General features: G+C 36.4%; 4 protein-coding genes across 5 annotated transcripts in view; 3 read left to right on the top strand and 1 right to left on the bottom strand.

Annotated features, from left to right (window-relative positions):
* Positions 1-31,561: 31,561 nt before the first annotated feature.
* On the top strand, positions 31,562-38,281 carry LOC127126183 (uncharacterized). Its single transcript, XM_051055065.1, has 14 exons — positions 31,562-32,698; positions 34,837-35,121; positions 35,208-35,513; positions 35,605-35,721; positions 35,857-36,162; positions 36,257-36,514; positions 36,604-36,675; positions 36,756-37,003; positions 37,095-37,283; positions 37,374-37,484; positions 37,569-37,650; positions 37,739-37,834; positions 37,934-38,033; positions 38,127-38,281. The coding sequence occupies exons 2-13, from the start codon at positions 34,837-34,839 to the stop codon at positions 38,030-38,032; spliced, it is 2,169 nt and encodes a 722-aa protein (XP_050911022.1). The 5' UTR covers positions 31,562-32,698; the 3' UTR covers position 38,033; positions 38,127-38,281.
* Positions 38,282-41,164: 2,883 nt separating this feature from the next.
* LOC127126180 (BTB/POZ and MATH domain-containing protein 2) lies at positions 41,165-44,639 on the top strand. 2 transcript variants are annotated; one of them, XM_051055063.1, is made up of 5 exons: positions 41,730-41,904; positions 42,172-42,273; positions 42,376-42,724; positions 43,245-43,521; positions 44,208-44,639. In XM_051055063.1, exons 2-5 carry the CDS (start codon positions 42,242-42,244, stop codon positions 44,384-44,386), a joined length of 837 nt encoding a protein of 278 aa, XP_050911020.1. In that variant the 5' UTR covers positions 41,730-41,904; positions 42,172-42,241; the 3' UTR covers positions 44,387-44,639. The 2 variants fall into 2 exon arrangements, with proteins under 2 accessions (XP_050911019.1, XP_050911020.1); XM_051055062.1 differs by lacking the exon at positions 42,172-42,273 and having other exon boundaries at positions 41,165-41,904.
* A 12,667-nt stretch (positions 44,640-57,306) lies between these two features.
* LOC127126181 (sm-like protein LSM2) lies at positions 57,307-62,336 on the top strand. The gene is made up of 3 exons (XM_051055064.1): positions 57,307-57,467; positions 57,548-57,706; positions 61,973-62,336. The coding sequence occupies exons 1-3, from the start codon at positions 57,465-57,467 to the stop codon at positions 62,090-62,092; spliced, it is 282 nt and encodes a 93-aa protein (XP_050911021.1). The 5' UTR covers positions 57,307-57,464; the 3' UTR covers positions 62,093-62,336.
* Positions 62,337-69,869: 7,533 nt separating this feature from the next.
* The window catches only part of LOC127130348 (uncharacterized), a 5,447-nt gene continuing 3,227 nt past the window's right edge, over positions 69,870-72,089 (bottom strand). Inside the window, exons 1-2 of the mRNA XM_051059373.1 lie at positions 71,495-72,089; positions 69,870-70,532 (exon numbers count right to left, since the gene is read on the bottom strand). The exon at positions 71,495-72,089 is cut by the window's right edge and continues 3,227 nt beyond it. Of these exons, the coding sequence (XP_050915330.1) occupies positions 69,870-70,532; positions 71,495-72,089 (1,258 nt within the window). The remainder of the gene's footprint in view (positions 70,533-71,494) is intronic.

The raw sequence follows: 72,089 nt of genomic DNA, 5'->3' as shown, positions 1-72,089 counted from the left end.
TTCGATCCTCACGCTCTCGCGATTGTCGGTTCTCACCTTAGTTAATTTCCCACTCTCGTGGCAAAATCGTATTAAATAGCTTCTCACTCTTGTGACAAAGTTAATTAAATTTAAATTAAAAACCACAGCCAAAAAGATTGTTTGAGACAAGAAGTTTTTCACCGATTATTATTAAATCCCGTCTAATTAAATTGTTACATACCGATATCGATAGTTTAGCCAGACATGTTAAACAACGCAACCACAAACGAACATAAACAGATCAACAATAATATAGACATGATTACAATAATAATAAAGCAATAACAATTGAATAAAAACCTGGAAATTGGATTAATAAAATACGCCGAATCTTGAAGTACTTGAGCAGTCCTCCACAGGTCGGTAGGATGTTGCCTCTTCGAAATAACTGCTTAAACTAAATTAAATAAATTGCAGTAGTTCCCCAGTGTAGGAAACTACTACTTTGGCTAAATGAAAAATGGAAAGGGAAAGGGAAAATGGAAACTCTAAACGGAACGGTAACTAAATTGCGGTAGAGGAAACAATGTTGCTGAAGAAAAATAATATTAGAAAGCAGAATTGCTGTAGAAAATAAATTGCAGAGAAAAATTAAGCGTCCCCGTAGGTTTCCAACTTTTGTCTTTTTATATCCGCCATTAGGTCATGGCAGTTGAGAGAAACAAGGATGACTTGGTTGAGTGAGGAATTCATGGGAAAGTGGCCGTGGAACGAGAATTTAGGCATATTGGCTCACTTCTGTTGACTGTTTCAAGGCGCTGATTTTGGCCGCGTGACGTTCGTGATGGGCTTGTGCCGGTCGTCACAGGCTAGGCGTGCCGGTCGTTACATCTACAATTTTTGTGTCCCCTGTTTTTCTGTTTTTCTACTGCTTTCTCTTATGTTTCTTCTTCTTTTCCTTCCTTTTCTATACTTTGCTTATTTAAGATGGGGATTGAAATACCTGCAAAAATAACTCAAACACTTGCGGAATAATCGGAATATAAATGAAAGTGTTACGATTTTTGAGTGTAAATCAAGGCAAACATACGATGTATTTTCGCGTTATCAGTTATTATCAAAACTCAAGGTATAGATGCATAACCAAATCTGGTTCTAACAATCTCCCCTTTTTTTATGATGATAAAATATGTATTTCGATGAACAATTTTGTACAGGGTAATCACAGAGAAATTCAAGCACAAAGCTCCCCTTGAGATGTATAATCCTATAAAGATAAAATTAGAATGAAAGAACAATTTCCTGATTAACCTTTTTAAAATACCAGAGTGAATTTTCTGTCAAAATCTGGTTTATCTTCAGAAGTTGATTGATGTTGTCCAGAGCACTGATTTGATAACAATATCATTGTGATAAGTTTCACTTCAGAAGCTTTGTTGAGTTCTTTTGAAGAAACTTTAGAGTTGGTTATCTTCTTGAACGAGTTGGTTTTCTTATAAGAACCTTGACTTTTCAAGTCTGATTACTATAGAAGAAATTCTTCCTTATAGTTGGATTCCAATTCCATGATTTTCAAAAAGAACTTTTCAGAAACACTTTGATGCTAAGTACTAAATGTTCTAGGTTCATAACATGAATATTAGTTCCTTGAATATGATATTCAATCATCAGCATGAAGGTGTACAAACTCAAATAGAAGACCATTTCATCAGAAATTGGTAACTTATATTCCGATCTTTGATACTTCATGACAACTTCAGATGTTTGATTATAGCCATTCTGATTCTTGAGATATAATCCTGTAAAACACTTAACAAACTCTTTTTCGAAGTAGTTGTTAGCAGAAAACATTAATCAATGTTTGGATTTTTAATTAAGGAATTTAGATATCAAAATAAATATTAATTCTTTGACTTTGATACGTTATGTTTTCTCCCCCTTTGTCATGAATCAAAAAGACATAGACAAAATAATAAAGTAAATGAAGAGAAACAAAGATATTGAAATTCTGGTATCAGATATAAGATGTTGAAGGTAATGTCACGACACTAATATCTGTTAATACACAATGGATAAATAAACAGAATTGTAAAGCAAATCACACAAGAAATTGTTAACCCAGTTCGGTGCAACTCACCTACGTCTGGGGGCTACCAAGCCAGGAAGGAAATCCACTAAAATAGAATTAGTTCAAAGACTATCCGTACACTTCAACAAGTTACAGTCTTTCTCACCTAATCTCTACCCGTGCAACTTCTACCTAAGCACTCTTAGATATGAGAACCCACTCACTTCCCTTACAATCACAAACCCGTGATCTTAAACTACAATCCCTTGTGAAAAGAAAATACTTTTCAATTACAAACTCTTGATTTTACTTCACAGTTTCAATCAAGAAGACACACTCTTGATCTTGCTTCAAAGCTTTGATCAAGAAGACAAATCAGTCCAATTCAATCATCAATGGATGACTTGAATGACCTACAGACACAAACCCTAGCTCTCTCTCTAAATTTCGCTCAGTCTTGGTTGTGTGTACAATCAGGTTTTCTGAGTCCCTTTTTATAGAAACATTGAACATCTTGAAAACCCTAAATATATTTTCCAATCAAATTTTTTTATAACAGTTGTATAGATCTCCCTGGAAAATAAGTAAATTTGGTTGAAATCCCTGATAGAATGCGCCAGCTAGCCATATCTTCAATCAACCAATGATTGCCATTAATTATGCAATCACAAAACACCAGACATTCATACTGAATGTTCTGTGTACAGGATGTCATGACATCGGGTCTGACATCTGAAAAAATCCTGCATAATCCAATTTCCTTTTAAATCAGGTACAGCCATATCAGATACCATGACATTGTGTATGTCATCTGAAACAATCCTGCATGAACATGTCTTCCAGTTAAGCTCCAGCAGGTACAACCAATATCAGAAGCCTTGTCATTTTATGTGGCATTCTGAAACAATCCTGCTTGCATATGTTCTTTAACTCCAGCAGGTACATAGGATATCTTATGTTAAGACATCACACAAGACATCTTGTGAACACTCTTTGTTTTACCAAAATTGCTGCCAACACTTAGAATCAACAAACTCCCCCTTTGGCAAATTTTGGCTAAAACATATATCTGTCCTTTTTGTTCACAAGGCAAACTATCAGCAGTTTAAACCATATAACAGTAGTTTAATTAGCAGCAGAAGCAAAACAATTACTAGCTATGGCTACTAGTAATCCACACATGCACAAGGGTACTTCTCCTCCCCCTCAATCTGTGCAACAATCAACAGAATTACTAGTTATGGATGCAACTAGTAAGACACACAAATGCACAATGCACCAGGGTACTTCTTCTCCCCCTAAATTTGTGCATGCATCAAATATAACAGCTACTGTAACTCCAGCACCTGTACCAGCCAGAATGTCATACTGACATCTGCTTCAACATCAGCACCTATGCACCTCTTTCAATAATAGATGTACTTCTGTTCAGCCACATCCAACTTCCATATCAAGCACTTCTCCCCATTTTTAGTCAAAATTGACCAAAGGTGACCAATCAGACAAAATAAATGTCTATTAGCCTAGCAGAGAAAGTTAAAATTGATTTTATAACATTAAGCATGTTAAAACATAATATTCAGGAAGTACACAACATCATTAAACACAACTATGATAGCTGGAATAATGAACAAATCCAGGGAACTCATTAAGAGCCCTAAATATTACATAACAGGCATCAAGAGGACTGCCACAAAATACAAAAACAAAAACCAAACAAGACAACAGCCTTCCAATCAGCAACAACTTCCACCACACCTTCCAGCACCCCTCCAAGTCTTCAATTTAGTCAGGGACCATTAATCAGAAGAAGAAGAATCATCTTCACCTTCACTTGTGTCTTCACCTGTACCTTCAGAACCTTCTGAGCTTCCAGAACTTCCATTGGATTGGGATTTTGATCTTGTATTTGATTCCTTCCCATCCTTTTCTTCTTCCTTCTCCAGGTTACAGATAAGAACTTTTAAAGCTTCTTTTCTGACCTTGGCCACCCTTATACCATTGTCCAATTCCTTGCAGGTCTCTTTCAGTTGGTCAATCAAGCTTCCTTTAGCTGTAGACTTCCTTCTGGCAGATGTCATGACATCATTGACATGACTTCCCTCAAACAACTTATAATGAATGAACAGAGGGGTTTTTCTCCTACTTGGAATATCATTTGTACTCAGGATTCCTGGTTGTTGACTCAGGATGATCCCACAAATGATAGATGGGAATGCAATGGGCAACTTTACAACATTGGTGGAGGCATGTCTGATGGTTTGATCAAACACAAACTTTCCAAAATTATAGTTTATCTTAGTTCCAATGGCATGAATGATCCTCCCAAGAGTAATGGAGATGGTAGAAATGTGATTAGTAGGTACCCAATTTGCATAACCAATCTTATGCAAGATGGCATACTTGACAGTTAGTTTACTAACAGAAAGGTGTTTCCTACTAGGCCATTCCTTAACTGGGCCAGCTGTAATAATTCTACAGACCTCATTGTCTGTGGTCTCTATATCTACTCCTTCATCAGTTCCTCTCCCTAGGAACTTGTTGATGATAGTAGGTGAAAGTCTCACACACTTACCTCTTATAAAAACTTTACAACCCTCCCTGTTGCTTCTTTCATATATCTCCTCAGGGATGTTCACAATAAATTCTTTGACTAACCCCTCATAGCACTGAGGCAGAGCAGTCACAGTTTTCATAAGACCAACTGTCTTAATTAACTCCATGACTTCCTTTACTTCACTTGCTTCTTTTCCCAATTCTCTTTCTACTGCTACCCTTCTTTGAGTCACAAACTTCCATTTGGCAGCACCACCTTCCACGTGAAACGAGATATTGTCAAGATGAACAGCAGCCACTTTGTTTGGAGACTTCTTTACAGGCTTCCTTTTAACAGGGGAAATGTCTGAGACATCATATTGGACATCCTCATCAGATTCAGAACTCTCACTCTCCTTCATCTTCCTGACCTCTACTTTACTCCAAGTCTTGGAGGGACCTATACCAGCAACCCTTTTCTCCTTCCTACCTGTCCTTATCTCAGCCATACTCTTCTTTTTTCTCAGTCTATTAGCTACACTTGTTTTCACAAGATTGACCAACATGTCATCTTCTTCCTCAGACCCTTCTTCCTCAGGTGAGGGGTCCCTTATGGACAGAGGGGTAAAAATGTCCTTAACTCCATGCTCTTCATTCAGTGTCCTAGTAACTAGGTTTCTTATGATGCGATCAGTAGAGTGCATGTCCTCTTTATCAGGCGATTTTTCAGGAGTGTTACCTTGCTTAGCTCTAGCCATGGAAGGGGAGCTTGGAACGTTACCTGGTATCATACGCAGAGGAGTTACGTCCATCAAATCTTCATCTAAAAATTCCACGGAGGAAGTTCTAGTATGAAAGGATTTTGAGCTAGATGTTGACGGATGTTGAGACATGTTGTTGAACTTTTGAGAAAACTTTCTTTGCCCTAGCAGAGGTTCTCTGAGTAGAATGATGAAGATAGAAAAAATTGTATTCAGGCAGGGCGTGCTAATGAAATGGATGCTATTTCCAATACTAGGAGATGATTCATTATTAATGTGGCCTTTTCTTTTCATTGGGCAGACAATATTTTCTTGCCTTTTCCACTCCACATTAATTGCCATATTTTCTCAAGAAGCCAAACCCCTAATTTTCCCTTTTCATCTTTCAGTTGGACATCATACAAATCCTTTGCAGTCCTGTTGGTTAGTTGCATTTCATGCTGTAGAACTATGAGTTTGTTTTCCACATATTTTCTACATGAGTGATGAAAGCAAATAATGTACTTGGTCCAACTGTGCTGAATATGATCTTTGGACATAGATGTACCATACAGGTTGTCATAATACAATGTCATAGCATCGATTGTGACATTGTAGACAATTATCAGTAATTTCATCCACCCTGGTTGGGCATTGTTGCTTTCAACTGATATCTTATCTATCTCAGTAGTCCCTTGTGTTTCTGTTCCAGCAAAGCTCTTACTATCTTCAGACTTCATATCACCAGTTATATGTTCAGGTGTTTGGTAATCATAAATAAGGGCTAAGATTAAAATATTCAAATGAGATCAAATGGCTGGATGGGCGCCAACGCACCACCGAAGTTTTAGCTCTGGTATTCTTCTCCGGTGGACCTCACCAGACTGGTCCACCACCAACCTCCATAAAAATAGAAAATGAATACACTAATCGAAAGGAAAAATACCCAGGAGTTCAAATCTGACCTCAATTTCTCCCAATTCCAAGTATATTAAAAGATACATGTTTTTGAAATTTGAGGTGCATGATCTGAGTTGCTTCGATTTGGCCTCAAAGCAACTCAATCTTGTTGCCTACATTGGTAGGTCTTCAGACAACCAAAGATCAAGCAAAATAGTTGAGAATTGAGGGAGAATCGAAGAAGAGAAAATCCAGAAAATTCACCTCTGGTTTGCTTTAATTGAGCGTGATCTTGCTTCCAATTTTCTTTGGCTCGCCTCTAACAACTTGCAGGAAGTGAAATGGATGACTAAGAAGCTTGAATTCTTGGAGTTTCAATTCCAAAACAGAATGAGAATTGAAACTTGATTTCAAATGAAATCTTCAAGTTTATCCTTTAATGGAGGTTAGGGAAGCATCAATGCAAAGCTTGGGCAAGAGGGATCCCTATTCTGATCAGCAAGGGCGTGTATTTATAGTATACACATTACTTTCTACACCTTTCCTCAAAATGTCAAAAATAGAAACTCTTGGTTGCATGCTTGCACGGGCGTGTGATAGGCCCATTAAATGATGCCAAAAGGTCCAAAATTATGTATTAATCAACCTGAAATGATAACATGTGATCATGCATTAGGGAAATGGAAATTGAACATTGAACTTACCAAATAAGGCCAAACATCACACCCATGCGCAAGCCACTAAAAAATGCTTCAAATGCCATAATATTGGATGTCTTATAAAGCTAACATGAAGGGGAGCAACTTTGTTGTTGAAAACTTTTTCATTTGTAATTTGGATCATGATGAAATTTGAGGTGGAAGTTGGAGAAATCAAACATGATTGAAAATTTTCTAAGTATAAAGTCAAATGACCACTCCTTCCACCTTGAATAACTTTTGCTATGAGCTTCAAATGAAAATGGTTTCTTCACCAAAGTTGTAGATATTTCATTCCTATTAAATTTGGTTACAAATTTTACACCATTTAAATATTACATGACGGAGTTATGGATTTTAAAAGTTGAGGAAAATTGATTGTTCAATGGTAATGGCCCAAAATGACCTATAATGTTTCCTCTTAGAACATGCCCTTGCAAGTATAATTTGAAATTTCTAAAAGAATAAAAGTTGGAGAAGACATTTTGAAATTAAAACTTGGATGACCTTCATATTATAAAAATTGAGCAAGTTATTTGTTCTTGTAAGTTGACCTTCCATATAGGGCACAAACAAAATGACCTACAATCTTTCACCATAAAAAATGACTTTCCAAGAAAAATTAGCTCTTGATTCCAAAATTAAAGTTATTTGGAATGTCATAAAGAGTAAATTTTTTCTTGGAATCATTTTCATATGACAAAAATTGTAGGAGATAAGGTCTAGGGAACCCTAGATTTGACCAGTTGACTTTCTCTGGTCAACCTCCTTGAACCAACTTGCAAACTTGAAGCTCTTTTTATATTTGGGGCTCATGGAGAATCATATATGCATAATATAATGTGTAATAAAGTATCCCTTGGTATCTTTGATCAATTGGTGAAGAAAACTTGATGAGAAAGTCACACAAGATACCCAGATGAATTAGGGCTTCCAAGGAAAACAAGCTTCAAACTCTTGATGAATCCTTAATCAAAATGATAAATAAAGAACATGGGGATCCATATATGATGCTTAGAACCATTGTGAACCTTTCCTTGATTGATCTCTTGCATTTAGGGTCTCAAACCCTAATTGTGAGCTTGATGAGACACAAATGGACATACACACTACCTACAAAAGTAAACAAAACTATACCAGACATATTTTTGATATTTTGGTTAGTAAACAAAGAAAAATAAAGTATGATACAATCAAAAGTGCTTGGTGATCTCTCCCAATACAAACCCAATGAATGAGGGGTAAGGAGGATGCCAATGTATGATCCCAAAGCCAATGCAAATGATGAGATATCATGAGGGATCTTAGGGTCAAAATTTGGGTCTTACAGCCCCCCTATTTAAGGACATTCTAACTGAGGATGTGAAGGTGAAAATATTTGTATCAACTCAGTAAAATGGTGACTTAAATAATAACATCAAGAAACAAATTTTGGCCCCTGAGAGACCTCGTGATGCATATGATATGTAAAAAAATAATCTTTGTGGAGAATATATTGCCACAAAGGAAAAGAATCCGGAGAGACTAAAAGTCCACAGGAGCACAATGCATTCCATAAGGAAAACCCACTAGGGAGACAGAGACTCTGGGGATAAAAGTTATTCGTAGGCCAGGCTACGTCTTGAAAACTGCTGGAAACACGAGGGGATTTTCCATAAAATAAATCAGTGGAAAAACCTGGTTGGGAAAAAGGAAATCTGCATATATTGGGATAACACTAATACAACAAGAAACACCCACTGGGGAAATGTGTAAATCAGAACGATGCTGAAATACTCAAACACAAAAAGGGATTCAATTTCTCAAAGAAATACGAAACCAAACTCAACTAGGGAAGAAAACTTCAACATAGGAGTAAAAGAGATATATTATCTACCACCGATTACTGGGCAGGGAGATAATATACTCAGTCAGAGGGACATCCGTTACTGGTTAGAGTAAACATATCAAGGATGACTCACTAAGAAAAATGAGGAAATTCACTATCGGTTACTAGGTAAGAATAACCTGCTAGGAAAAAGGAACCAAATAGGAATTACAACTACCTGTTACTGGGCAGAAGACCAAAAAGAGAGTATCTGTCACCGGTTAAAGTGAACATATCAAGGATAAACTCAAAGGAAGACTATTTATCACTGGTTAAAGTGAACATATCAAGGATAGACTACCGGGGAAAATAGGATTTACAACTACCGGTTACTAGGCAGAAGACCAAAGAGAGAGTATCTGTCACTGGTTAAAGTGAACATATCAAGGATAAAATCAAAGGAAGAATATGATTTATATCTACCATTTACTGGGTAGAATACCGCAAATAGGAATTACAACTACCTGTTACTGGGCATAAGACCAAGGAAGAGAGAAAATCCATCACCGGTTAAAGTGAACATATCAAGGATGAACTCTTCTGGGGAAAGTAGGAATTACAACTACCTTTTTACAGGGTAGAATACCAAACAAGAAGAATATCTGTCATGGATTAAGATGAACATATCAAGGATAAACTTGCTGGGAAAATGAAAAAATGAATCCGCTGAACAAAGAAGTAAATTACCTTTTACCAGTTACTAGGTAAATTAACATAGGTAAAATACTCAACATCAAGAAGAATATTACCAATTACTGGGTAATAAACTCTTGGGGGACCAAAAGATTTATCTAGGTAAGAACTAGACAGAAACGGTCAAACAAGACTCAACCCAATGAGGATATAACTCAAGGGGAGTAATTCCATCCAGGTGATGAACTAGGGAGGAAACTGAAATAATAATCATCCACAAGGTAATAACTCAGTGGGGAAGGAGAAAAGATAAACATTTTCTGCTTAAAGGGGCTGACACTCTACAATTGAAGGAGGACATACACACCAAATATGCACTGGGAAATAACATCACCAAAGAAAGGGATCAGAAGAAAGGTCAATACGATAAAAATGCACAATGAAATATCTGATGATGTGTTTTATGCATGTATATGCATGAGTATGTATATGACTATGCTGACAAACGAGCACAAAGGATACAAATAACGAAGATCTGAATCATCATAACTAAATACTCGGCTAATCTCAATAAGATGGAAACATCAACTAGAGAAACTGCTAGGGATGAAAATAAACCACCGAGGATATAAATCCTAACTCAAAATAATATTTAAATCAACTATGGCTGGGAAAAGGCATGGAAAACATGCATCCAACCTAAAGTGTTACAAATAAAGATGGATCTGCTGAGGATCCTATCAGAGCAACAAGTCATCACTGTAGGGAATTTTAAGTCAACACCATATCAAATGGGAGACAACCTTGCAGGGGGCACCAACAATACTGCTCAGAACCAAATACTGCCTGAAGGAAGAAATCTTCTATCAAAAGATGGAATTCCGCTGGGGTCTTAAGTCACAAATAAAGGTAAAACTCTGAGTGAGGAGAACCAGACAATCTACTAGGGATTCCAAAACATCTTTGTGGGGCTTCACTAGGGGGATATAATAATCTGCCAGTCCAAATCAAAGACCACATGAGGATACAGAGATCAACAATAACTTCCTTTAAAGGAAAATAATAATGATCAGACTCTTCTTAGAGATTGAGAAATAAACCAATTCCAAGGTACCAAAATATCAATCAGATATGTAGACTCATATAGGGGAGAAACTGTCACGGCTATACAACAAACAAATAAATGCGTTAGGGATCTGGAGACCAAATAAAGGTTCCAAGATAATCCATGGTCCATTCACCAATACACAAACTGAGAAATACAAAAACATGAACGCCTCGGCTGGCGAAGGATGAATTGCAAAGGGAATAACACATCAACTCATATGGGGATGAAAACCCATCAATCATGCTAGGGATGAACAACAAACTATTGTGGAGGTAAATTCACCAAACCACTGCTCGAGGAAGACCAACAATGCTTCACATATCAAGAATTATCGTCCTTGAGATTGTTGTTGATATTTTATTTGTAATTGACTGTTATTAAAGTAACTGCCTTATTATTTAGGAAAAGTGATTGTTCATTCAATTATTTATTTTAAAATTATCATCAGAAAAATTCAATTTTAAAACATAAATAAATAAGAATACAAAATAATTGAATAAAAGCTCAACTTTATTTAATAAAATGGTAGTCCGCAAATGGCGAGACTCCATGGATCTTTACAAAGTTTGAAAATGGTAATTTATATGGAAATCCACTGTGCTTTTGTCTTCGATTGCGAATGATGAATCAGAACCAAATGACTGCTCAAAACTGCTTCTAAGATCAGGACCGGCCGAATGTAGTTACTTGCCATAATACCTAAATAATGTAATCCTTTGGTTTATACCATAATTCTTTTCACCTCCCACCACTAGTTCTATGAACTACGGAGCTTTGAATTCCTTATTGCACTATAAGGATACATAGGCATGAGGGCCCTAATTCTCACCGAGCACTATATCTATTCTCTTTTCTTTCCCCCTTATTCTTTTGCGAGTAATCTTTAGATACAATACCCATTCGAGCAAGAACGATCAAAACGATTCCCATGGAGTACCACAAATGTAAGGCGTGCTAATACATTCCCTTTGCATAACCAACTTCCTAACCCAACATATCTCTTTCCCCCGGGTTTTATCGATGTTTTCCATTTCCTTCGGGAATAAATAAAGTCCGATGGTGACTCTATTGTATGCTCGAGCATGCGATGCGTTCGGGTTTATTTTTGCTAGCTTCAGCTGGCGACTCTATTGAGGAAACTCTGCTACTTGGAGTATTACCTAGTCGCTAAAAAGAGTCAAGCCTAGTTTTGATTGCTTCTCCGTTCGCTTAGGTGTTTACCTTTATGTTTTACTCGCTTTTATTTATTGCATTCTTTATTGCTTTAAATATTGTTTATACTGGACATTATATGTTATACTCTTTATTGGGTTGAGGTTATGCTACATGGGTGAAACATTATACCCGAGTTAACTACAGATACAAGATAAACTCGTGGATAGTCGTGTACACATGAGTTTTGCGCGTTGAGTTGTCACGAGAGCCACACCCAGATTAGATTCACTTGGAAGTAATTTTGTCCTGTGAGAATTTGCCACGGTGGGGTATTTTCATTTCGAGTCGATGACTTTGGGAGACCTTATAGGGACTATCTTTTGAAGACTAGAACCTACCTGTGAGGGGATATGGGTTTTTCTGCAGGAAACCATATACTCTACATACCTTATTCTCATGGATGTCGGACCTTTAATCTTGCATCGGGTAGTATACGCAGATTACCCGAATTACTTTGTGTTGTTAACGTACATTATTGCATATCATTTTTGCATCACTGTAAATATGTCGAAATTTTGAACGTGAGTTACGTAAGACCCCAATTTGACCCTAAGATCCCTCATGTTATCTCATCCTTTACATTGGCTTTGGGATCACACCTTGGTATCCTCCTCACCCTTCATTCATTTGGGTTTGTATTGAGAGAGATCACCAAACACTTTGTGATTATATCATACTTTACTTTCTTTTGTTTACTAACCAAAATACCAAAAATATGTCTATGTCTAGCTTTGTTCCTTTTGTAGGTGTGTGTCCATCTGTGCCCCCACCAAGCTCATATATAGGGTTTGAAACCCTCAATATAAGAGATCAGTAAAGAAAAGGTTCACAGTTGTTCTAAGTAGCATATATGGATCCCCATGCTCTTTAATTGTCATTTGGATCAAGAATTCATAAAGAGTTTGAAGCTTGTTTGCCTTGGAAGCCCTAATTCATCTATGTATCTTGTGTGACTTCCTTGTTAAGTTTCTTCATCAATTGGTCAAATATCTCAAGGGATACTTCATTATACATCATCTCAAGCATATATGATCCCCCATGATCCCCAAAGATCAAAATAACTTCAAGTTCGCTAGTTGGTTCAATGAGGTTGACTAGAAAAGTCAACTAGTCAAATATAGGGTTCCCTAGACCATATATCCTACACTTTTTGTCATATTAAAATTATTACAAGAGAAAAGTTACTCTTTATTACATTACAAACAACTTTCATGTTGGCATCAAGAGCTAATTTTGCTTAGAAAATCATTTTTATGGTGAAAGATTATAGGTCATTTTGTTTGTGCCCTAGATAGAAGGTCAACTTCCAAGAATCATAACTTGCCCATTTTTTATAATATGAAGACCATACAAGTTTCATGATAAATTTCAATATGTATTATCCAACTTTTCTTATTTGATAAATGTCAAGTTCTACTTTCAAGGGCATGTACCAAGAGGAAACATTATAGGTCATTTTGGGCCATCATCATTGAATAAGGAATTTTCCTCAACTTCTAAAATCCATAACTCCCTCATGAAAGATACAAATGGTTTCAAATTTATGACCAAATTAAATAAGAATGAAATATCTACAACTTTTAAGAAGGAACCATTTTCATTTGAAGCTCATATCAAAAGTTATTCAAGGTGGAAGAAGTGATCATTCGACTTTTAACGTAGAAAATTTTCAACTATGTTTGATTTCTCCAAACTTCCACCTCAAAATTCATCACGATCCAAGCTCCAAATGGAAAAAGTTTCAACAGAAAAGTTTCTCCCCTTCAGGTTAACTTTCCAAAGAGTCTAAGATCATGTCATTTGGAGCATTTTTGAGTGACTTGCACATGGGTGCAATGCATGACCCCATTTGGAAGATTTTCATGACCAATTTTCATTTCACATTGCATGGCTTCATGAATTGTTTTCAGCATCACATGTGCACAATTTTGGACTCATTCCAATCATTCTTTGGGTCTAGCACACACCCATCCAAGCATGCACCATTGTATTACTATTTTGGGCAAAATCTCAAAAGGTGTGGAAATCAATTTGTAGGCTATATATACATGTTCTTTGAGCTCAGAATGAGATCCCTCTTGCCCAAGCTTTGACCTGCTTCTTCCCCAACCTCCATTAAAGGATAAACTTGAAGATTTCTCTTGAAATCGAGTTTCAATTCTCATTCTGTTTTAGAATTGAAACTCCGAGAATCTAAGCCTTTTAATCATCAATTTCACTTCTTGCAAGTTGTTAAAGGCGAGCCAAGGCAAAGTGGAAGCAAGATCAAGCTCAATTGAAACAAACCGAAGGTGAATTTTCTGATTTTTCTCTTTTTCGGTTCTCCCTTAATTCTCCACTATTTTGCTTATTCTTTGGTGGTCTGAAGACTTACCAATGTAGGCAACAAGATTGAGTTTCTTTGAGGTCAAATCGAAGCAACTCAGTTCATACTCCTCAATTTTCAATTCCATGTATCTTTCAATATAGTGAGAATTGGAGAATTTTGAGGGCAGATTTGGATTCCTGACAATTTTCTCCTTAAATTAGTGTATACACTTTTCATTTTAGTGAAGGTTGATGGTGGACTAGTCCGGTGAGGTCCGTCGGAAAAGATGACCGGAGCCCTAGCTCCGATGGTGTGTTGGCACTCTCCCATCCCTTTGATCTTGGTTCCACGTTCTAATCAGGCCCATTGGTTTTGATTACCACTCTTGCAGCGCGTTTGACTTGGTCTTTTGTGGACTGCACACGCGTGGTCATCAGATCTGCCACCTCAATTAATTAGGGAGATCTGATGGCCCTTGTTTTTTCCATTTATTTTTATTATTCTGATTTTATTTTAATTGCTTCTATTTTGATTAATTCATATTAAATTCATTTTTAATCCAAAAAATATGAGACTTTCACCAAAAATCTTTAAATATTTTCCTTTTTTATATTTTGAATTAAAATCATTTTTTTGGAATAATTTTGATATTTTTTGTGAATTAATTAATTTTGGACTTGTTTTTAAATATTTTTAAATACTTCTGACTTTCCAAAAAAATTCAAATTTTTTGTCTAAGGTCTTTTGACCTTGTTTGACCTAGAATAAATCCCTTGGTTATTTATTTAATAATTTGAAGGGATTTGAGGTTTTTACTTTTGAAAAATGCATTTTAATTCATTTTAATTTAATTTTTTAATTTTTTAATTGTTTAAAAATATTATTGAGTCATTTGATTGACTTTGTGATGTTTGACTTTCTGTTTGGCCTTGATCATAATTGATTTGAACTTCCATTTGATCAATACTATTGGACTTATGGGGTTGATGAAATGTATATTTCATCCCTCAAAATGAATGGATAGTACTGATCAGATAAAATTCCTCCTGTGATCAATTTGGGTTTCTATTTCCCCTTCTCTCTTCATCTTCATCCCTATTCTTTCCCAATCCATCATTGACCAATGAATTCTCTACAAGTCAAATGCTAGCAAATAGAAAATATAAAAAAGAAAAAACAAATAAATAAACAGAAAATAAACAAGCAAATAAAAAATACATAACCCTAAAAACCAAAGGTTAGGACGAACTCTCTTTAGGGAAAGTATTCTCAATCCCCAATAGAGTCGCCAACTATCGCGGCTGGAAAAATGACAAAGTCGCCACCATCCTTTATTCGTTCATAAGGAACAAAAAAATAATGATAAAACCTATAAGTTGAGGGTGAGATGCTAGGTTTGGGAGTCGATTAAGTAAGGGGAAGGTGTCAGGCGCCCCTTACCTCCATTGTACTCAATGAAATCCTCCTTTAATTTTAGGGTTTGTGTGTCTAAAGATATTTACTTTATTACTTATTAATTGTTTAATTATTTATCATATTTACAAAAAGAAAATTTATTAGGAGGAAGAGACCTAAAAAGGTTATTGATTATTATACTCGCTAGAGTTTACAACTTTATGCCTACGTACCTCCAAATTTATTGAAGGATCAGAGTCTCGTAGTTCTTGTAGAAAATATTTGTTTGTTTAATGTTTTTATTCCTTGAAAAGTTCTCACGCATTAGGGACGGAAAAATAATTGATTTTGGAAAAATGCCTCAATGTACTAGGGCAGATGACTTATGATTTTAGGTGTGTAAGTTTGATTTTATCTTATTTGATTGGTTGCAAAAATATAATAATTAACTTAATTAAAAAAATAAATTAATAATGATATTATATATTTATTTAATATAAATATTAAAAGGTTAATTATATAAACTCAAATATTATATCCCTTATCCCTATTTTTTTTTATCGCTGAAATCCTAAAATTTCCTTAGAGATTTATCTCATAATTATCCCCATTATTGATTACAAAAAAATATATATGAAGAATATTATATATTTATATGATATATCCCTTATCCTGATTTTTTATCCCTGATTCATATCCCTTAATTTATCCCCTGTTTTTATTCCTGAATTGTTTTGCAAAAATATAATATTTAATTTGTTTTAAAAAATGAATTAGTGATTATACTCAAATATTAGACATAACCATTATCCCTAAATTTATCCCCTGGTTTTATCCCTTGGACAACCCTATAATTTTATCCCATGTTTTTATCCCCTTGATTATTATCCCGTTTGAGTGCAAAAATATAATGATTAATTTATTTAAGAAAATAAATAAATGGTAATATTATATATTAAATGATAAATGATATATCCTTATCCTTGATTTTATCTATGAGATTCTAGATATTTATCCCATAACTATACCTAAATTATCCTATAATTATCCCATGAATTAACCCTAATTAATCAATATCCCATAATTAATCTCATCATTATTTTTTATTTATTGTAACCCATTTTAAAGAATTAATTCCTAATTACAACCTGCCTAATTGTTCTAAAATTTTTCCTAATATTAATTATATTTTTGTATATTATAATTATCTAAGTTATTATTTAGTTATATATATTTTTATTTAATTCTTAATTATATTAAAACTCTAAATTATTTTAATAAATTTTTATATTATAACCCTAATTAATAATTATTGTAAAAATATTAACTAACCCTAATTATTCTAATAAAGTTACCTTAATTAATCTCTAATCATTCATAAAATATAAAATATTAATTATATTTGCTTTGGAATTTTAATATTTGATTAGTAAAAAAAATGTTTTTTATTATTGGGATTTTGAATCAAGTTTTTTTTAACAAAAAAATATTACAGATTTCTTTTTAATTTAAAATAGTTTAGAAATAGTTTATAATCTTTTTTAGAAATGATTTATTAGTTTTTTTTATGATACTTTTAATTTTGATTATGATACTAAAAAGATTTGCTCACAATATTTGATTTAAAAGAATAGATTTATAATATTAACTTAGAAAAAAAAAAGATTTATGATATTTAGTTTTAAAAAAAGATTTATGATGTTTGTTAAGAAAAATTATTTATGATATTATTTTTAAAAAAGATTTGTGATATTAATAATAAAGGATTTGCTTAAAATAATTGGCTTTCTCATTTGTTAGAAAAAATTGCTTTAGAAAAGTTGAATTAAAAGTTTATTTAAAAATAATTGATTTTTTTTATATTAGTTACAAACAAAGATTTTAAAAATTAGTTGAAAATTTGATTTTTGTGTTATAAAATAATTTGATTAAAAATTAATTTTAGAAAATTAATTTTATGATTTTTATTAAAAACTTGATATACTTTTTGCTTGAATTTGTTTAGAAAATGTTCATGTTTTTCTTTTTTAAAATAGATTATTACATAGTACTAAAATACATTCAAAAGCAAACAAACAGAGTATATATATATATATATATATATATATATATATATATATATATATATATATATATATATATATATATATATATATATATAGATATAGATATATATATATATATATATATATATATATATATATATATATATATATATATATATATATATATATATATAGATATATATATATAGATATAGATATATATATATATATAGATATATATATATATATATATATATATATATATATATATATATATATATATATATATATATATATATATATATATATATATATATATATATATATATATATATATATTTATGGCAAAAGTGTAATCATGAATGAGAGACCAATCTATAGGAGGAGGACTTCGCATTGATGATTGTTGAAATTTGAACTGTCGAGATGTCTGAAGCTTATGGTTTTAGTGAAAAAGTGTAGAACATATTGTTATTTATAGATAAAATTTAGGTTAAAAAAATTAAATAAAATTGAACTGTTTAGAAAAGATTTCATTTAACCTGATTCTACCCCTTTCTTAGAGTCAAAACTAATGAATCTGGATGGATTCATGACTTTGTGAATTTAGATAAAAAATATTATTTTAAATAAATAAAAACAATCTAATAATGATAAAAGATTTTGATTTTTATGACTTTTTAATATTTTATGCATAAAATAATTATTTTAATGAAAAAATAATATTTTAAAAAATGAATTAATAGTAAATACGAAAATTAATAATAAAATGATTTTAAAATGTTATTTTTGTAATTTTTAAAAGAAAAATAAATAAAAGAGAAAAAAACACTAAAAGTGAGCGATGTGTGATTCAAACTCATTACCTTCTCCTTGTAACTGCTTAACTCCTTTTGAAAAAAACTAGATCATTTCATTTATTCAAAATAAAACATAATTAACGAGTATATAATAATAATTTTAATAATAATTTTAATAATAATATTAATAACCCCATTATGATTCTAATTAGATAATATATCAATTAATGATAATTTAATTAATAACAAGTAACCCTAATTAATCTCAATATTAATCTATTCTTAAATAACAATAAATAATTTAATATTAATATGTAAAAGTAAATAAAAATAATACTAATATTAATCTATCCCCATTTAACTAACGACATTATTATAATCTATTATACTCATGCTATTAAAACAAATAATCTCCCTAATTATTATTTTTTACTAATGTGTTTTAATAAGACAAAATGTCCTAGTTGCTAATGGTAATATCCCTCTAGCATAAGTCCTCAGATTATTACGTTCCAAGTAACATCCCTGAATTAAAACAAATCCCTAAGAGAGAATAAAAAGTCAAAATGGTTCCCCTTTGACTTTTTAGGTCATTGGGGTTGATCAGATGCCTTATAAAGGGCCCTGAGCATGTCAATGACCTAAATTCTAAGTCAATAACAAGAAATAAATAGTGGTCAAAATTTGAGGTACGACAACTGACTTGCATCAACCTAATGACGAGTGATTTTAGGTTGTTTTATCCCTATTTGGGATGAAGGACTTATGCAAGATCAGTTATGTTACGGCGAACCGCATTATGCTTAATGATTTGTAGAGATATGACATGCTAAAACCTCATCATTTCATTTACCATTGGTGAGATGTCTATCATACTCTCAATGTATCATATCTACTGTATCTTCTGATTATGGGGATCTTTTAGATCATGAGAGGATTAACAAAGATGAGGCACTCGAGTTGATGGTAGACTATCTGAGAGTTGACCTAGAGGTTGCCTTGAAGAAGATGGAAAAAATCAGAGGGGCTCATGCTAGGTTTGAATTTCTAAAAAAGGTATATACATATAAGCTTCTTAGAGCAGAACATGCTAGAGGTGATGATGAGCAGGTGGGGCTGCATATAGCGTATGTTATGCGAGCATACTTGTTATATTTGGTTGGCACTGCCATTCTAATGGACAAGGGCGCCACTTATATGGATGTCGTCTACCTACGATACTTCAAGTACTTTGAGTGGACCCATGAGTAGAACAGGGGGCCACTTGTTTGGTCTACTTGTACTCTAAGTTATTCAAGGGATGTGGGTGGAAGACGAAATAGGTGACAGGCAACATCACACTTTTGACGATAATATTTATTGGTCTTTTAGTATTCGTGTGTCATTTTTATTACATTTTTGCAACACCCTTATTGACGATTCGTGTGTTCCAACATTTTTCAGGCTTGTATCCTCAATCATTTTCTATGCATCTTCGGCTGGTCGTGTGTACCGACCTATACTAAGATATGTCGCGTGCTTCTGCATTTACCCCGCTCATAAGGAACCAGGTGATAAAGCCTTTTCGAGTGTATCTTAACTGTCTGGTAGCCGAGGATATGCACTTTAACAACTATGTCGATCACCGTGAGACGCAACCATTTGACGACATAGTGTTATATATGGGATGGTTGGCTTGCGGTTCATGATTCACATTTTCTCATCTTCTTGAGCGGGTCATGTGGAAGTTCGACTACACCTTGATTATTCTCAGACACCATGTTGTCCTTACTCCTCATGCCATGACACGTAGAGATATAAATGCAATGTTTGATGATTATCTTAGTCATATAGTACCGAAGGAGACACAAAGTACCATAGTTAAGAGCGGTTTGAGTTATATCGATGGGTACATCAGGTGGTTCTTCAGGGTGTCACATTCATATGTGGTGTATGCAACTCTAGGGGATCCACCGACGTTAGCTCATCAGGAGGTACTAGATGAGGAGCATGTACGATAAGATCATACTCATGATGTGTTGCCTAGATGTCGTCACATTGTGGAGATTACGCAGACATGCATTGGAAAATATATCTTTTATGATGGTTCTGAGGTGAGGGAGGTTCTAGATACCATTATGATGGAGGCACTGATGTACCGAAGACAACATCAGAGGACGGGGGGTAGAGGAACCCAGAGAGCTCTAGTCTTGCATACACAGTAGTTAATAGTATTTGTACTTTGGATTTATTGTTGATTGTATTTTGACTTATTTCGACTATATTATGTATTTCAACTTTATTGCGTATCAGCTGATGACTTATTTTGACCATCTGAATTATATATGTTTTTTTTGCATATCAATTGTATGGTTTATTGCTCATCACATAAAATGAGCCTTAACATTTATAAATCGTCATTTTCATCTGAATAATCATAAAATTAACTTAATTGACACTGTTTTGATTGGTTACAACATAGATGCATCCTTGAATCAATAAATATTTAAAAAAACTCTTTCAAAAATAGATGAATGTGTTCTGAAATATTTCAGAGATGCATCTTCAAATCAAGAAAACTTTACCCCGTACCCCTACAATTGTACCCACACCCCTACATTTAAATTTTTTGACCAAAATACCCTCATATAAATAGGATATATTTTCCATTTCTAATTTTTTTTACCATTTTCGTTCACTTTTTGGCATTGTAAACCGGAACACTCAGAGTAAGTCTTTCGGTTCATGAAATGTATACCGGAACACATGTCTAAAGAGTTCCGGCTTGTTGCCTTTAGGGGGCACTGAACCGGAAGTCTTTTAGAAAGTCTTCCGGTTTGGATTGTTGTATACCGGAAGTCTTTCTTAAAGACTTCCGGTTTGGATGATCTAAACCGGAACTCTTTAAGAAAGTGTTCCGGAAGTCATCTTGTTTTTTTTACTAACCGGAACTCTTCTTTGAAGTGTTCCGGTACGTATTTTTTTATTTTTTTATTTAAAAAATTTAATTATTTTTTTAAATTTTTTTTTTGTAGTGGTTCGAAGACGAGGTGCAGATGGTAGGATTCCAGTCCGCACGTTAGACCGGGGTGCATCTTCATCTACAGCTGAGCCGGCTGGATATCCAGGAGGGCCGTACGATACGTCTCTTTTGGTGAAGTACGAGCATCATGTTGCTCGACATTTATGGTTCGGTGAGGTAAGTAAACGGGCTATATTTGAAAATGAATAATAGTTGAATATTTTATATTTTGTTTTCTAATATGTGTTTTAATTGTTTTTAGAAAAGAGGTCCAAAGAAAGAGTTGAAGGTTGCTGGACATGGACTGAAGTTGACTTCTAGGGTTCCATTGGCTCTTCCACCACAGATGGAGAGTTGGGTATCTAGATCCGGTTTATCTTCACTTCAGAGAACCAGTCTGAACAAGATAGACACAAATCTTGTCTCTGCATTTGTGGAAAGATGGCATCTAGAGACATCTTCATTTCACATGTCGTTTGGTGAAATGAGCATTACTTTAGATGATGTCGCATGTCTACTTCACTTGCCCATCAGGGGTATCTTTTTTTTTGGAGTCCTCAGGATGTGACCAAAGAGGTAGCTGTTGAACTTGCTGTTGACTACCTAGGAGTGTCACAGGGTCAGGCACAGTCACATGTTCGTAGCTGCAGGGGGTCGTATTACAAGTTGGAGTGGTTATACGATTTATTCGTACAACATAGAGCAGCTTCCAGCTGGGCATATGCGACCAGAGCATATCTATTGATGTTGGTGGGTTCCACCATATTTGCTGATAAGACCTTTACACTTGTAGAGGCACGATACCTCCTCCTGTTTACGGACTTGGATAGATGTTCAGGATATAGTTGGGGAGCAGTTGCACTAGTTACCCTCTACAGATATCTTGGAGATGTGTCCATGTACAGTTGCAAACAGCTCGGTGGATATCCTACTCTCCTACAAGTGTAAGGGCAAAGTGTCAGACAACATACGATCGCAAGTTTCGATGATGACAAATGACCACCATGCATGTCTACAAACAAATGCAACACATCACCGATCATATTCTTTCCTATGCTTATCTAAATCTGTTATAATTCTTAAAAACATATGTGGACAAAGTGTGATCATGACGAAATGCATGAAAATCACAAAATACGAATTTTTGCAGGTTTGCAGGCTTTGAGTCGACCGCAAGGGTCAGCGCATAAGCCTCGGGTCAGCGCATGATGCTTTGAGTCAACCACAGGTCAGCTCATGGAAGCTATGAGTCGACCGCAAGGGTCAGCGCATGAGCCACGGATCAGCGCATGATGGCTTTGAGTCGACCACAGGTCGGCGCATAGCATAGTTCAGTTGGCCACGGGTCAGCGCATGAAACCTTTGAGTCGACCATAGGGGTCAGCGCATTCCCCACGGGTCAGCGCACGCCGACCTATGGTCGACCGCTCGGGCGTAAACTCAGTTTTCTGAGTATTTTCCACTGTTTGAAAAACTGTTATTTTTGGTTGGTAAGCTGTTACTATAAATAGAAGTCAAAACACTTTTATTAACCAACATTTGCCAATTGAGTTCAAGTGTTCAAGGAAACAAGAAAGAGTGAAAAAGGTGTCCAAGACTCATCATCTTCATCTTCAACATTTCACAACACATCATCTGCAAACAATTACTCTTGATGTGGTTCGTGATCGATTAAAGGTGATAAGGTTCGAAGCTGTGATCGAAGAATCCAGTTCGGGTTGAAGCTTGTGGCAGGTTCTTTCTTGAATAAAACCGTTAGGGTTTTGTCCTCCAATACGGGTTTGTGTTTGGGGGGTTTTTGGACGAATTGCTTCATCAATATTCAGCCGAGCGAAGGTGATTGAGAAGAGGAAGTCTTCATCAGTCTAGTAGCGGATTCGGTGACATTGAAGTGAAGGATTCGGGTTCGACTCGTTGTGTTTGAGATCAGCCAGGCCGAGGGTTTGAAGAACGGAAGATTCTTCAACAAAGGGGCTGGAATCGGAGGTCTAGCAACAACGATCGAAGGTCTTGATTCATCTTGAATCAAGGAGCAAGGATAGGAAGCATCATTCAACACATTGGAAGTTCTGTTGTTTACATGCTTTGCAATCCTTGTATAAACGATTAAATTTCACAGGTGATATCTAATTAATCATCTCAATTCTAATTTTAGAATTGAGGGCAGACGTACCCCGAAGCGAGGACGGCGGGGGAACTGCCTCATCAAATCTCTGTCTTCTTTAATTTTCTGCATAAGTGTTTTTCAGCTTAAAAATTAAGTGATTTTAGTTTAAGCAATTTTACCAAACGTTGATATAAGTTGAGTAAGAGATTAAAACTGCGTTTTGAATACAAAGTACAATAGTATATTGTACTAGATAAATTTGAATTACTTACTCAACTCAAATATCTCTTGGAGTGTATGCACACCAAGTGTTTGTGAATTTGCATAAGCCAAAGTTGTCTTAAGTTTACATTCAGTTTAATTTGGTATTTTGGATCATTGGAACTAGGCTTGCTAGTCAGTGAAATATATCAATTGAGTGTGCAAATAGTATAGTGATTTGTATTTCATTTTATCTCTAATCCATTAGCTTAAAAGGAAAAACAACTAGAGGGTCGTGCTATAAGTGTGGAAAGCCGGATCACTACAAACCGGACTGTCCGATGAACAAAAAGACAAAAGAAAAAGATTCATACAAATCACACAAGAAACCATCAAAGCCAAGGAGAGCATACATAGCTTGGGAAAGCGATAGCGACTCCTCCGATGATGAAAGTTCTAGTGATGAAGATGAAAATGCAAATCTATGTCTTTCTGCTCATCAAAAGAACAAAAAGAAACAAGTACGACATGCTAAATATGAAAAATCCTCTAGTATGTCTCATCATGAATTGCAAACTGCTTTTGATACTTTACACTATGAAGCGAAAGAGGCCTTTAAAAGGCTTGCCTCAAATAAGCAAATTTTTTCTCATTTGGAACATAAAATTCAAGAATCCGAACGGAAACTTGAGGCAATTAAAGCTTCTATAGTGGAAAGCACAAAAACAAGTCATGAGGACCTTAAAAGTAGAATGATGAACTTTGGGTGTGATACTTGTTACATTTGGCAAGGTGAAGTAAGAAACCTAAAAGCCAAACTTGACAAGGCTCTTGAGCCCAAGATTACTTTTGCTATCGACAAATCAAATTTTCGAAAAAGTATGGTTAATCCATATCAAAAATATAAATATGTTATAAAGGATGAAGATAGCAAAAGCAATCCAAATGTAAATTTCTCTTGTCTCTATTGTTGCAAGAAAGGCCATTCCATTGCCAAATGTAGATTTAGGAGGTTTTTAGTTCCTAAAGGCATTTATCAATGGATGCCCAAATGCAACCATTTCGTTCCTCACCACTCAGGACCCAATAAGCAATTGGGTACCTTCTCTTGTTAATTATCTTGTCACAGGTACAATGCCTCGAGACTACCGAGAGAAGATGGGTTCTCGACAGTGGATGCTCAAGGCACATGTCAGGTGACATATCTCTCTTCATTGACTTTGTGGCTAAGAAGAAGGGATATGTAACTTATGGTGACAACAACCGTGGAGCAATACTTGGGAAAGGTAGTGTAGGTAATCCCTCCTCTACTACTATTTCTGATGTTTTGCTTGTTGAAGGTCTTAAACACAATCTACTTAGCATCAGTCAATTATGTGACAAAGGATACAATGTATCGTTTTCAAAAGATTGTTGCAAAATTGTACATAATGATGATAAGAAGAGTATGTTTAATGGTCTTCGTGTGAACAATGTCTATATGCTTGACTTAAATGAAGTATCGTTAACAAGTGACAAATGCCTTGTAACAATGAGTGAAGATTCATGGTTATGGCATAGGCGTTTAGCACATGTTAACTTTGACTTACTTAACAAAATAGTCTCAAAAGATCTAGTCCTAGGTCTCCCCAAAATTAAGTTCACCAAGGATCACCTTTGTGATGCTTGTCAAAAAGGGAAGCAAACGAGGATCTCTTTTAAATCCAAAAATATCGTTTCAACAACGAGACCTCTCGAGCTTCTCCATATGGATTTATTCGGGCCATCTAGGATTAAAAGTCTAGGAGGAAACTATTACGGTTTCGTAATAGTGGACGACTTTTCTCGATTTTGTTGGACTATTTTCTTAGTAAGTAAGAGCGACACATTCGCCGCCTTTGAACGATTTGCTAAGCTTTCCCAAAATAAACTAAATACAAACATTGTTGCAATTAGAAGTGATCATGGAGGTGAGTTTGAAAATCACTTATTTGAAGAATATTGCGGTAACCATGGTATTGATCATAATTTCTCCGCTCCACGTACTCCCCAACAAAATGGGGTTGTGGAGCGTAAAAATCGAATTTTGGAAGAATTGGGAAGAACAATGATCAATGAAAGTGGATTACCGAAATACTTTTGGGCTGACGCCATTAGTACGGCTTGTTACGTTCTGAATAGGGTGCTCATTCGCCCCATTCTAAACAAAACACCGTATGAACTTTTAAAAGGGCGAAAGCCAAATGTTTCTCACTTACATGTCTTTGGTTGCAAATGTTTTGTATTAAACAATGGAAAGGAAAACTTAGGGAAGTTCGATTCCAAGGCCGACGAAGGTATCTTCCTCGGATACTCTCAATCTAGCAAAGCATATAGAATATACAACAAACGATTACTTACTGTAGAAGAGTCTGTACATGTCACTTTTGATGAATCCAATCCGAGAAACATCGGAAAGGGTAGTGTTTTTCATGGTGCAGGTACATCTACCGAAGACATACTCAAAGGTGGCGAGCCGGGGATTGATCAACCCGACATAGTCAAAATTGAGGAGGACAAAGATGTACACCGTGAAGAAACCGAGGTAGTTCATCCGCCTTCAAACGATGATCTCCCTCAAGCTTAGAAGTCTTCCAAAGACCATTCAATAGACAACATTCTCGGGGACATCTCAAAGGGTGTAACAACTCGATCTAAGCTAAGTAATTTCTGTTATCACTTCGCTTTCGTTTCGCAGATGGAACCTAAAAACCCTAAAGAAGCCCTACTCGATGAACACTGGTTTTTATCAATGCAGGAGGAACTTAATCAGTTCACCAGAAATGAGGTTTGGGACCTCGTCCCTCCTCCGCGAGACCATCGAGTAATCGGCACCCGATGGGTGTTTAGGAACAAGCTGGACGAAAACGGGGTAATAACCCGTAATAAGGCGCGTTTAGTCGCGCAACGGTATAACCAAGAGGAAGGCATCGACTATGAGGAAACTTATGCGTCGGTTGCCCGACTCGAGGCTATACGCCTTCTCCTTGCTTTCGCTTGTGCGAAAGACTTTAAGCTATTCCAAATGGATGTCAAGAGTGCGTTCCTTAACGGTCATATAAATGAAGAGGTTTATGTCGCACAACCTCCGGGTTTCGAATCCCATGAGTATCCTGATCACGTTTATAAACTAAAAAGAGCTTTGTATGGCCTCAAACAAGCTCCTAGAGCTTGGTATGAGAGACTAAGCAAATTCTTACTCGATCAAAAATACTCAAGAGGAAAGGTTGACACAACCCTCTTCATTAAACGTCAAGGAAAGCACTTGATATTAGTGCAAATTTATGTAGATGATATCATATTTGGATCTACTAACATGAATCTTGTGAGAGAGTTTTCTGACCTTATGCAGGGCGAATTCGAGATGAGTATGATGGGGGAGCTCACATACTTTCTCGGTCTGCAAATTAAACAGCTCAAAGAAGGAACTTTCGTGAGCCAGACAAAGTACTGTTTGGACCTTATCAAGAGATTTGACATGGCAAAAGCTAAGGCCATAGACACCCCCATGCCTACGTGTACAAACTTGAACAAAGATGAAGACGGTAAGGAAGTAAATGTAAAACGGTATAGAGGTATGATTGGTTCACTCCTTTATCTTACTGCTTCTCGTCCCGATATTATGTTTAGTGTATGCATGTGTGCAAGATATCAATCATGTCCCAAGGAATCCCATTTAAAAGCCGTCAAACGAATACTTCGATACCTATCCGGTACTCCGAAGTATGGACTGTGGTATTCCAAAGGTAATGATTGTTCATTGGTAGGTTTTTCCGATTCCGACTTTGCCGGTTGCAAATCGGATAGGAAGAGCACCAGTGGCACTTGTCACTTATTTTCAAACTCTTTGGTCAGTTGGCATAGCAAGAAACAGGTTTCAGTTGCTTTGTCAACCGCCGAAGCGGAATACGTTGCCGCCGGTAGTTGTTGTGCCCAAATCCTATGGATTAAGCAACAACTATTGAATTTTAACCTCAAACTTGAACGTATTCCCATTTTTTGTGACAATACAAGTGCCATTAACCTAACCAAGAATCCTGTGCTACATTCTCGCACCAAACATATCGAAATTCGACACCACTTTCTTCGGGATCATGTAGAGAAAGGTGACATTGTATTTGAACATGTTAATACTGAAAATCAACTAGCGGACATTTTCACAAAGCCGCTAGCCACTGAACCTTTCTTTCATATCCGCCGAGAACTTGGCATTCTCGATATTTCGGAACGGGCACTATAATCTGCTGTTTTACCTTATTCCATATAATACTTTAATCTTGTACTTCTAACAAATCTATGTTGTTGCAAGCACAAGTTTACCGTTCACCAAGTCACTCCGGCATCGAGGTGATACTGTTCCTCTCTTTCTCTCTCTGCAAAGTCTCATGGTTAAAATAGTTATACCTCATAATGATAGTGTGCATATGTGCATGATGTATCTCTTTGGATGTTTATTGTCGTATGACATTCTAACTATGCATCAAACTTGTCAACGTATGTGCAGAAAAATGTAAAACTGAAATCTTTGCTTGTTGTTTGATTGTATTCATTTCTCTGTTATGCTTGTTTGTGCACAATCTATTTTAATGATTATTGTTCTTTTAATTAATGATTATCATTCAGTAATGATATTGGTGTGATATTATTATCTGTTTGTGTTACTTCCTGTGAAATTTTTATGTTATGTTGAATAATTGTTCCTTGTCTCTTTTTGATGTTGTCAAAGGGGGAGAAGAGTACAAGCAGCCAAAATGTTCGCCACAATTAACAGTCGGTTTTGCAGATAGCGTTAGATTACAAAAGAAAGGGGGAGTGTGCACAATGTGTGTAAATACTGCATGTTGTTTGTCTCTTTGGCTGTGCACAGGTTGTCATCATCAAAAAGGGGGAGTATGTAAGGGCAAAGTGTCAGACAACATACGATCGCAAGTTTCGATGATGACAAATGACCACCATGCATGTCTACAAACAAATGCAACACATCACCGATCATATCCTTTCCTATGCTTATCTAAATCTATTATAATTCTTAAAAACATATGTGGACAAAGTGTGATCATGACGAAATGCATGAAAATCACAAAATACGAATTTTTGCAGGTTTGCAGGCTTTGAGTCGACCGCAAGGGTCAGCGCATAAGCCTCGGGTCAGTGCATGATGCTTTGAGTCAACCACAGGTCAGCTCATGGAAGCTATGAGTCGACCGCAAGGGTCAACGCATGAGCCACGGGTCAGCGCATGATGGCTTTGAGTCGACCACAGGTCGGCGCATAGCATAGTGCAGTTGGCCACGGGTCAGCGCATGAAACCTTTGAGTCGACCATAGGGGTCAGCGCATTCCCCACGGGTCAGCGCACGCCGACCTATGGTCGACCGCTCGGGCGTAAACTCAGTTTTCTGAGTATTTTCCACTGTTTGAAAAACTGTTATTTTTGGTTGGTAAGCTGTTACTATAAATAGAAGTCAAAACACTTTTATTAACCAACATTTGCCAATTGAGTTCAAGTGTTCAAGGAAACAAGAAAGAGTGAAAAAGGTGTCCAAGACTCATCATCTTCATCTTCAACATTTCACAACACATCATTTGCAAACAATTACTCTTGATGTGGTTCGTGATCGATTAAAGGTGATAAGGTTCGAAGCTGTGATCGAAGAATCCAGTTCGGGTTGAAGCTTGTGGCAGGTTGTTTCTTGAATAAAACCATTAGGGTTTTGTCCTCCAATATGGGTTTGTGTTTGGGGGTTTTTGGACGAATTGCTTCATCAATATTCAGCCGAGCGAAGGTGATTGAGAAGAGGAAGTCTTCATCAGTCTAGTAGCGGATTCGATGACATTGAAGTGAAGGATTCGGGTTCGACTCGTTGTGTTTGAGATCAGCCAGGCCGAGGGTTTGAAGAACGGAAGATTCTTCAACAAAGGGGCTGGAATCGGAGGTCTAGCAACAACGATCGAAGGTCTTGATTCATCTTGAATCAAGGAGCAAGGATAGGAAGCATCATTCAACACATTGGAAGTTCTGTTGTTTACATGCTTTGCAATCCTTGTATAAACGATTAAATTTCACAGGTGATATCTAATTAATCATCTCAATTCTAATTTTAGAATTGAGGGCAGACGTACCCCGAAGCGAGGACGGCGGGGGAACTGCCTCATCAAATCTCTGTCTTCTTTAATTTTCTGCATAAGTGTTTTTCAGCTTAAAAATTAAGTGATTTTAGTTTAAGCAATTTTACCAAACGTTGATATAAGTTGAGTAAGAGATTAAAACTGCGTTTTGAATACAAAGTACAATAGTATATTGTACTAGATAAATTTGAATTACTTACTCAACTCAAATATCTCTTGGAGTGTATGCACACCAAGTGTTTGTGAATTTGCATAAGCCAAAGTTGTCTTAAGTTTACATTCAGTTTAATTTGGTATTTTGGATCATTGGAACTAGGCTTGCTAGTCAGTGAAATATATCAATTGAGTGTGCAAATAGTATAGTGATTTGTATTTCATTTTATCTCTAATCCATTAGCTTAACGCATATCCGGTTTTCCAATAACGGTTCGTTTTAGACTAAAATTTTCCTCGGCCGCTTCCGCATTCAAAACAAATTTTCAAAACCAATTTTCTCTCAAATTGGTAGCGCCGACTCAAGTTTTTAATTGGGATCTATTCAACCCCCCCCCCTCTAGATCCGTGCCATAGTCTAACAACAGGTATATAATTTAATTTTGTTTATTAAGTGTTGGATTCATTTTATAAAATATGTTAACTTAATTTATTTTATTTATTATGTTTGTATTTTGTAACAGTGTTGGATTCACGAGTACTTTCCAACTGTTGGAAAAAGATGGGAGAATTGGAAACCTGCTGATAACTATGGTCTTCCCCGAGCGATGAGATGGTCGTATAGGCAAGGAGTCTTGAAGGTTGATGATTTACGACCTATTTTGGACGAGCTGACACATGTCGACGTCATATGGCGTCCATTTGAGGATCATAGAGTATGGCGTGTATTTGATGCGATATGTCTTTACAGGGGCTGTTTGAAGTGGGGTGAAACAGTTGTTCCATACTTGCCTGACAGATGTTTACGTCAGTTCGGGTATAGGCAATATGTTCCATCCCCACCTCTGGATTGTATGATGGCGACGGATATTGATGTTGATTGGATCAGTTACCATCAGAGTGTTATCGCTGTGATCGGTCCATCTATCGTGGCCACCACTCCATCTGATGTAGAAGATGGTTATCTGGAGTGGTATTATCGTGTTTCCCATCCACGGTTGGTCCCTCCCCATCGTGATGATCCTAGAGAGGTATCAGTTCCTGTATATGACGTCGGGCCATCTGATCCTGATTGGGCTCGTGTATCTACATTGATTCATCGTTATCTGAGACAAGTTAATGCCGAAGAGGAAGATCCACAGTTTTTTGATTTATTTGAAGCTTTGCATATTTCTCGTTCACATTGATTTATGTATTAAGTTTTAGAACTGAATATAATAGACATAATATAAAATTCATGTTTTGATTACATATTTATGTTTTGAGTACATAATCATGCTAATACAGGTGTAAGTAATTGCCAATCACTACGCCAAAACAGGTTTTTGGCAGCGCCCCTTAGACAGCGCTTTTCTCCAAAAGCGCTGCTACACGTTAAAAAAAAATAAAAATAAGGAAACTGAATACGTAGATGGCTTAAAGCGCTGCTAAATGGATGGTCTTAGACAGCGCTTTTTAAAAGCGCTGCTAAATGGCCTACCTTATACAGCGCTTTTGACAAGGTCACCTTATACAGCGCTTCTCCCAAAAGCGCTGTCTAAGGCCTTTTAAATTTTTAAAAAAAGCGCTGTATAAGGCCTACCTTATACAGCGCTTTTAGAAGCACTGCTATTGACCACTCCTGTGCCAGCGCTTTCCTTCAAAGCGCTGTCTAAGGCCATTTTAATTTGTGAGCTTAGCCAGCGCTTTTCATAAAAGCGCTGTCTAAGGCCTTATTTACCAAATTTTTTTTTTAGTAAATTATAATATATGAATTCATTCAGTACGTTAAGACCCATTTTGTTTCCCTCGCTCCCACAACCTTCTTCTCACTGCGTTCATACTCGTTGCGTTCATCATCACTGCTTCTCCCAAAACCTCCATTCTTGATTCCTGCGTTCATCACTCACTTCGTTCATCACCGTTTACATTTTTGTAAGTGCATTTTCTGTTCGTTTCATCTTTCTTTATTTAGGGCAGTTTATTAGTGATAAAGGTTTGCTTCTGGGTTGATTCTTTTGTGGTTCATGTGTTAGGGCAGTTGATTCTCTTGTGTTAGGGCAGTTGATTCTTTTGTGTGTTAGGGCAGTTGATTCTTTTGTGGTATGTTAACAAATGTATATATTTTTGATATTAATCACCATGTCAAAGGGAGATGGTTTGTGTTTGCTTCCATTAGGTTTCTATTATACTGATGATGAATTGTAGCAAGTGTTAAATGTGATTGTTAGCATTGGCGTGTAAGTTGGATAGGATTAGATAGAACTGTTAAAGGGAGATGGTGTTAGTGTTAATGAAATAGTTAATTAGTGTGGTTAGTGTTAGAATGAAAAACTGAAATGCAAGTTTAGAAAATGCAGGTCAGCTGTTAGACAGTTAAAGAAAGGCTAGCTTGTTAGAATGGGAATGATGTGAGTCAAAGTTAATTGAATGGAACTGCATTGACTTGGCTTGTGATTTTACCTTGTTGAATTGTTTTTTTTCTGATGCCATGAAACTGAACTGATTAAACTTGAATTATGTTGGACTGCTGAACTATATTGCACATTTGAACTACACTTGTTATTTGCTTGAATGTGTTGGACTGGTTTGGAAAATATTTTGCTAAGTTGGATTGGTATTAAATTGGTTTTTGACAATGCTGAACTAGTTTTGGATTGACATATTACCCTACTTGAATTGCTTGTACTTTAGTTGATTACTTTACTGACTGATTGATACATTGCTTGATCTGTTTAATGTCTAATAAGCTGTTGTTTATTTTATAGGGTGTTCATTTCCTTAGGACTCAATTGAGGACTATTGCTAACAAGCTTTGTTGACATCCACAATTAAAAGGTAGTAACTTATTGCCTCTTCTTCTTTTTTTCATAGAAATGACTTATAATATAAGCAATTATATGATAAACGCGGAAATAAGTTGTTTATTCATATAGGGTGTTAGTCCTCTAAATTATTTCCAATCATTTGACATTCAATCATAATAAATATCCAAATTGTCATGATTTTAATAGCATAACTACAACATAGTTATAGTTACTTCACTTCATAGTTAGTAGAAGAATAGATATATATATATATATATATATATATATATATATATATATAATATATATATATATATATATATATATATATATATATATATATATATATATATATATATATATATATATATATATATATATATATATATATATATATATATATATATATATATATATAATTTATTAGTTTGTAATAATCTTCTTTTTGTGACGCGAAAGTGTTTATCTTAGGAAATTCTTCTTTTATGTTGTTTTGAAATAGTTGCGTGAATAATTTAGGAAAACCATGGATAAAAAATGGATGTCTGCCGATCGATTGTCGAAAGAGTACGAGAATGGGGTATTGGAATTCGTTAAGTTTGCTATTGAACATGTCAAAGACCCCAGTCGAATGAAATGTCCTTGCTTGGGTTGTTGTTATATGGGTCGGGTTGACGCAGATGGATTGAAATCGCATTTACTGATGCGTGGAATTGATCGAAGTTATACGTGTTGGATATTTCATGGTGAGAAAATTAACGAGAATGTTGAACAGAGGGAGAAAAGTAATACGACCTATGCTTCATACGACAAAGACACGGAAACATACGATTGTGATCGAGTTGAAGAGATTGTAGAAGCACTGGATGAAGATCTTCATGATTGTCCTGAAATGTTTGAGAGGATGGTAAGCGATGCAGAGAAACCGTTGTACAAAGGTTGCACTAAATTCTCAAGACTTTCTGCGGTATTAAAGTTGTACAACTTAAAGGCGGGCAATGGATGGTCGGATAAAAGTTTCACAGAGTTGTTGGCCCTTATGAGAGAAATGCTACCGGATGATAATGTTCTTCCTAATCGAACCTATGAGGCAAAAAAAATGTTGTGCTCTATTGGCATGAGCTATGATAAGATACATGCTTGTCCTAACGATTGCATTTTGTTTCGTAACGAATATGCAATGTTAACTGAGTGCCCTAAATGCGGTTTGTCTCGATATAAGAAAAGATTATCTCCCGCAAAAGTCTTATGGTATTTTCCGATAATTCCGAGATTTAGGCGCATGTTTCGTAGTGAAACCGATGCAAGACATCTTACTTGGCATGCAGATGAAAGAATTATTGATGGAAAGTATCGGCATCCGGCTGATTCACCACAGTGGTCGAAGATTGATAATGATTATCCTGAGTTTGGATCAGAAGCAAGAAACCTTCGATTGGCATTATCTACTGATGGAATGAACCCACATAGTGCTTTTCTCTAACAAAGTCACTGATGATAGCGGTGTCGATCAATGTGATATTGATGTTGAGAATGAGTCATGCATTAGACGGAATGAGTTGAATAGAAATGATGAAGTTGATGATCTTATACCGGATGAGTCATATATAAGAAACGATCATAATGAGGGAATTTGGATCAATTCATCCGTACGCATTGCTAAGAAACAAGTGATTAATATTCCAACAAAGAAAAGAAAGAGATGTTAGTGACTTAGGTAAATTATCCATGGTTTCTTTATTCTTTTGTTTTCAATTGCTTTGATTATAAGTTATATCTGATAATGCATGATTTCATTATATTTTTGTTTTCAATTGCTTTGATTATAAGTTATATCTGATAATGCATGATTTCTTTATATTTTTGAATCGTGATGAGTTTTAATGCATGTGATTAATGAAAATAGACTTTCTCCACGATTCCGGAGCCAATGGTATACTTTGTTTTTCGATTCGGACAACTTTTTCCCTGATTTTACTGTTGCTGTACTGTTACAAAAAACATGCTTCCACTCGGAATTTGGACGAATCGAGTTCATTTTTGAGTCCTTTGGCCCGTTTGTAGGCTACCATGTAATTTTCGTCCAATTCAATACACTTTGACTTTGACACTTACTTGATTTGTATTCATATTTGCTTAATATTGTGTTTATGTTTTTCTTTATTACAGATGGCTAGTAACGAGGATCACCCACATGGTGATGAGACCGTTGGTGGTGCGGAAAGGGAAATTAAACGTGGAATAATGGTTATGAAGAAAGTTATTCGAGATAGAGATCGAGGCGTTTTAATAAAAGTGCATTGGAACGAAGGTGGACAACTAATTGAGCCTAACGGTTCAACATTGACAAGTTTTATTGGTGCATTGGTAAGGAATGAAGTTCCAATTACTTGTGATAATTGGAGAAATAAACAATTGAACGAAGCTAAAGACAAAATATGGAGTGAGATAAAGGTACCATATGTGATGTTATTTGTTTTTAATGACGATTATGTCTTTAAATTAATTGTACTAACGCAATGTGTGTATGTTTTTCGTAGAGGTGTTTCGACATCGAAGAAAACAGAAGAGATCATTGTCTCAAATTGGCCGGAAAGTTACTAAGAGGGTTTAGAACCTTTTTATCAACCACCTTTCTTAGGGATACGGAAGGTACTTTTGTTGATGCAGAGCTTCCATCTAAATATGCAAGTTTGATTTCACCTAAAGAATGGGAAACGTTTAAATCCAAACGAAAAACCCAAGAATTTAAGAGTGTAAGTGAAACAAACCGGCAAAGAGCATCAAGTCCGGCGTATCCCTATAGAAAAGGGCGTGTTGGATATGGACGCTTAGAGCAGTCTATAGTAAGTATCTATAAATTGCATTGATATACTTGTTATATTTGATCATATTTTGTCATGAGTTATATTTGATCATATTATGCTTAATGTGTAGTTAACAAAGGAGAATAGTTCTGAAACATCTCTTCCGGCACATGTTTTGTGGAAGGAAGCCCGTGTCGGTAAGGATGGAAAGATTAAAGAAGACGTTCAACAAATATTTGAGAAATGTGTAAGTATAGCATTATTTAAGACAATAACACTTTGACTTTGACACTTTTGAATCGTCCAATTTCGAATACTTTGACTTTGACACTTACTTAAGACAATAACATTACTATTGTGTGTATGTTCATATGATTTTCAGGAGACTCTATCTCAATCTATAGTTCCATATGAAGACACTGATTGCAGGAGCATACTGAGTCGAGCATTAGATGTTCCCGAGTATTCTGGTCGGGTGAGGGGCAAGGGATTTGGGATCACTCAAAAATCCTTGAATATTAAAAAACAAAAGACTCCTAGCAATAAAGAACTGCAGCAAACTTTGGAAGCTTTAAAAGCTGAAGTTCTTGAATTAAGAAAGGAAAGAGAAAGAGATCGAGCAGCGGGTTTTAAAGATACTAGTGACAAAGATAGTATCAATTGTAATTTTCAACCGACTATTCCAGAGGTAATTATATATCTTATTATGAAATTAAATTAGCTTAATTTATTTAATTGTCATATATACACATTAAAAATGTCATATTTATTATTGGTTTTAGGGCATTTCACCTTGTCACCTCTACTTAGCGAGACCGACTTATCGGATGGTTGGCAAGGGGAAAGTTCATAACAATTTGGGTGAATTACTTCACACTAAACCGCTCCCTACTGGATCTTTGAAAGTCTCGGTTGATATTGCTTTGGAGAAGGATGCGTTATTACCACATCCTGACGATGTTTCGGATGCAACTTTATTGGGAGATGCCATAGGTTCATTTGTTGCATGGCCGACAGACCTCATTATCGTAGGATATGAGGTATGCTTAAAACCATTATGAACCTTTAGGTATTCAAATTTTTTACGCGCATTTTACATACACATTTTTTACATGTTAATGTTAATTAGACTCCCACAAAATCCAAAGCAAAAGATAAGGGGATTGCGCGGGAAATCGAGTCAGTTGCATCGCAAAAAGAGGTACATCACAATTATATGCTATTTAGATTCCTGTTAATTCGTCATCTTACACTTCACCTTACTAATTATATGATATTTAGATTCCTGTTGCTAAGAAGACTGAAATTTCCAAGAGGACCGGGGCTAAAAAGAAAAATCCTTCCAAGTATAGAGCGTGCCTCCATACATATTTAGAAACGACAGATATTTCGGATGGATGTGTTCGTTTAATACCTATGGATGGAGCTATTTTTGGTTTTGAGTATGCCGAGCCATTGGGTAAAGAGGATTTTGATCAAATTTTGTATCATACGCAATTAAGCGTTGGTGTTATCAACACATACATGAGGTATATCCGATCTACTTTGTTTAAATTCTTGAACAAGTTATTTACTCGTTTCATATGAATAGTCTAAATGTTAATGATGTTTTTATATAAGGTATTTATATGACAAATTGATGGGTCCGCGTGGGTTGGAGCAAAGATTCTCATTCTTAAATCCCATGAAAACGAACTTAACCGAAATGATAAGAAAACCAGATGAAGTCAGGACGTATGTAGTCGAGCGCTTTATGGCCGACACAGATAGAGAAAAGTTGTTCTTTTTACCGTTTAATACCGGCGACGGGTTAGTTCTTCAATCTAAATTCATCTGTTATAATTTTTCATATTTTGACGTCGTGTAGAAAGTTTCCATCTAACATTTGTTTTATTACAGTGGACATTGGTTGTTGGTCGCGATAAATCCTTTTAAAGAAATTGTGTATTATTTGGATTCTTTACACAATGATTGGACAACATACCCTGCTATGAAGACGATAGTTGACACGTAAGTGCAAATAACCCAATATTCGTGTGTATACTTATTTATTTATGTGAATTGTTCTAAATATTCGTTTATATTTCATTATAGCATTATACAAACTGTTCGAGCACAAAGAAAAATTCAAGTACCAAAGAGAAAAGCCAATAACATTACATGGAATAGAGTGGAGGTATATTAATTATCACAATTTTGATTATATTAGTGATGACACATGATAAAACTTAGGATATTTATCCATATTGTTTTTCCATGTGTAGTGTCCTCGACAGCGTAATAATATAGATTGTGGATATTACACGTTGAGGTTTATGAAAGAAACTCTTCTTATGGATCGAACAGATATTCCATCTGATGTATGGATTTCTAACTTATGAGTTATTTTCATATTTAACACATATTTCTCATAATTAAATAGATTTAACTAAATCATACTATGTTATATTATTATGTAGTACTTTGATGAATATAGATGTGCTTATTACTCAAAAGATCAGTTGGATGAAATTAAAGAGGAATTGTGTCAATTCATTATCGAGCTACAGGTTTTGTGAGGTATTGAACTCTTACTTTAATTTTGAATGTGATCTGAATAACTTTAAGTGAATTCCATTTGCTTACTACAATCTTTATTTGGTGTTGTTTCAGGTTATATAGCATATTTAGAAGATAGAACTAGAATGTGTTGAAATACATTTTGATTAGCATTTTTGGAGGTTATTAGAAATGTGTAGATTTTTTGTAAAGGCAAACATTTTCAAGTATATATATAAATACTCAAAAAACTGCTGAAATTAGAAGTATATTGTGTTGAACTATAATGTGTTTATAATGCATATAGATTTTCAAGTATATGTGCATATTCAGAAGATAGAACTACAATGTGTTGAACTATAAGGTGCATATAGATTGGATTCAAGCTCCAATTTATGAAAATCTGCTGAAATTTGCAATTTACAGGTGCTAAATAATGTGGTGAAAACGTATAAAAGATCCTCCAAAATTTGGAGTCTTAGACAGCGCTTTTAGGCAAAAAGCGCTGGTAAAGGCATTTTAATTTTGACCTTAGACAGCGCTTTTATCAAAAAAGCGCTGGCATAGGTGGTTAATTCAACAAAATATAGTGTAAAAAAGCGCTGGCATAGGGTGGGCTATACCAGCGCTTTTGTTGAATTAACCACCTATGCCAGCGCTTTTTTAATAAAAGCGCTGGCATATGGGGGGTTTAGACAGCGCTTTTTCAGTAAAAGCGCTGTCTAAACCCCCCCTATGCCAGCGCTTTTTTAGTTAATTTCAACATGAAATTAACTAAAAAAGCGCTGGCATAGGGGGGTTTTAGACAGCGCTTTTACTGAAAAAGCGCTGTCTAAACCCCCCCTATGCCAGCGCTTTTTTAGTAAATTAAGCGCTGTCTAAGACCTATACCAGCGCCAGTATAGCCAGCGCTTTTAAGCGCTGTCTAATGTCAAAAAAAGCGCTGTCTAATCCCTTGTTTGGCATAGTGAATGTTGCATACGTCCTGCAAATCCTAACATCCAAGTAGTTGCTGTATGAGAACGAAATTTCTTCCAATCTAATGTGACCGGTGGCAATGGAAACCCCTCTTTCATGTTAACCTGATAAAGTAAAATAATTAAAATATTAAGTCATATAACATAAAATATTAACTGAAATAATGTAGTGAAATAATTAAAATATTTAGGCATATAAATACGTACCTGAACCCAATGGTTGTGGTTAACAAAACCAATGCAATAAATAGAGACATTTGGTGAATGTGAACTTGTCATCGGAAAGAAAGTCATGCACGGATTGCCTAAACAGACAAGTACAACATTATAGCGATTCGCTAATCAAGTAACCCATATCTGGTAGACTCATCCATTTTTTAGGTGGCTGTGAACCAAAGGATTCTATCATAAAAAATTCTCTCACTTCTGACAACCAATTAGAAAATAACTTGTCATACAAAGTTTACCTATCCTTGTCTATTATTTCCAACCCCAACTCTCTGCGAACCATTGGTCAACCATCCTCACCATATCCATGCAATGATGCAATGACTCTAAATCCACAATTACCATCTGATTCAACATTAACTACATCTTCAATGTATGACCTAATATGATTAGGAAATTGAAGAATGAATTGTGGTTGCTTCTTTGATAATTTTATCTTCTTCGAAGTCTGTGATGGTTGAGATTGCCTTTGTGAAGATTGAGATGCCTTATCAACATACTCATGATACGAAGGGTCCCTATAAACATCATATTCTGCTGGTTTTTTCCCTTTCTTCTTCACTCCTCCTTTGGTTTTTAGTTTCTCAGGTGGTGGACACAATGGAGTCATTGTTGGGTATGCTAGTTCTCATACCCTACTCTTTTAATGCCCTTTTCCCAATAACATCTAATGACCTAAATCGTCTCCACAACTCATCCATTGCAGAAGTCATATCCACCTCTGATCCATCATCTTCACCTACCTCTAACTCAACTTCCATAGTTAGTTTCCTCCAATGAACATGAACAACATCAATGGGTATCGGTATACCACCTAGTGTGTATCTTCCTAACTCACAAGCACAAGGTAACTCATAAGATGTTCTAAGAGTACAACCACATATTTGCCTGTTAGTTCCAACATAATCAACTCTCAATAACTCTTCAACAATACGTCTCAAAGCAGCTCGAGATACGGAACCACGCAAATATCTCACTCCCAGGACCTCTTATCTCTTTTTGTATCACACTCTTATGCTTGTATACTTGCGTAACCTGAGTGACATTCTCAGGATATCGGTCTTGCAAGGAAAGCAATATGTGTCTAGGTGGTACATGTCTCTTTGCCAAATCAGCGACATGTTGCTTCTCATCTGTTGTCAACCTACCAATAAACGAATGACCTTCTAATCTATCAGGTAAACCATGATTATGTAACCCACATTTTACATCAATCTTCCAACCAGATCCATCTTTCGTCGGAGTCGACCTGATTTTAAATGGGCATCCACATTTCTTGGACGCACTTTGGGTACCACTATCACTAATCTTGTGTTTCCCACCTTTATCACAACCAAATATTATTTTGTTACTTCTCCCTCTCTTCCCCGTTTCAGTATCCGAACGACTGATAATAACAGTTACTTTATTATCGATTCCAACCTTTTTAATCCATCTGATAACCTCTTCTCGTGTACCAAATCTTTCTGTCGTCATAAACGCATTAGTAGTATCTATAAATATTATTTTGTTACTTCTCCCTCTCTTCCCCGTTTCAGTATCTGAACGACTGATAATAACAGTTACTTTATTATCGATTTCAACCTCTTTAATCCATCTGATAAGCTCTTCTCGCGTACCAAATATTTTTGTCGTCATAAACGCATCAATTGACGTTTTGACTTCAAAATCTAAAGAATATTTTAAATATTTTAAAGTATTTTTCCATCTCATAAGATAGCATAAAAAATTGTCAATTTTTATAGTAAGAAGCCACTTTCAACCCATCAAAAAAGTGGATGTTAGAGAACATTTTAAAAAGATTGTTCAGATACCTTTTGATCGTCTCGTCAATAACTAATAACTCTATTTACTCTGTCCGAAAAACATTTTATATTTTTGAGAAACAAAAAATATTTTATAATCTTAATAAATTTATAAAAAATCTTATTTAAAGACATGCTCATTTCATTACCGAAAGCCTCTATCCGTCATTTCAGTTATTGTGTTTTCTTCGTCATTCTTGTTCTCTCTCTTTCTCCACGTTCCCCCAAATCGTCCCAAACCCTAGAAATTCCTCTTTCAGAATCTCACAACTGTCATCAATAGAACCCTAGATTTCCTCATCAAACTCTCAATTCCCCAATTCAGATCCCTAATTAGTACACTGATTTCCCGCATCGATCCCAATCTCTTCCTTTTTCCCTAACCCCCTCGATCGACGACGTTTCCGTGCGATTGAAATAAAAAAGCCCCCGATTTCCTAACGGTGGCTCTCGCATGGGTAAAATTCTCCGAGAAACCGCGAAGCCATCGTCCAGTTCATGTTCTCCGTCTTCCTCATCGGAACCGGCGACAACCTCGTCGACTTCGATCACGGAGACAGTGAAAGGATCTCACCAGTTCAAGATCACGGGGTACTCGTTGTCGAAGGGGATCGGGATTGGGAAATACATAGCGTCGGATATATTCTCTGTGGGTGGGTACGATTGGGCAATCTATTTCTACCCTGATGGAAAGAGTGTTGAGGATAATGCTACCTACGTCTCCCTCTTCATCGCGCTCGCTAGCGAAGGCACTGATGTTAGAGCTCTGTTTGAGTTGACCCTTTTAGATCAGAGTGGGAAGGAGAGGCATAAGGTTCATAGTCATTTCGAGAGGACTCTTGAAAGCGGGCCTTACACCTTAAAATACCGCGGCAGTATGTGGTAGGCTCTCCATTCTTTTTAGAGTTTTTTTTTTTATATTTAACTGTTAAAAATTTAATTTTTATTTTGTTCCAATTATCATTGTTTTGATCATGTTACCTTGCGTGTAAAATCCATGTGATAGAGTTTTGATGAAGGTTTGATCTTACGTGTTATTGATGATATGGTTGTGCGATCATTTTCTAATGAAGTATAAGCTAACAATTATGGGGTGTCGTGTGATTGTTCTATTTGTCTGATGGAATATTATTTTGTTGTATGATTAAGGGATGAAATATTTTTGTCTCTTGCTTGGCTGCTCCACATCGTGTTGTGTGGGTGACTGGCGCTGTTGAGAATGGTTGGGGAAGGGATCATGCCATTTGATTGGTATATATTGACTTTGGAGATAATAGTTTACATTGTGTACTAGTGTTGTTTTTACACACATTCAAATAGCTGATGCTGATTATTTTGTATCTTGTGTTTCAGGGGTTACAAGCGGTTTTTTAAGAGGACGGCTTTAGAGACATCAGACTACCTTAAAGATGACTGCCTCTCTGTAAATTGTAGTGTTGGTGTTGTGAGGTCACACACAGAAGGCCCAAAGATATATTCCATTGCAATACCATCTTCTAACATTGGTCACCAATTTGGTCAACTGTTGGAAACTGGTATAGGAAATGATGTGAGTTTTGAAGTGGATGGGGAAGTTTTTACTGCTCATAAATTGGTGCTAGCTGCGCGTTCACCTGTTTTCAGAGCCCAGCTTTTTGGTCCTATGAAAGATCATAATACCCGGTGTATTAAAGTTGAAGACATGGAAGCTCCAGTTTTTAAGGTATTACTTACTCCCTCCGTCTCATAAAAGTGTCTCATTACTTCAAAGCTCCAGTTTTTACCATATCAATGCAGCATTTATTATTATTTTTCCACTATCATACCCCTATTTATTAACTTTCATTTTATCCAACCACTACTTTAACTGCAATTAATAGGGGTATTTTAGTAAATACTATTAATTTATCATAAAAAATAACACATCTAATCATTTCCTTAAGAACAGTGAATTATTCAAATATGACATTTTTTATGAGACGGTTTTTTGTGAAAGACTTGATATTTAACTTACTATCTTAAATATGCATAGAAAATTGAGTTGCAATAACTTAAATAAGTTTTTTTTTCTTAAATTGATTTGATGAGGAGGATATGCCATTGTTTTGCCTTTTGTAACAAAATACATTTGCAAGTTGCAAACCTTGTGTTGAATGAGAGCGAGGCAATATTGAGCTTGAAAACTATGCGGGGGAAAATGCATGTTTAATGACCCGTCATTGTTCCTTTTTTATTGTTTGTAGGCATTGCTTCATTTTATATACTGGGACTCACTGCCTGACATGCAAGAGCTTACCGGTATGAACACAAAATGGGCAACAACCTTGATGGCCCAACATCTTCTAGCGGCTGCTGATCGGTATGCTTTGGAGAGGCTCAGGCTTATATGTGAAGCGAGTCTATGTGAAGATGTTGCCATAAATACTGTGGCTACGACTTTAGCCTTGGCAGAGCAGCACCACTGTTTCCAGCTGAAAGCAGTCTGTCTCAAGTTTATTGCTACCTCCGAAAATCTCAGAGGTGTGCTTTTCTTCTCTAAACTTATTATACTTAATAGCTAACTGATAACTGATTATGATATCAGTGAGTACGTTTTACACTAAAAAGTCTGAACTCCTAGTGAAGCTAACTATCATTCAAAGTTAGATTCACTGCTGAATGTTATCTTTTGTCAGCCTGTCACTATTAGGCCCTCCTGTTTGGACTTGTTCAATGAAAAAAAAAGGCTAAACTGTGAAGGAATCATATGGTTTGGCTTTCTTGTCAGCCTTTTCCATTTATTACTAATTTATCCATGCAGTTCAGTGTTCGCCCATGTTTTTACTCTCAAGTTGTGTGGCCAGTTAATTTGTACTAGCAAATGTTATTTATAAATATTTTTACACTTCTATTTTACCTCTTTCTGTGGGGATTCTATCTTTCTGCTTCCTTATTCTCTCACTCCAAAAAAAATTTATTATCTGAAAAGAAGACAAAGGTGATGCGTAGATCATAGTACAATTAGTATGCTCTCTTCCAGGATATGTTATTATCATGTTTGCAATCAAAACATCTAATTGCGTAGGTTATCGATGGATATCGCCATAATTCTGTTGGAAATTTATCTGCGCTTGAACAAAACTTATGATGTCAATGTCCTTTTTTATTTTTCATCCAGAAGTATTATTATCTACTGAACTATCTGTGTACCTTTTTGGGTTCTTCAGCTGTGATGCAAACTGATGGATTTGAGTACTTGAAGGAAAGTTGCCCGCCTGTTCTGACTGAGCTACTGGAGTACGTGGCTAGATTTACAGAGCATTCGGACTTTATGTGCAAGCATAGGAATGAAGCAATACTTGATGGCAGTGACATAAATGGGAGGCGGGTGAAGCAAAGGCTTTAGTGACTTGAGCAGCTTTCTGTACTACCCTCTTCTACTCTCCTTTTTAAATGATAGGGAGAGCCATAGTTAGAGGGAGGATGTTGATCGTTTATAGGATTAGAGGCAATTTTTTATTTTCTTAGCCTATTCTTGTGTAAGAGAGATGTAAATGTAATTTGTGTTGGTGTTGTTTGTTACTGTTCTAATAGGTTTCTGTAGTATATTGTTTAAAAACATTTGTTTGAAAGTATTGATCACTGCTCTTGTTTTTGTACTCTTTTATTGTTGTCAATTGAATTGTGCCTTTATCTTCAATCTAGTAGCTCAAATTATCTTTTAAGATATTTGAGAAGCACCCTTTAGAAGCATCTTCTCACAGAAGACCCCTTCCATTTCATTATTGTTTAACTTCTGATAATTGGGAAGCACCCTTTATAGGGCTGTATTCAAATCTTGATGCGAAATGGATCTTCTGTTTTGAAGATGAGAAAAGTTAAGTGAGCTTTTCTGATCTACAAGATGGGGGATCCTTGTTTTCCATGTGATGTGAACTCATTTTTATTGTGAAACTGTCTTTAAAATGGTTGGCAGCAATTTTTTGGTTACCTTACCCCAAATACGATACACTAAATGTGTCTTACTTAGAAAACACCAATTCGTTACTAGGCAACACCAACTCTGACAGCCAGCTGCACTTGTTGCGGCAGACCCGGAATAATAACCGGCATTGAAAACATTATCAATTTAAGGATCTTAATGTGTCGATTTTGATAATAAAATTAATATTATTTATTATAATATCTCTATTAATTATAGTTAAAAGAATAGTTGAATAAAGTGAAAACTAATAAATAAAAATAGTGGAAAAATAATAATAAATATTGCATTGACATATGGATATTGTAAAAGAACAATTATTTGAATAATAATAAGGATAGTATTATCAAAATTATCCATAAGTCATTTATTATGGAGAGTAAAAAAAGTTAAATAAATTTCTAAAACATTAAGGGTATAAAATCATTGTTTAAAAAATAACAATAATTAAAAAATAACACTTAAAAAATAAAAAAAGTATTATTTTCATCATTCCTAATATATGTTACGGAGGGAGCACTAGATTCATTTAATAACAAATGTATCTAATCTATATTTTTATTCAATAACAAATGTATTTGGTTTATATTTTGTCTAACTACATTATATATTCGATTAATATAAGAAATAATTTTTTTTATATAAATAGAACAGAGAAAGTGTTTCAAAATTAGTTTTCAGCATCTCCATGCCAATACCAGACCAACACCTCCGTTCTTAATTTTAAATTTGTTTATTTATGTTTCTCATAGGGTATGATTTGATTGAAATATGATATGATTTGGTTATATGATTTTTATATAATTATTAGGATTGATATGTATTGATTATGTATTAATTTTTCATTTTTTTCAAAGAGATTTTTATGTAAAAATCATTTATTACATAATTTTTCATTATAAAGTTGTTAAATATCATTTATCACATAAGAGAGACTAATTGACAACTTGCTTGCTCTCAGTCATCACCCAACTTAATTTTTCATTTTTTTCAAAAGTATTATGTTAAATATGTTTGTAGTCCTCTTAAATATTTTAAGTTTATTTTTAGTCTCTCAAATTTATTTATTTTAAATAATGATCTTTTTAAAAAAAATTATCCACACTTTTAACCCATAATATTAAAATTGTCGCTAAAACTGTCGCTAGTTCAGTAGTTAAGTAATAATCCGTCGTCAAAATCGTCGTTAAAATTGTCATTAATTATGTCGCTAAGTTGTAAAAATCATCGCTAAGTTGCAGGAGGGACCAAAAATGTGGATGGATTTTTAGGAGGATCATTCTTTGAAGGAAATATTTTGAGGAACTAAAAACGAAATTTGAGATATTTAGAAAGACCACAGACATATTTAACTTTCTGACCCTTCATTGTATTATATTCGATATAAATAAGACAAAGCTGAGAGTTAAATTCTCAAGTCATTTAGTATCAATTTCTTATTGTCAAGTTGGTACCATAGCGACAATTTTAGGTTCGTCAAAATCCTATATGTCATAGTCACATACGACATTATTACACTGAAAGTTAAAAGATAGAAATCCTTTTGTTCACGTCAGTCATTCTATTCGACTCACCATCGTCATATTGGACGAAAACTAAAAATTCACCGTCATGCTCAGCCCTACGCACTGCCACGCGTGTTTATTTTTGATCAACCTCTGTTTTTCTTTTTTGCACAACAACCACCTTTGTTTCACTTTTCCAGCACAACAACAACCTTTGTTTTTGTTACTGTTTTTCTTTTCTGCACAACAACAACTTGTATATAAGTGGTGTACAAGATGAGTTCATACAAACTCGAGTCTTTAAGTAAAAGTTTTGTTTCCTTTGTCTTCTCATCAATCTTATATAACCTCATAGAAACTTGAGGATGAAAATTATTTAAATTGGTCAGTTGCGGTCAAGATGTGGTTTATTGAGCAAAAGCTCTTAGAACATCTCATTAAGTTGGGTGATGACTGAGAGCAAGCAAGTTGTCAATTAGTCTCTCTTATGTGGCAATCCATCGAGCCTTTTTTGTTGGTTCACGATAGCTCATATATAACATGTTATGATATTTGGCTAATGGCTAAAAATGTTTATTCTAATATATCCAACAACTTTATAATGTTATTTATAATTTTTCCAACCTTAAAATGACAGAGGACAACATCAAATCTTATGTTAATCGAGCTCAAGCTCTTACTACTAGTGAGGATTCAAAGAAGATGATCTTTAAATTGGATAATGCCTACATGATTTATGTCATTCATACAAATTACGAGCCAACCTGAAGACAGTTTCTTATTGCGTCCGAGACTCCATAAAAAATGATTTGTCGCCTCATACACCTACCTAATCCTGAAGGAACAAGGTGAATGCACCCCGAAATGGTATAAAGTCTTCCATTTTAGCTTCTAATTTTTTAGGTTGTGGAGGATGGGGTCATGGTCATGGGGGTGGTCGAGAAGGTCGTGGTGGATGACGTCCTCAGTGCACTTATTGTAAGAGGTTTGGTCATACCAAATATAAGTGTTACTCTCTTATTGACTATCTAGAAAAACGAATAAACATGACTCAGTCTAATGTTAGTGGAAAAAACTTTGTGTTGAGATGCACAAACCAAAATATGGTATATGATGATAATTACCAGACATACTTGCAAATTTAGGCTTCGTAGGCATTCTCATCAACAACAATTACTCACATTGGTAATTTTAAAGTCCCTCTCTGGAGCTTCCAATCATGTTTATAGTAATCCATCTCTTTTATAACAAATATTCCAACCTAAAACCCTATCATATTACCGTTGCAGATGAATAAAAAAGTAAATCTATTGGAATTGGTAAAGCCACCCTCTTCAATCTTTATCCCTTTACTATGTTATTTTAGTTTAAATTATCCATTTAATTTAATTTATGTTAGTCGTTTGACTAAAAGTCTAAATTTTTCTATAACTTTTACTCTATATCCCTTTGTTATAAAGGTTCGGAGTACGAAGCATATGATTGATACTGGATATGAGTCGCATAGACTTTACTACCTTCAGTCTCCATCTAGAATTAATTCCACTTCTATTATAGAGTCTCCAAGTCTTTTTCATTATTCATTAGATCATCCAAGTCTTAAGAAGTTCAAAGTTATGTTTCTTCACTTGTCTTAGTTATAGGCTTTAGATTGTAAATCTTATTATCTTGAGAAACATGTTCATTCTTCCTTTCCTATCAGTACCCAATTACAAGTTTGTTCCCTTTTTGATATCATTCATTCTAATGTATGAGGACCTAGCCGGGTAATTTAAGTTATAGAACATAGATATTTTTCTAGCACATATGCTTCACTTCTTATTCATCAAAAATTCTCAATCCTGTACCAAAATGAGCGAGAAAGGTATGTCAAAGAGAACCAGGATTCCTACTAACATCCCATGATGATCAACATGTTGAACTGAATGTTAAAGCATCAGTTCCAACATCTAATGAACCCTACGTTGAACATCCCATTGGTTCAGCTGTGGAAGCTCCTGTGGATGAAAATGATGGCTCAGACTTTTCTGAAGACTAAACTACTAAGAATGATCAGAATTAAGATCATGAAGTTCAAGGAGAAAAGAATGTAAAGGCTGAAGTTCTAAGAAAGTCATGTGACGAAAACAATGAAGTATTAAGGATTCTCCTGGTGATCAAGATAACAGGCAAGAGGCTAGGAATGATGAACCAAATGAGAATGATAATCTTCACATTACCCATATAATGAAGAGTCTCATCGGGAGTGTAACTAGATCTCGAGACAAGAACACTAAAGAGAATGTTAAGGAGGTGGTGGATGTTGAAGAAGAAACTGAAACAAATGAAGAACTTGCTTTGAAAAGATTGACTAGAGTTATTTATGATGAAAAGAAAAAGAAAGAAAAAATACCTCAACAGAGAAAAATAAAAGAAAGTGTCTTGAAAATAAAAACTCTTAGAGGAACTTTGTAGTTTCAAGTGACCAGGAATCAAATGTTGAAGCAGGTGTCCTTGACATTGTGCCTTTTTCCAGAAAGAAGATGAGACGCAAAATGGTGCCTTAGAATATTCTTGTTGCTCCTTTGGACAATGTGTCTTTTCACTCCGAATAAAGTGTTAAAAAGTGGAGATTTGTGTGCCAAAGAAGAGTTGCTTTAGAAAAGGAGACGAGTAAAGACAATCTTGACTGTTAAGAAATCTAGGATTTACTAAAGAAAACTGGTTTGGTGAAAACTGTGACAGACAATGGTCCTTGCTACGAGAAGCTTGTCCAAGAATTTATTGTTAATATGTCAAGTAAATGCAATAAGGAAGGGAGCAAAGAATTCTACGAAGTCTATGTCGGAGGATGTTATGTGTAGTTATCACTTGAAGTTATCAATGCCTATCTAGAAAGAAGAAAGTTTGTTAAATCTGATGGGGTTCCTTCTCTGGACAAAGTGGTTAGAGAATTCACAGCTAATCAAGTCAAACGGTGGCCAAAGAAAAGCTTACTTTCCTCAAGTCTGAGTGTGAAATATGTTGTGCTGAATAGAATAGGTGCAACAAATTAGATTCCCAATAACCATAGCTCAAGCATCACACCTGTCTTGGCCAAGATTGTTTTTCAAATTAGAACAAAGTCCAAGCTGAACTTTGGGGAACATGTTTTTGGTCAGATAATGAAACATGATGACTTTTATGTAGTAAAACTTCCCATCGCCTTTCCATATTTAATCATTGGAATCATATTTAAGCAACATCCCCAAATACTACACGCAAATGAAATCAAGAACAAAAATCCAGGTACACTGGCTTTGGACTACAAACTCTTTGTTGGATCACATGTTTCAGACATTGAGGTGCCAAGGAGTCATAGTCATACTGCTAGTGGAAGTTATTGTTCTGAAGTCACCAAAGAGGAGGTTCTGCATGAACTAATGGAAGTGTCAAAGGCTTTTTAAGCAATAATAACTTCAAGTACCATCATAAATAATAAGGTGGGTGATTTGATCAAGCTATTATCAAATGAGAATGATGGAGAAATAAATCTAAATAGAAGAGGTCAACTTTGAAGAGTAAGTTGTTTTGTGTTATCAACTAGGATATGCCAGACATCTGGTCTGACATGTGGTACTTGATGTAACTGGTTGTTAGTTATTCTACATCGTTTTCTTCTATTTTGTTGTTTGGCCCTTACATGGGTAATTTTTGCTAGTAATGGTGATGTAACCTTGAAATTTTTGAACCCAGTATCACCAACTATTGAATGATAAGAACTGATGTTCAAGCATCAGGTTCAACATTTTGTTTGTTTGCTCATTTTCAGTCTTGTATCTGTGCTAACATACTAACCTCTGGCCCGACTGACTAATCTTGCTGAGGAATACCTTTGCCAAATCATGCCAAAAAGGGAGAGTAATGGTTTGTCTAACTACTAACTCTACTAATCTCTGATGTGTTTAGTAATGACTGATTTGTCTGGTACTAACTAATTTTATGTGTGCATTCTTGCTGAAGCATTTGGCCTTCATCTGACGTGATTGCTGAATTTCTAGGTGTGTTAGAAGTAGCTTATGATCTCTGACTACTGACTACTAACCTACGTGCACATGCATGGATAACTAATCTTGAATGATTGCATATATATGTTTATGAATCATTGTGTGTAGCAAACTCATGACATTGTGTGTGTAACTACCTCATAATTTATGAGTTATGCTATAATTTGTGTTGCATCTGTTGTTGCTACTATATGCTATGATTTATATTCTTCTGCTACTACTGTTGTTGGTCTAATTATACTTGTGATACTTAGTTATTTGGTGCTTGAAGAGTTATTTTCCAAAATATTTCAAAGGGGGAGATTGTTGGTCCTTTTGAGATTGGTTGGGTTATGCAAACAAACACAGAGTTTTCTCGACTTGGTTCTGGTGCAGAAGGGACACATGTTGAACATGATCTTCCAACACGTGGGTTGCAACATCTGGTCTCTTGGAAATAAATAGGTGTAAATTGAAGATGGTTCGTATTTTCTCTATCTAAGATTCACTCTATAATAGAAGATCGACTAGATATGGATTGGAGTTAAATAAGATGTACTGGTACAACATGTGGAACCCAATGTTCCAACACGTGCAATACAACATATGACCTTATTCAACAGTCCTTGATGGATGTTGTTTGGTGCATAATTTTTATTGAGATTCAATAAGATTTACTATAATTATTTTAGCAATGTTTGGTTGATTTGTTTGACAGATGGAGATGTTCAAATCAAATTTAAATGTGATTTAAATTTGAATTTTAAATATAACAAATCATATATTTTGAAGAGATTTAATGAGAAAATCATATCCAACCGATTCAGCTATTTTTTGGACGAATTAAATGCAGATATCCAAGTGGAAAAAGCCCAAAAGATATTGCTATATAAGAAGACTCAATTCTCCTTTTTGATAAGAGTTTTGGTGCGCAAGAACTAGGTTCTTTGTGCTAGGGTTTGAGTATTTGTTACTTATATTCCACATTAATGTCATAACTAGATTAATGTTGAATCTAATGTTGTACACCACTATGTTTTAGTAACTTGACATAGTTGGTTTGCCTTAGTTAAGTTGTAATATTCAACATTGTTCATTGAGTTGTAAATATCAATCATAGGTTATGTTATTAAGAAGAAAGTGAGTAAGTTCTCATATTTAGGGGGAATCCTTAAATAGAAAGTCACTAGGATTAGGAAGAGGCTTTAAACAACACAAGGTTTGTTGGTTCATGTAACACTAAGCGTACTAATTCAAAATAGTGAATTTATTTTTTTGGATAGAGTGCCCCCATACGTAGGTGTGGTTTCACCGAACTGGGTTACCAATCTCTTGTGTTATTTTACTACCTTCTATATTGTTTTATTGTTGTCATATTACTATCGTTCTGGTTCAAGAAGTTAGACAAGTTATCTCAATATCTAGTCCAACATTTGTCCCATAGAGAACAAAATTTCCTGACTCTTCAACTTGATACACAAAAACACAACTTCAAAGAAAAACATTAGATTCTCTAATGTATCATTGGTCTAACTCTCACACTCAATCCTTGGACTTAGAGATTCAAAACTATGGTTCTTGACAAAGGTTGAAGATGATGAATAGTATCTAAAGAATCTCACACACACCAAGCTAATTTTAATAAGATTCACATTCTAGGAGGTTAATCACAAGGTATCAACAATGAGATAAGTGTTTGCGAATGAAGAACATTCTAGGTTCTTGGAAAAAATGGGTTTCTAGGTTCTTTGTGAATGTTTATAAATTAATAAATTCCATCAATTGATTGATCAATTCTCTCTCTCTCTCTCTCTCTCTCTATATATATATATATATATATATATATATATATATATATATATATATATATATGATTTCTTGTTCTTATACAAGAAACATAATGATTTCTCAAGAGATTTTGATTCCATACTTTTTCTGAGAAGTTCTTACTTTTTCTCTCATGCGTATTCACTTCCTTGATAACTTAGTTTGACACAAAAAAAGAATTGTTGTCAAATGATAAAGTTATGATTCAAATCAAAGAAACAACAACTTGAATCAAATGTTAGAAAGAAAAGAAAAGGTTATGATTCGAGTCATGAAGAGTTGTAATTCAAGTCACATTCTTCTATGATTCTACTCATATGAGGCAGAGCCAAAATCCTATCTTTCACAATGCTTCATGATTCGATTCACATTATGGATGATTCGAATCAAACATCTTTACAACCTTGATTCAAGCATTCTAACTTGTGATTGAAGCAATACTTCAGACATTGATATAAAACACATAGCTAGGCTAAAAAATGATTAAAAAAATGGATACAACTACTAAAACAATGAGTGGAAATGTTCTCAAAAGAAAAAAACTAGTCATAGCCAAAGAAAATGAATACAAATGATTCCAAATGAATTACATAAATGAATTATACAAACAACACATAATCATATTGTTGGGGTTGGTTGAAAATATACATGTTGAAGAAGTCACACATCATTTAGTTTTGTGAATGAAGAGAGAGTCAAAGACTATATATATATATATATATATATATATATATATATATATATATATATATATATATATATATATATATATATATATATATATATATATATATATATATATATATATATATATATATATATATATATATATATATATATATATATATATATATATATATATATATATATATATATATATATATATATAGAATACAAGTTCTTTGAAGTCTCACATCGCTTAGTTTTGTAAAGGAAAAAAGGAGTCCAAGACTATATATATGATTCAAGTTCTTAATTCCAAGATGCACCCGTCAAAATCACTTTAAGATTGTATTTGACTTTCTTTGTTCTCTTATACTCTTGTATTAGAGTGTTGTGAAATATAGTTAAATATTCGTTTTTGAGGGTGTGGGTGTACTGGGGGTCTAGGTTAGTTAAGGGTATATTATATGTTGTAATAATTTTCACATAATGTTATTTTCTGGTTGCCATTTGACAACAGTCATGGTTTTTTCTCCAGTTTTGGAGTTTCCACGTCATGTTCTTGTGTTCCTCTTTTTCTTTATGCTATGTTTTTTTTCCCAACAACTGGTATCAGAGCTTTTGGTTCGATCCAGGGATAAGTGTTCTTTGTATGCTTTGTGGTTGCAGTTTTGTCTGATCTTCCACATTAAAAAAGAAGGGTAGTGTTGTGAAGGAGTTGTTGAGTTGCAGTTAAAAAATTCCACTGTGTAGTTTGAGCTAGAGAAAATTGATTGAAGAATATTTGTTGACATGTGAAAAGTTCAAGTTAAATATGTGTTGATACAATCAAGATTACACAAGGTGCAAGATTATGTCGATGGCTGAAGAGCTTCATACCAACAAGGAAGTTTCACCATAGTGTTTCAACCTGGTTTTCGACATGTGAAAATTCTTGAAGTGGTTTAGCTTCAAGTGAAGTATACTCTTATTTAGTTATAGTATGATATTTTTTTAAAAATATGATTGTCGGTGAAGACAATGTGAAATTCTTGGAGTGGTTTAACTTCAAGTGAAATTTATTCTTCATGATAAAGTATTTGATTTTCGGTGATGACAATGTGAAATTCTTGAAATGGTTTATCTTTAAGCGAAATATATTTTTCTTGAGAGAGTATGATAGTTTTTAAAACTATGATTGTCAGGGAAGATAGTGTGAAAATTCCTGGAGTGGTGTAGCTTCAAGTGACTATACTCTTTATGATGGAATATGATTGTCGATGAAGACAATGAAAATATGTATTATTTTCAATCAAGATGGAGATTATTGGGGTTGTTGAAAATATATATGTTGAAGAAGTCTTATATCGCTTAGTTTTGTGAATGAAGATAGAATCCAATACTATATATACATAATACAAGTTCTTTAAAGTCCCACATCACTTAGTTTTATGAAGGAAGAGGGAGTCCAAGGCTATATATATAATTCAAGTTCTTCATTCCAAGATGCACCAGTCAAAAGCACTTTAAGCCTGTATTTGACTTTCTTTATTCTCTTACACTCTTGTATTAGAGTGTTGTGAAGATGTAGATAAATATTTATTTTGGAGGGTGTGAGTGTACTGGGGGTCTGAGTTAGTTGAGGGTATATTATGTGTTGTAACAATTTTCACATAGTGTTATTCTCTAGTTGTCATTTTACAACAATCGTGATTTTTTTAATGGTTTTTGGAGTTTCCTTGTTATGTTCTTGTGTTCCTATTTTTCTTTAGGATTTGTTTGTTTTCTCCCAACACATATAATTGACAAAGTACATATACACGATAAATTAAATAATAGATATACACACAAATTGACAAATCATCAAAACTATAACAATATCGACGATGACTACAATTTCAATGATAACTTATTTTTAATCATCTGAGAGCCGCCATGTCCATACTGAACCTATGAATGAAGTAACCTATGACTGATGGGAGATTTGGGGTTATCTAAGAGGACTAGGAGACAACTAGGAAACGTTATCTGGATAATTTGAAGCTAAATAGAACAACTAAAGTCGTGGTCAAATCCTAACAGCCAGAGGCATATGAAGTGAATGTTGTAGACTTGAAGCAAGAAACATAAAATTCAATATAGCTCTCGACAATGAATATTTATCCATCCTGTTCCAAATAAACATGAAGGTGGCAGACGAATATGCCATTCAAAGGCCATCGTTTTCTTTAGACGTTATGCCATATTTTGTTTAGTTTGAATTAGTTAAGACAATATACCATCTTTGTTGAGTGTACAATTTAGTTCTCAGAAATTATTTATTTTTTGGGGAACTCTTTTCCCTTACATTTAGTAACAAGGTGCATGGGTTTTTAACGAGGTTCCTCATGCTATTATATGAATTTTGGAATACTTCCACTTTGTTTTTGCAAGAATTGAGGATTGATGTTGAGAATTTTATCAAAATTGCTCATATGGAAGTCACTTATGTTGGATTCTAATGAAGGAATCATTGCCTCCCATAAGGTAATCACTTACATTGGATCCAAATAGAGGAATCCTTGTCGCTCATGAGGAAATCACTTATGTTGAATCCTCATGGAGGAATCATTGTCGTCCATGAGGCAATCACTTATGTTGGATTTTCATGGAGGAATCGTCGCCGCCCATGAGGCAATCACTTTTGTTGGATCCTCATGAAGGAAGCCTTACCACCCATGAGACAGTTACTTATGTTGGATCTTCATGTAGAAATTGTTTCCGCCTTACTGAGTCATACAATGACGAGAAACCTGTTCAGAGCATTCTAAAAAAATAGCTTGCTCAAGAAAATAAGTAAAAGGCGTCTAAAGCCACCATTTCATTAATAAAGATCACAAGGGAAAAAATACAAATGAAAATCCTTAAAGGTGCCATTAATCATTAAAAAAATCCCCTAGGGACATGGTTACAGAAGAACTCGTCTTTCCTAAAAAAACATTCTCTTGGCGAGTAGAATCCTACTAGAGAATTTTCTCATTCCCTGATTCGTTGCCTTCAGGTTCATTCAGAACGCCCCCATCAGAAAATATGCTAGACTCATTAAGAGGAGACACTTCATCTTCTTCCACCAATTGGCCATCACGAACCACTTTAAAGAGATCTGATTGACTCAGGTCTAGCTCAGAGTAAAGGAAAGTTACTCGCTCATCCGCCCTCTCAAAATATTGATCAAAAGTGTCCATTAATTCATCTTTAAGTGTGAAAAACTCTCTTCCAACTTCTTCTTAGAGTATATGACATCCTCAACGGATTCTTTCAAGCTATTCTCTAAGGCAACGAGAGCCTAAGCCTCCAGCGCAACCGTTATAAGGTTAAGTTTCAGATCTTCCTTATCTTTAATCAGGATCCTCACTATCTCCTGACACATGACGAGATTCCCCTTGAAAATAGAGAACTTGTACTTCAACTCATTCACAATTTGGGAATGATTCTCATGCTGGACTCACACCATCAACAAGACCCTTAATAGGTGATTCCCCATCAAGTCAAACAACTTATGGGATGCCTTATTGCAAATTGCCTGGTAGTCGTTAGGAACATCTTTAGACAAAGGGAGACGAGAGCCAATGGATTTTATGACGTAAAAGTTAATAAATTATTATCTAAAACTAAAATGACCTTAACAAATACTATTAAATTAGTTGACTTTATTATTAATTTGAAATAAATTAGTTATATTAATTTAATAAACACTTTAAATTTAAAAAATACAAAAATTTAATATGTGACATCGAAGGTTTACATATATCATTGCCAATGTAAGTTTGGAGTTTTTGATTTTCTTCTCTATATATTTTAAAAATAATTTTAAAATGTTGAACTTCTTTTGATATTTCATCCTTAAAATTATTGATGGACACTTGACACCAATAACACATGCTTTAGAAATCAAATGTCACTCAAAGGAGAAATATATATATATATATATATATATATATATATATATATATATATATATATATATATATATATATATATATATATATATATATATATATATATATATATATATATATAAATTTAATTGAAATATATTGTTAGTGTAAAAAGATTTTACACCGTCAATTAATTCTATATGTTGGATATTGAAATAAGTTTGACTTTTATTTTAAAAATCTATAAAGTAATACAAACGGGTGACGGTGATAAATCTGCAGTGTAAATCTTTTTACACTGACAGCGTATAGTAATTAATTCCTATATATATATATATACATTAAAGAATTATTTAAAATAAAAAATAAAAAACAAAAACTATTTAAACTTTAATTGAATATTTATTTGATCAAAACTATTTTCTTTTAAAATTTGAGAGGATCTCCTCCAGTCGCAATATTTTACTCTTTCAATTATTATTATTATTTAAAATTTATATATATAGCGGAGGCTTGGGGTTAAATTCTTCTGTCCTTTGTTTCTACCACTACCACTAGCTTTTTTGTCTTTCCCTTTCACTCCCCCTAGTTCCTCATAGTACCGAAAATGGTAATCTTCTCTCCCTTTGTGTTTCCTTTCTGATTCAGTTTCTGTAGTTTGATGTTTGCTTTTGGTGTTTTTGTATGTAGTTGTTCTTTTCGTACTTCAAAGATTTGGTGGGAAGAGAAGTGACGGTAGAACTCAAGAACGATTTGGCCATCAGAGGGACATTGCATTCTGTTGATCAATACCTCAACATCAAGCTCGAAAATACTCGTGTTGTTGATCAAGACAAGTACCCTCACATGGTATCCACCTCTCTCTCTAGGGTTTTATTATTGTTAGTTTTTTAACTGTATGGATTTCGGGTAGCGGATTTAGGGTTTATGGTGTATTAAAATTAAATTTAGGGTTTAGGGTTTTCTAGGATCAAGACATGATATATGTGTATTAGGTATTTGTTTGATTACGATTTGTGGTGTGATGCATTAGGATTCAAATTGGGAACTTGTGTGCTTATTTATTGGTTAATTTATAAGTATTTGTTTAGCTTTAGGTCTTAGTTATATAGTGGATATGATTTGGAAACTGGGGAGGATACTTAGTTTGAAGGTATTGTAGTAGTCTTTTTAGAAAGAAAAACTACAGAGGATGGAAAGGGTATTTTCTTGTTTTAGAAAATTTAGGAGACTTTAGAATTTCACTTTTGTATAAAGCTGAAAATATGGACTATGTGGTTCAGGGTACCATGTTTTTTACAATTACTGTTTTTGCAGGAGTTTTTCCTTGGACCTCTCATGACTCAGATTATGTCATTTACCATTCTTCGACCCCTAACACTAGTGATGACTTTTAGGGTTCAAGACGTTGATATTTAGCTCATGACCTGCTTTAGGTTTATGCTTCTTTGTGATTAGGGAGGGCGGTTAGTATTCAAACACTTGGGGAACTCTCCCTTAAAAGCTAGTTATCAAGGGGGTAAAACTAAGACATTTTGTTCAGATTTCCCAATTTCTCAGTTCAGATTTAGAATCAATAAAAGGACTCTCGTTCAAAATGCAGAGAGGTCGACATGGATTTTGGAACAATCCTATATAATTATACAGAACAGAAATAACTATAGCAGCTTAATATAATTGAACATTAAATTCAATAGAAGACTAATGCATCTGATCCTTGTTAGCATCCACGATAGAACCATGACCTAATGTAGATCCCTGATCAGAGACTGATCCTGGTTCCATACTTTTGGTTCTTTGGAGACTAGGAGTACGATGAAGCCTACAACGAAATGAACCAGGATGTGTTTTGGTGAACATAGACAATTAGTTTTGGTCATACTAGGCTGTCTCATAAGTCTACCTTGTCCCACATTAGAACCTCCAACAGTACTTGACATGACTTCACTCTTTGATGGAATCTCAACTTTCATTTCCTTGCTTGTAACTTGGTCATTTTCCATGCTCAATTCCACCTAAAAATTGTACACTATTTTGTTATCAAAGAAGAGCCAAGCAAACTTGGTTTGGAAGAGACAGAAGTAGATATGTATAAGATACAAACAATGTGAGTTAAAAGCTAGATCAATATACAACACAAAAGTTTGCTTTATTTCACTGTCACGATTTTGATAATCAAATCCATTAGTTCTCCTACCTATATTTTGATCACTTTCTAGATTTTTCGACAACTGGCAACAAGAAATCATATCTATTAGAGACACCGTCATTTAATTTCTCTTTTCATTTTATGATGTTGTATTGTATCATGACCAAAATTACTCCACTGAGCATACCATACTACTTGATTTGGAACTTGGGCACCCTATACTACCCATGTTCCTATCATAGCACCACCCCTAATAGCTTTTGTCATGGAAACTGGTGCTTTAAGTCACTTTACACGGCTTTGCCCAGCTCTTCTGTAGGTAGCCCACTCTGAGCCACCGGCAACCAGCTTCGGTAACAAATGATAGGCATTCAAACACTTGGGGAACTCTCCCTTAAAATATAGCCATCAAAGGGGGAAGAAGCAAACCACTTAAATACTTCACAGAGCACCCCATACTCGATATGGGGACCTGGGCACTCCATAATACCCGAGTCTCTATCAGAGGAAGGGAGTGCAAGTTTCTTGTTTGCAATCGTCATGAGTAGCATTCACTTTTATGGATCAAAAGTTTTAGAAAGTAGAAAAAATGTGACTACTATACTTTGATTATAGTTTTATGCTAAATTATCTGGATTTTATTTGTGTAATCTGTATTTTTGATCTTAATCAAATCCCAAAACATGTTGAAATTAGTTGTTGTATTGGGCTCTTAGCAGTACCATTAAATATGAAATTTGCATTAATACATCATCTTTTGCTGTCAGCATTTGGTTCCTTGATTTCATTGTTGGTGTGTCACTTTAGTTGTTGTATTGGGCTCTTAGCAGAACCATTAAATATGAAATTTGCATTAATACATCATCTTTTGCTGTCAGCATTTGGTTCCTTGATTTCATTGTTGGTGTGTCACTTTGCTCTACTATTTTTCTGCACGGCTCTTTGTCTGTTAATTTGAAATGGATGTATATTGAATGTATTTGTTGGAATGTTTTCCTCTGATATGTTGCTTTCGTTTCTTTGGTTTTTGCTAAATGTTATGGCTTAAAATTTTTATTCGACTAGGTGATATTTTTACTTCATCCACATTTAAATAGAGTTGGACAATCAGTAAATTGGCACAATTATAGCAATAATAGAGGCAATTCATATTTTTGAGTGAGCCTGCTAATGTTCATCTTCCCTATTTTTGTTATGCTAATTATTTATGAAATTGGAGAAATTTAAACTGTTATAACTTATCTCTTGAAGGGTATTGGTAGTTGGGAAGTATGTTGGGATTTTGATCTTATAGAGGACCAGACGAAGCATAAAAGATCATATACTTTTGCTAATGATAAAACTCAAGAATTTAGGTGTTTATTTGATAGTAATTACTAATTACAAAAAGATAAAAATGAGCATTACAAGAATAGTGCAGTTCACAAAAAAGGCCAAGAGGGAATATTTGAAGGCTGGAACAAAGTCTCAACTATAAAAAAACAGAGCTTCAGTGAAAAAGATCAGAAAAACGCAAGTTTTAGATCAATGAAACAGAGTAAGAGAGGTTGAGGGCAGAGAGAGAGAGAGAGAGAGAGAATGAGTCAAGAGACATAGATAGAGAGGTTGAGGGCTGAGGGACAGAGATAAACAGAGACTTGACAGGCGGACGGATTGTTGGTATGAGAAACAAAGTCAGGTGAAGAATTGTTCTTGATGGCATCAATGGACGGTTGTTGTTGCTGGCCGTGTGTCATTATCTTACGTTGTAGTGTAGCTTAAACTATCACCGGGCTCATGAAACTATTAAGATCCCACTGTTCTTACAAATTTTCATGGGGTTTCAGCCAAATATTTTGTATGTAATGTTAAGAGTCCCACATCGGACAATGTATGGCCTGAACATATGCTTATAATTGGGGGCAATTTTCATCCTACAAGTCGGTTTTGTAGGATTGAGTTAGACACAATCTACATATTCCGAGATGGTATTAGATCCTATCCTAAATCACTTGTTGGGCTTCCCGCATCGTCTACGTTTCGGGCTCATTGAGGTCCAAACGTGGGGGGGGTGTTGGAATTTCCATGTTAACTGTGGTCCGTCCCTAGTCGCCTTAATTGTGGCTCTTTGACTTGCCTTTATTGCAGCCTCCAACACCTTCATTGTGTTGTGTTTGAAGGAGTTAATTTAGACTCACATTGTTAAGAGATATGACATGTGTTGTGTTTATAAGTGGGGGAAATCCTCACCCTACAAGTCGGTTTTGTAGGGTTGAGTTAGGTCAAACTCAAATTTTGAGATGGTATCAGAGTCCAGTTTAAGATCCGTTGGACCACCTACTATCAAGTTTCCGCTATCGGACCACCTACCATTTAGTTCCACGTTCCAGACGTTCAATTCTAGGTGTGATAGGGGGTGTTAAGAGTCTCACATCGGACAATATATGGCTTGAACATGTGTTTATAAGTGGGAGCAATCCTCATCCTACGGGTCGATTTTGTAGGATTGAGTTAGGTCCACCCACACAGACATAACAATCCACTAAGGGATGACAAAATCATATGAGTAAACAAGTGTCGGAAGGAGATACCTCACAATTAAGTTTCCTATTGTCCTGAATAATAGGTAATTTTGGCATGTCATTAAAAAAAGATATGAGCGTAGTGAGTTTAATATGTTGTATTTTGCACCAAAAAGGATAAATGCGTGGCTATGTTGTGATGATTGATTAGATAAATGATATTTGCGGAAGGTTTACAGAATTAAGAATTTACACGTGGGTTCGAGGGAACTGAGTTATAATTAAAATTTCAACAAATTTCTCAAATCATCTGATCAGCTTTTGCATGCAAAGAGTGTAACTTAATGTATTTTCCGATTACTTTGTTGTATATGGCTTCCTTAATTTGATTGACCTAACTTGCTTCAGATTTTGATTTTATTTCAATTACTTTTTAGTCAGTAACATGTTACTGTTTGATGTCAGCTTTCTGTAAGGAACTGCTTCATCAGAGGATCAGTGGTGAGATATGTGCAATTGCCTCCAGAAGGTGTGGACATTGAACTATTGCACGATGCTACAAGGAGAGAAGCCCGGGGTGGTTGATTTTGTTATTATTGTAATGTAGTACGAGTCATCTATAGGCTGGAATATTATAGATGTTATCATTCATGCTTGAGAAAGAAACTATTAGAATGTCACTGCTATGTATCTTAAGATTTTTTCTGGTTTTCTGGTCTACTTAAAAAAAAAAAGTGATAACAATTGGAATGATGCAAAACAGATGTAATGCACAATATATGCAATGTTTACATTACTCCAACCAGATGATTCAAAATTGCCATGTCTACTCCATCCAGAAAACCTGTTTATTTTGTGACTTGTGCAGATATGTGACCGGAAAACAATATTTGAAAACATCAACCAAAAATTGCCATGTCTACAATATGTGACTTGTGCAGATAAGTTAAAAGAAATTAAAAGAAATTATTACTAACTATGAGTTCAAGGCACCTATTGTTGGAAATATTGTTTAACTATGAGTACTTGAACTCATACTTATTGTTGTAAATATTGTTTAACTATGAGTTCAAGTTACTTTAATAATTTTCTTTTATAATATAGTAATCTGAAGTTTTAAACATCATTAAACTCGAACACTATTTTTATGTTCGCAACATGTTAAATTTTTTTGTTGTTGTTTTAGTCATTTTATATGCATCATTTAAATGTATTGTTCTGTTCAATATATAAATTGACTCTAAATTTTAAATTAAGTGTATGTTAATAAATTTGGTGAATGGAGTTAATTTTTAAAAATGATAGTGAGAGACGTATAATATAAATATAGAAGCACGAATAAATTACTCATTAATATTAAAGTTTTCATCCGTGGAATATGTGACTTAGGAGTATAACTATTTCCAACAATAGGTGCCTTCAACTTTAAAATCAAATTGCATATAGAATGCGAGACACAAGTGGTCTATTCCAATTCCATTCGGTGTACTTAGAAATAGTGTTTAGTTTCCCTATATATGAAGGGAGGCTCAATACTACTCTTCCAAGGCACAACATTGTGGAATCCAACAATCATTTTAAAAGCGAGTTATATGACCGTCATTTATCAGAAATCTAATACGGGGCTTGACATTATTTTGATATTTGGAGTCCACTTCTCACGTATATTTAAAACCTCCCGTAATTTCAAATTTCTAAAAATATCATTACTACTCTTTATCAATTAAATTATATAATAGTTTTAAAATTTTCAATTTAGTAACATACAAAAATAAAAATCTCTCTTAGTACAATCGAAATTTTTGATATCTTTTTGGCATTTCTAAAAATTATCATATTTATATCAAAATTTGAAAATTTCCAAAAAGAAAATCCAGAAATTTCAAAAATCTGATATTTCCTTAAGGAAATCTTAAACCAATACTGAAAATTGACAAATTTCTGAGGAGAAACAAAAACTTTTGGAAATTTTCAAATTTTTGATATATCAGAATTTTGCAAATAATTTCTGGTAACAATGCAGAAAACAGAAAAAATGCTCTATTTGTAAATAATTTCTGACATGACAGAGTACAACGTGGCTCTACGATACATAATTTCTGCTTTAAAAGACAAAGATTCAGAAAATCTCACCAGTGTTACTCAGGTGTATAAAGCTAGAGCTACATACAATTCAAGCAAGAGAGGTCCATTGACAGAGATGTAAATGTTGTTTTCTTATTCATAGAGAAAAATACATGTGCTAGACTAGAAATAGGGAAGAGTCGAATGTTGTTGCTGATATGTTCTAGACACATCATGATTCAGTAAAATTGTTGAATATGTTTTATCTGGTGTTGATTTTTTATTGTACATACAAGACAAATAGGTAATGTGCATCGTGATCATACTTTGATATCATTTTGACATGCTTTGATTTATCAATTTTTTTATTATGTGCATTATGATTATACAAGTATATACTACCACTGCTTGAGATTGTTGGTGTTACGTCAACAAAATTGACGTTTTTGGTAGGCTTTGCCTATTTGGAATATGAAATGGGCGAGAACTTCAAGTGGGCACTGGAGAAACTCAAAGAGTTGTTCTCTTTAGAGAAATTGCTCCAGAAGGTTGTGGTGACGGACCGAGAACTTGCGTTGATGAATGTCATTGAAGTTGTGTTTCTAAATTCAACTCATTTGATGTGTTCGTTCCATATTTTAAAAAACGTTAGCATGGAATATAAATTGTATGTTAAATCAAAAAGATATGAACATGTCATGGATCTATGGAACAAAATCATGTATGCTAATAAAGAAACTGAGTTTATCGCACACTTGAAGCACTTTGAGGCTGTTTGTGATGATATTCCTTTGTTTGTTAAATATGTGATTGAAACATGGTTGACAACTTATAAAGAAAGATTTGTTGCTGCTTAGACTAACAAAGTCACTCATTTAGGGAACACAACAACGAATAGGTAGTTAGACGTCCTTTTGATGTTATTACATTACTAAGCATAATTTATCATGTTTACTTATTATGGTTTAATTATGGCTTTTACGGTGGAGTCTGCTCATTGGAGACTAAAAAACATGTTGACTACAAGCTGATGAGATTTATGTCTAAGTTGGGATGCTAGGAAAATCATGTTGAAGTTGAAGATAGGTTCAATCAGGGTCTCATTTCAAAAAAGTATTATTAATATTAAGCATCAGTATAACACTCCATTCTATACCAACTTGCACGGTTTTGTTTCAAGGCACTGTATACATCATACTAGAAAGGAACTAGAAAGGGTAAAATTTATTGGTACAAGCAAAAATGCTTATGGTTTCTTCATTAGAACAGAACTGGGTTACCCTATGCGTGTCAACTTATTGATTTCCAAATACAAGACAATTTTGTTCCTTTAGATCTAATTCATGTTTTTTTGGAAGAAATTACACATTGAAGAGCATGATGTCAGCCATGAAGAAAGTGGCACACAGTTGGATTTAAAAGTAGAGTGTGAAGAGTTGAAGAAATATTTTAATACTTTAGATATTATACGTCAGAGGGTGTTGAAGAAAAAATGTTCAGGAACTAACACATTCATCCACAACTTCTATGTGTCCACCGCCGATGAAGTACAAGCCAAAGAGAGGAGTTAAGAAGACCAAAAAGGGTGAAGAAAGTCACGTGCATCATGATCCTTCATAGTGGGAGTATGGTGAGGGCTCTCATGGGAGTCAGGCTACAAAGAGATCATGCACGAAACCAACAGGAAGTCAACCATCAAGTTTGTCGGGTAAAAGTCAACTGTCCACTGCATCTTCGAGGCATCTTTACTTGTCTCAATTTCTTGTTTTCTTGCATCCGTACATTGATGACATTGTTGATGTGGGTGAAGATGGAAATTGTGGTTTTCGGGCTATTGCAACTTTACTTGGATGGGACGAGAAGTCATGATAGTTAGTTCATACGCAATTAGATACTCAAGTTCATCAACAACCTAAGTTGTTTTGTAATTTTTTCTATGACACAGTCGCTATAGTTAGGAATGTGTTACGAGTAGAACACTTGGATGTGCAGGGTGTTGATAAATGAATGACAATTCCTGATATGGGTTACCCCATTGCTTGTAGATACAATGTCGTATTTGTCTCCCTGTCAAAGAGACTTAACACTACCTTTTTCCCTCTTATATTAGCTTCACCTATGTATACGAGCAAGCATAAAATCATTGATGTTAGTTTTCTCAACAACAGTCATTGAGTTCAGGTAAAGTTGAAACCTGATTGTCCATTGTCTCTGTATTGAAGATGCAAAGTGATCTTACCTGATCAGGAGGGCCTTCCAAGGTCTTGGTGAATGGGCCAGAGAATGAAATGAGAGGGGGGTGTACCTGCAAGGTGCTCCAATGCTTAAGTCAGAAAAGGTACAGAATGAGGTTATCAGAGTGTGAGTTAGAATACCTGCCCCTTTGCCATGAAAGGGGTATTTATACTGAGCCCCCAGCGCTGGGCCAAGGCTCCTAATGGGCTGGATTAGCTAGGCCCAAGGAGGAGCTGCCAGGGGACGCGTCAGAAGCGTTAAGACCTAGACCAAGGTCTGCCCCCTGGTCCAACTGCCCCTATCCCTAAGGAGACAATATAGGGGAGTTGGGTGACGTGGTAAGTGAGATGCCGTTATGGCTCTGCCCGACACAACTTAGGTGTCCGCGACGTGGGTTGACGATAAGTGGATGGAGATCATATGAGGAGGGCCCGGTCGTTGCCCGACACGTATTTAAGGGGCCGGGGAGACGTTCTTCGGGCGGACGGTCGTTCACCTGACGTGTCCTCGTGGTCGTTTGGACATGGACTTGGCGAGCATTGGGCCGTGCCGTGCCTAGTGTCATGGCCCAGTCCAGAACAGGAGCCCCCCAAGTCGAGTCTCTGAGCCAGAGAGATGACTTATGTTTCAACTAAGGGTTCCCCGAGATGATGGGGAAGCTTGATCGTTAGACAGGTGAGGTTGTAACAGACCTATTCATGACTGACCTTTTCTCCGGGAATGTCGGGGATGGAGGTGATCGGTTGGTCTGCACCTTCCTTGTAGTAGACGTGGGTATGACGCGGGGAGGTGGCGTCTTGGTGAGTCGAGGAGACGGATAGGTGCTCGGGTCGTTTCAGTTTCTTATCTTTGATAGACGTGTCTCAGAATTAGTGGCGTCGCTTCGTTTCGTGTGCAAAGACGGCGTAGGCAGGCTAGGCAATGATGACCTAGCGTGTTGGTCCACGTGCCAAGCCCTATAAAAAGGGGTTGAGTAACTTCATTTCCACTTTTTTCGCTCACACGTTCACCGGAGTTCTCCACATTCTCTCTCGTTTGCTCGCTCAACCGTCTGGACCGCCGTCTCCGCCCGTCCTCCTATCTGAACCACCGTCTTCTGCTCGGGCACCACCGTACCCCTTTCAACTTAACTATGTCAGGTATGATTTTCCACTGTGATCCACTGTTTTTCCTCGTTGTTTTCTGTCAAACGCATGCTATTTTTGTAGAAATGTGGTCGGGTTTAACTTAGGAATAGTGTAGTGGACTGTAGGTGTATATTAGATGGTAGAAAATAGGGTTGGGATCATACTGTACCGGGCATAAATTTCATATGCCGGGCAATACTTGCATAGGCTGTATGAAGTTTAAGCCCGGTCTCCATAGAATGCGCGCGTCACCGAGTTGAGCACGGTTAGTGTCCGTCGCCGCTACGCCCTTTCACTTGACCTGCGGTGGAAGGGTGGATTTGATATGACGTCGAATTCACTCTTTCTGTCTGCGTTTCAGGTGCTACCGGGCGCTTTCGACCGAGGAGGGAAGATTCTGGGTCCTCCACCGAAGACGCGACAATCGCTCGTCTCCCTGTCGGGGATGGGAGTGTCCGAGATGGTACCGAACACGCCTCCTCTTCCGGGCAGGTCGACTTCTCATGGGTTGCGGACGAACCCTTGGAGGAGGAATCAGACTTCTGTGACGAGGCCACCATTGCTTACGCTATGGTCGAGACCATAAGCCGGGAGGATCCACCAAACTGGTATTGCTGCGCCCCCAAGGAAGAAGACCGCATTTGTCATCATTTCCCGGGGAAGCAGTTCACCATGTATGAATTTGCTTTCCGTGAGGCGGGGATTAGACTGCCCTTCAACTCCTTCCAGATGTCGGTCTTCAAGTGGCTCCGGCTGGCGCCGTCCCAACTACATCCTAATGCTCTCGCATTTATGCGGGCATTCGAGTTAGTTTGCCAGTTCCTCGGCATTGGTTGCACCCGGGCTCTCTTCTTCCACGTTTTCCATCTCCAGAGGTCCGGTTCCCGCGGTCGCCACAGTTGGGTTTCTTTCAAGCAGCCCGTGCGTCTGTTCAAGACGTACGAGGATTCTGTTCGCCATTTCAAAAACCGGTGGTACGTGGTGATGCCGATTACCCGGGCTGCCCTTCACTCTCTATACTACTATCAATGGAAACCCAACGGGGAGGAGACGCTGATGTCGAAGATACCGCTGAGGTGGCAGCGTGATCATTTCGATCTCTCCACGGCGCATTACCGAGTCAAGTATGCGATGCTCGGCGAGGAGGATAGGCTCGCGTACAAGAAGCTGGTCGATTACGTGCAGAGCTTCAGCTTGGGGTTCTGGGCGAATCGACAGGGCGTGCCCTACCTGGATGAGGCCGGGGAACCAATCACCGAGACGCGTTATATCAATACGAAGGCTCTGCTCGAGTGTGATACCGAGGAGGAAGCTCTGGTGTTATTGAGTAGGCAGACTTTGTTTAGCTTTTTATTTCTGTTTATGACTTCGCTCGCTAATGTTTGTGTGTAATTTGTTTGCAGGTGCCATGCCCAATGCTCGTGATCGGGTGCTGAAGCTAGCGAATCAGGTCGGCGCTCCTGACCGGGTGCCCAAGAAGAAGAAGAAAACTGTGGCCCGTGTCTTGGAGACTGCTGGCGATGCCGGGGCCGGTCCCTCGCAGGCGGCGAGCGTGATTCCTTCCTCTCCTCCTCGATCTAACCCGATCGACATTCCTGATAGCAGTCCGTCGCCAGCGGCTTCTCCCCTCCATAAACGGAAGCGTCCGGCTGGGCCTCTCACCAGGTCGTCTCTAGGAAGTCCGAATGGACCGGGCAGCTATCTTCTACCTCCCTGCTATGTGGAACGGTCGTTCTTCAAGGCCGAGGAGTCGATTGCTGTGCCTGCGCCTGAGGCCAAGGCTATTCTGGACCAGGATGCTGCTGCCCGGAGAAAAGATCTGGCCAGGGATATTGCTGCTGTCATCCGGGTGATGGAGACGGCCATGGTTTTGACCGACACTTCGGTCTCCACTGCCTCGCTGGAGGATGCCCTTTTGCAGGTTCGGACGGAGAAGGAAAGACTATCTAAAGATCTGTCGGACTACAAAGAAGAGCATCGGCTGCAGGAAGGGCTGAGCCAGAAGCTGGAGGAGGTGGAGAAGGAGAGGGACCAGTTGAAGGCTGCTAAGGCGAGCTTGGAAGAGCAGGTGGTCGACCATCAGAAGCTGACCGAGGACAACGCTGGCCTACGGGCTCAGGTTGAGTCTCTCGAGGGAAAGGTCCGTCCTCTGGCAGATGAGACCGAGGAGGAACGCGCCCTTGGTTCGCGCGGTGAGCTGCTAGGGCATCTTCGGACTCTCAACCAAGATCTCGTGGCCTGCTTCAAAGAGGGTTTCGACAATGCTGTCGAGCAGCTCGGGCTTCTGAACCCTGAGTTGGTGACAGCAGGGTCGGCCTATAACTGCTGCGTCCGGGATGGTGAGATTATCTGCCCGTTTGAAGCGGAGGAGGAGCTGGGGGGAGAAGAAGAAGAAGAGGATGAAGAGGTGCTCCGAGCGGAGTCTTAGTTTATTTGTTTTTCTTTGATTTTAGTTATCATGGCCTGCGTGCCTTATGTATTTTGGCCTTCGGGCGTTGTAATATGGCCTTCGGGCGTACTTGGCTTCGGCCACTCTTATCGTTTTTAATGTATGAATATTTTCGTTATCATTCATTGTGCTCGTTTGTGTTTGATACTTGTTTGTATGAATTCGTACTCTGCTCGACTTTGTTAATCTCCTCGGTTTAGGGAACCGACGGAGTGTCGGGCTTTGTGCCCGTGGGTATCGAGGCCCGGGTCCGTTGTTCGAACCCTGGTCCCGAGGCTTGGGCCCTCCCATCGCGAGCTGGGTGCCCTGCCAGTCCTGGTACTTCGACGTTGAGTCTTGGTCAAGATCCCAACCGTCGGGGAGGGTTGTGTTTGTTATGTGACCCCGGATCGTTCCCGGGTCTCGTGGTTCCTCCCTGGGGTTTTGGGGACGAAGAGCGTGGTCGTACCTGCCACGTCTCCCCGTGGTGTATTTAGCTGTGGTGTATTTAGCTGTAATATTGTCTAAGTTTTTCTGCGTTCCATGGTCGAGCGAGTTGTTCTCCTTGTAGGTTTTCTAGGTAATAGGCCCCGTTGCTCGTTTTGTCGCGGACGCGGTAAGGGCCTTCCCAGTTGGCCGCCAGTTTGCCCTCTCTCGGGTTTTTCTGGTTTCTTCTGAGGACCAGGGTGCCGACCTGGAACTCTCTTTTTATGACTTTCGCGTCATGGCGTAGTGCTATTTTTTGTTTGAGGGTTGTTTCCCTGAGAGCTGCTTCGGAACGTATCTCCTCGACTAGGTCGAGCTCGGCTCTAAGGGTTTCATCGTTCATTTCCTCGTCTAGGGGCTCCTCTGTCCTCCTCGTTGGCGCCCGTATCTCCACCGGGATGACTGCCTCGGTGCCGTAAGTTAGTCGGAACGGGGTTTCCCCGGTGGTAGAATGTGGTGTCGTGCGGTAGGCCCATAGCACGCTATGTAGCTCCTCGACCCATGCCCTCTTTGCCTCACCGAGTCTGCGTTTGAGGCCACGTAAGATTACCCTGTTGGCCGCCTCTGCTTGCCCGTTCGTCTGCGGATGCTCGACAGACGTGAAATGCTGTGTGGTGCCCAGGCTGGCGATGAAGTCCTGGAATCCTCCGTCCGTGAATTGTGTCCCGTTGTCTGTGACAAGTGCCTGGGGTATACCGAACCGAGCGAGGATGTTGCGTTTGAAGAACCGGAGAATGTTCTGCGCGGTTATTTTAGCCAGTGCCTCCGCCTCGATCCATTTGGTGAAGTAATCCACCCCGACGATGAGGTATTTATTCTGATATGATCCGGTGACGAAGGGTCCGAGGATGTCCATGCCCCACCACGCGAAGGGCCATGGGGAAGACAGTGATTTGAGGTCGTTCGGGGGTGCGAGGTGCATGTCGGCATGTCGTTGGCATTTGTCGCATCTTTTGACGTGCTCTTTCGAATCGTTTTGCATGGTCGGCCAGTAGTAGCCTGCTCGAAGGGCTTTTCGCGTCGTTTGACAGTGGTCGCCTCTTTCGGGTCAGCCGGGAGTTCGTCTCGTGTGAGGTAATTGTAGATGGGTGTCATCCAACAGCGGGCATCTCCAATAGCGTTGACCTCGAGTGGAGGCGGTAGTTTGTCGATGCTGGGCCGAGGGAGAATTTCTTGGATTACTGATTTATTCCCACCCTTTTTCCTCGTGCTGGCTAGTTTCGAGAGAACGTCTGCCCGTGTGTTGTGCTCGCGGGGTATGTGTTGAACTTCCCATTTTTCAAATCTATCAAGTTTTTCTTTGACGAGGGACAAGTACTCGAGGAGGTTGTCGTTCTTGGTTTGGTATTCTCCTCGCACTTGTGAGGCCACGAGCTGGGAGTCGGTGGATATTTTTACCTCTTTTGCTCCCAGGTCCTCGGCTAACCTCAGGCCTGCGAGGAAGGCTTCGTATTCGGCTTGGTTGTTTGATGTTGGGAACGCTAGCGCTAATGATACCTCTATCAGGATCCCTTCTTCATTTTCGAGGATGATCCCGGCCCCGCTGCCTGATGTGCTAGAGGCGCCATCGACGAAGATCGTCCATTTGTGGGCGCTTTCTGCTGGAGTCGGGCAGTGGGTCATCTCCGCGACGAAGTCGGCCAGTACCTGAGCTTTCAAGGCTTTCCTACTTTCGTATTGTATGTCGAATTCGGAGAGTTCTAGTGACCATTTGAGCATCCTCCCGGCCATATCCGGGCGCCCGAGCAGCTGTTTGATTGGCTGGTCGGTCCTCACCTTTATCGTGTGTGCGAGGAAGTAATATCGTAGTCTCCTCGCTGTGTTGATGAGGGCCAGGGCGACCTTTTCGATTTGCTGATATCGGAGCTCGGGGCCTTGGAGTGCTTTACTCGTAAAATAGATGGGCTTTTGTCCTTCGTCGGTTTCTCTTATTAGAACGGCGCTGACGGCCTCGGTTGCCACGGATAGGTATAAGTATAGGGTTTCCTGTTCTGATGGCCGTGATAAGACCGGGGGTTGGGACAGAACCTTCTTTAGATGGAGTAACGCTTGCTCGCATTCATCGGTCCAGTCGAAGGTAGCCTCTTTGCGAAGGAGTCTGAAGAATGGCAATGCGTGCTGGGCGGACTTGGCGATGAAACGGGAGAGTGAGGCGAGCACTCCATTGAGTGACTGGATCGATTTTTTGGTTTTCGGGGTCGGAAACTCCGAGAATGCCCGGCATTTGTCGGGGTTGGCCTCT

The sequence above is a fragment of the Lathyrus oleraceus genome, chromosome 3 (genome assembly GCF_024323335.1).
Source record: "Lathyrus oleraceus cultivar Zhongwan6 chromosome 3, CAAS_Psat_ZW6_1.0, whole genome shotgun sequence".
NCBI classification, from domain to species: domain Eukaryota; kingdom Viridiplantae; phylum Streptophyta; class Magnoliopsida; order Fabales; family Fabaceae; genus Lathyrus; species Lathyrus oleraceus.
The sequence above is the reverse complement of the archived record's forward strand: the minus strand, read 5'-3'. Positions and strand labels throughout refer to the sequence as shown.

Bases quoted from the DNA above. Each gene is read 5' to 3' on its own strand.
- LOC127126183 (XM_051055065.1), top strand. From the start codon at position 34,837: ATGGCTAGTAACGAGGATCACCCACATGGTGATGAGACCGTTGGTGGT. The intron at 35,722-35,856 runs GTAAGTATAGCA...TATGATTTTCAG, and splicing joins AACAAATATTTGAGAAATGT to GAGACTCTATCTCAATCTAT. The intron at 37,651-37,738 runs GTATATTAATTA...TTCCATGTGTAG, and splicing joins TTACATGGAATAGAGTGGAG to TGTCCTCGACAGCGTAATAA.
- LOC127126180 (XM_051055062.1), top strand. From the start codon at position 41,477: ATGGGTAAAATTCTCCGAGAAACCGCGAAGCCATCGTCCAGTTCATGT. The intron at 41,905-42,375 runs GTAGGCTCTCCA...CTTGTGTTTCAG, and splicing joins AAATACCGCGGCAGTATGTG to GGGTTACAAGCGGTTTTTTA. The intron at 42,725-43,244 runs GTATTACTTACT...TATTGTTTGTAG, and splicing joins TGGAAGCTCCAGTTTTTAAG to GCATTGCTTCATTTTATATA.
- LOC127126181 (XM_051055064.1), top strand. The intron at 57,707-61,972 runs GTATCCACCTCT...GTTTGATGTCAG, and splicing joins AAGACAAGTACCCTCACATG to CTTTCTGTAAGGAACTGCTT.